We start from the raw sequence: 67047 nt of genomic DNA, 5'->3' as shown, positions 1-67047 counted from the left end.
CAGGACGACTAGGAAAGACCCCAGGCCAGAACCATGGAGGACCAGCGCGACCTCATCTCCAACCATGAGCAGCTGCCCATGCTGGGCCAGCGCCACGGGGCCCCCGAGAGGTATGTGTGGGCGGCAGGAGGGCCACCTGGCCCTGGGCCGGAGGTCGTGTGCAGGGGCTTCGGATGGAGCACTAGGCTGGGAGTTAGAGGTGGCGCAGGTTTGGGCTCTCGCTCCAGCAGCAGCTGGCTGATTCTGAGCAGGTCCCTGGCCCACCCTGGGCTTCGGTTCTCCCTCTTATAAAATAAGGGCCCCTCTAGGGCAGGGCTTTTAACTTTCTTTGCATCATGTGTTTCCCTCCTGAAAGGAGAGCACTGGAGATTCACACAGTCCCCCTGAAGCTGGGCCATGAACCCTAGACTAGAAATTTTGGACCAGATTTTGAAAATACTGTGACTCCAGGATGGAGAAGCAAGGAAAGAGAATGGTAGCAACAGCCATTGTCCAGGAGGCCCCTCCGAGTTACCGCGAAGGGCAGGCGTGTTTGTGTCAAGGGAGTTGTAGCTGCAGGTGTCCAGAGAGTAACGGAGACTTCTGCCTTCACAGACGGATCACGGGCGGGCAGGGGAGATGTTGGGGGGTCGGGAAAGGCCGAGGGGGGTCTGGCTAGATTTCTCCAAGGGGCTGTGGGTCAGGCCCAGCCCACACCCCTCCCTTGCAGCAGGGGCAGCACGGCCACCGAGGACCCTTTCCATGTCTCCCTGAAAAGAAAGGGGGTGGTGAGGATGCCGCTTCCCCAGGGCCCCTGCTCCCCAAATAATGTGCGAATCACAGGCACCTGGAAGTGTGATGCCAGCTGTTGCCAAGCAGTCAGGGGTCTGGGAGAGACGCTCGGGGATGTCGTGAGGAACCGCATGTGGGCAGGTAGCTGGTGTGTTCTGTGAAAATCCTGGGGCATCGCGTGGCCACGAGGGCTGGATTCCAGTCCAGGTTCTGCTGCCGTCGGGGGCGACTCGTACAGATCTGTGCTGGAGTAGAGTTGCCCGTTCTCTCCGGGTCTCGGGAGCCAGCGCAACAGGTCCCTCTCTGTGCACCTGTCTCTAGTCCTCCGTCGCTGTGAGTGCTTCCTGTCACTAGTTGTGTGGTGCACATATCACGAAATGCTCAACTCAGTCTTAATTCTTATCATAACCCTGTGAGTTGGGTACTTTTATTATTCTCATTTTTATATAAGGGAAAATTGAGACCCTTACTAATAAGTGACTTACCTAAGTTATCCCGGCTAGTGAATATGGGAGCCAGAATTTGAACCCAAGACGAATCTGATTCAGGAGTTTGAATTCATTCTGCCATCTTCGAGAGGCATGTTCTAGGGAGGGCAGGGGGCTCCCCTCTGAGCTCGGGTCACCCCATGAGTTGCAGACACAGTGTGGGCTCAGTGAACAGAAAGGGTGCCCACTTATCAAATCCTAGTCTAGTTTCCTTTCAGTTCAATCACTGCTTCAAAAAACTGACCTGGCCTGTTTCAGACCCCTTGCGTGAACACTTCTGCCTGGCAACACTTGTGTCATGATTCCCGCCGGCTCTGGTTGGCTCCTGACTTTGGCCACTGTTATTCTTACTCAAGGAGGAAGTGAAGAGTGGAGTGACAAGAGTGGGCGCTCATCCAGAAACAGGGGACAGGCGATCAAGACGCATAAAGAGGAAGGAAACCAGATGCTCAAGTTAGCTATTTAACCCCTTGAGATGAGCGCTCGGTGTGGACGGGTGCTTAGGGCACGGGGGCTGTGGACCCAAGAGCGCCACACTCCCTGACTGCGTCTCATGGAACAACCTTCTCGATTAAGGGTTGTTCGGTGACTTGCCCCTGGTCCCCGCGCTATCGGAGTGGCAGAGCCAGGATTTTAATCCAGGCTGCAGGATGTCCTCCAGGCCTTGGGAGAGACTGAGGTGCAGAGAAGGGATGGTGGGGACAGAGCTGGGGCTCGACTGAACCTGAGCTGCTGGAGGGGGACCACGAGCTGGAGCCCAGGCAAGACTCAAGCTTGGATGGACTCATCACCACTTTAGAAGCCGGGCCACCCCTGTTCTTTGAGAAGGTTGAGAAGTAGGACGTGTCTTCCTCGGCTGTGTGGGTTCTTCCTTTTCTCCACGCAGCGTTTTGATGCTCTCCTTTCAAACTAACCATCCCTTGGGCTGCGCCGAGGTCCAGAAATCAGAGGACCGGCAGAGGGCCAATGAGAATGAGTCATGTCTGTGATGTCATTAGTAACTAGGCAGAAGGGTCTTCAGGTGTTTCCCACACAGGGTGCGGTCTCACTGCAGTTTCCAGTCGGGTCCAAGTATTCTCTCCTTGGGGTGGGCGGGAGGAAAGCAGGACAGGAACTCAGGGTCCTGGGGCAGGACCCTACCATCCCCTGTGCACATGTGCCTTCAAAACCGCAATCCCAGGCCAAGAGCTCCATGGGCTTTTGAGATCCACCCACCCCTTGCAGCCAGCCAGACAGCCCCCAAAACTCTCCCAGGCTCAGACATACACGCCTGCGGAAGCCCCCCTCCCAGTGCTCACAGTCCAATCTCAGCTCAGAGACCGACCTCCGTGAGACCGGGGGAGCTGATGGGGGCCGGCGCAAGGGCCAGAGGGGCGCAGACGTGCTCAGAGGCACAGGCGGCGTCTGGGGGAGCATGTGTTCCCGGGGGTGGGGCTGAGGGGGGGGGGGCGCTGCTCCAGTCAGACATTGTCCAGTGCCCCCAACCCATTCCTAACATGGCAAAGCCTCGCTTCTCTTTTTCAGGTGGGCTGCCCGCTCTGCTGTCTGGGTCCCCCTTCCTTCAGTCTCTGATGTCACTGCAGGGTTGGGGGGGGTTGGGGCTGAAAATCTGCTTCCCCAGAGGCGGCCTGATCCTCAGGGGACCCTCTCCTCAACCCCTCATTGCACGGGTGGGACTGAGGCCCTGTACCGTCCCTGGCTCTTCTCCACTAAGCCGAGGCCCTGGGAATCCACCAGGGCGGCTGGAGGGAGGCTCCGGGAGTGTCTTCCAGCTGCAGGTTCACAGGCACTCACTGTGTTGTTAGGGTAGCCAAGGGCGGGGGGCTGGGCGTGGGGGGCTCACCCCCTCTCAGCTCACCCCCAGGGCAGCCACTTCTGCGGTTTCTCCTCTCATCTCTCCCCCCCTCGCCCCCAACAGCAAGTGCAGCCGTGGAGCCCTGTACACAGGCTTTTCTGTCCTCGTGGCTCTGCTCCTGGCTGGCCAGGCCACCACCGCCTACTTCCTGTACCAGCAGCAGGGCCGGCTGGACAAGCTGACGGTCACCTCCCAGAACTTGCAGCTGGAGAACCTGCGGATGAAGCTTCCCAAGCGTGCGTGCCCCACCCCCACTCCTCCTCCTCTGCTCTGGAACCCTGGCCCCTGCCCTGTGCGGGGGGGGCGGCTTGGTCCCTCTTCCCTGGGCACAGGCCACACTCACGCTGCCCCTCCCGCTCCCACAGCCTCCAAGCCTTTGAGCAAGATGCGGGTGTCCGCCCCCATGCTGATGCAGGCCCTGCCCATGGAAGGCCCGGAGGTACGGCCGGACAGGCGGGGCGGGGGGCGGGGGCACCGCGGCCCCGGCAGAGCACAGCTGGGGAGGGGCTCCTGACCGCGGGGGAGGAAGGGGCGCTCCGGGAGTCGGGAAGGCGAGAGCCTCCTGGGCCCCTGGGACGGGGGCTCAGAGTAGCACAGCTTCCCAGAGCGCCTCCGTCCCTTCTCGGCCCTGGTGTCTGTCAAACGTGGGCAACGTCTGTTCTCAAGACTGCCTCCTGTCCACGAAGCCTTGGGCGGGAAAGCGGGTGCAGATGTGACAGAAACACCAAGGCGGGCGAGTCGTGCCGCGCCAGAGCTCTCCCCCTTGGAGGCAGCAGGGCGGGCCCGGGGAACATCTGGGAAGCCCGCTGCTGGCTCTGCCCCGGGCCCGGCCTGCAGGGCCGTGTTGGTAACCACCTGCCCCCAATCCCTCCTCCTCTGCAGCCTATGCGCAATGCCACCAAGTACGGCAACATGACCCAGGACCACGTGATGCACCTGCTCCTGGTGAGTGAGCGGGGCCAGGCAGGCCTGGCCTCCCAGCCCACCCCCACGGGCCCCCAGGCTGCACGCCAGGACCGGTATCCGCCTGGCTGGCGCAGACACGCGGAAGGAGCTCGCTGGCTTTGGGAGGAGAGGCGAGTGTGGCCCTCAGCGTTCTGCGGAGTCCAGCCCCCACTGCCCGCGTCCCTGTGTCTGAGCCAAGAAACTACGGCCTGCAGCCTGGAAGCGACTCGCTCAGGATGCCCGCTTTTCCCTCCCGAGGGTTTAGTGCACGTCTGCCCAGTGCCAGGTGTCGTGCGAGGCTCCAGGCCCCCCCCCCCAGTGGGGCAGTCGGACCCCAGCTCCCCGTCCCAGGGGGACCCCAGGCCAGCCCGAGAGGGGGTAGGCGACCGGGTGAGGGGGCTGTGCAGAGGGCCCAGCCTCCCGGAGGGACTGGATGAGGTGGGGGAGGAGCTCCTGGAGGAAGCAGATGCAGAGGAGCCTGCCAGCAGGAGAGCCGGGGTCGTTGACAGCACCGGGTCCGCAGAGTCCCAGCCCTGCGGTCCCGTAGCTGAGCGGCTGGACCCCTCCACCCTCCTCCCAGCAGCTCCGGCACCCGAGGCCCTGGGCCCACCCCTCAGCAGGCGGGGGGCCTCGGGGCCCGGGCGGCGCGTGAACCCTGCCTGCCTGGCAGCCCTTTAACCCTCCTTCCCGCCTTGCGACCCTGCAGAAGTCTGATCCCCTGGGGGTGTACCCGAAGCTGAAGGGGAGCCTCCCAGAAAACCTGAAGCACCTCAAGAACACCATGGACGGTGTGAACTGGAAGGTCAGCAGCGGCCCTGCGCCGGGGGCCCTCCCTCCCGATGCCCAGAGCAGCCCCGGAGAGCTGGGCTGAGCGGGGAAGCCACCTGCAGGGAGCTGGAGGCGGCCTTGCCAGCATCTCCCAGGGCCGGAGCAGCAGGGTGCCTGGAGGCGAGGAGCCGTGCGGCCAAGCCCGTGGGCCTGAGTGGGCGGCAGGGCCCGCTGGTGCTCCGTGTCCATCCCCAGGGGCGAGGGCGGGCAGGGAGGGGCTGCTGGGCCTGACCCTCTGCCTTTATCCCCGTCAGCTCTTTGAGAACTGGCTGCGTCAGTGGCTCTTGTTTGAAATGAGCAAGAACTCGCTGGAGGAGACACCCTTTGAGGTTCCGCCAAAAGGTAGAGAGAATCGGCGCCGGGGGGGTGGGTGGGGGGGGAATGCGGCATTTCTGGGCGCCCGGTCCACGCACAGCGCTCTCGGCTCTCACTCTGGCTCCCCTGCCTGGTCTCCTGGGCCGACTGCCCCCCGCCCCGCGGGGGATGCTCCTGCAGAGGACCCAGGACCTCCCAGGGGTCACGGCAGGGACCGTCCCCGGCCAGCACTGCCTCCCGCAGGGTCCCATGAGGGGGCTGGGCTCATGACCCGGCCCCTCGGCGGGGGGACCTCACACAGCCAGCGGGCTCCAGCGCAGAGGGCCTGGAGTTTCCCGGCTCACGGGCAGCGTGTACCAGCCTCTCCAGCCCCGACGCCTTTGCAAGTTGGGTTTTTATCCCGGAGCTGATGGGCTGTGCACGTGGACCCGTCTCTTCCCTCTGGGCTGCGGTTTGAGAGGTGGGGGGCCCACGGCCCACCCTCCCTGGGCCTCTGATCCCCACATCAGATTCCGAGAGGGCACCCTGGGCGCTGTCTCCCCCGCTGCCAGCCAGCGTTTGCCTCCCTCCCAGGAGCCCTCACATGGCACCCGCCTCTCCCAGGATACCCTGGTGAGGGAAGCCCAGACTCGCCATGATGCCCACAGCTTTTGTCTCGAAATCGGAATTTCGGGCGACGCTAGACTCCAGCGGGCCCCGGGCGTCAGAAGGAATCCCGTTCTCGAACGAGCCGCACGGCCGTTGGCTTCCTCTTGGGTCCGGGACCTGGGCCCAGGCCTGTTTCCCCGTCTGCGCCGGGGGTAGTAGGACACGGCCACCTGAGCAGAGGGCGGAGGCCCCGGCAGTGGTGCGTGGGCTCTGGTTCTGAGACCCCGGCCCAGAGCCGCTCGCTCACTGCGGTCGCCGTGCCTGTCGCTCCAGCACTGACCAAGTGCCAGGAAGAGGTCAGCCGTGTCCCCGCCGTCCACCCGGGCGTGTTCAGGCCCAAGTGCGACGAGGACGGCAACTACGTGCCGCTCCAGTGCTACGGGAGCATTGGCTTCTGCTGGTGCGTCTTCCCCAACGGCACCGAGGTCCCGCACACCAGGAGCCGCGGGCGCCACAGCTGCAGCGGTAAGCGGTGGCCGCGGCGCCAGGAGCAGGAGGGCCCAGGAGGGCCCAGGAGGGCCAGGAGGGCCCAGGAGGGCCAGGACGGCGAGGCGGCCACTCCTGGGGGCAGCCCCCGGCCATACGCCCACCCATCTGCCCCTCACATCCGCGCTCCTGTCTGATCCGATCTGTACCCGTCATAGCGCCGCCCGGCCACGCAGCCAGGCCTCCAGACCCACGTCCTTGCTCACTCACTTCCCGGCCACACTGCACGGCCCCTGCCTGCCATCCGGCAAGCATCCCTGCTTGGCCAGGCGCCGGGCCTGCGGCGAGGTGGGCTAGAACGAGCCCACCCAGGCCCCTGCCAGCGGTGCCCCAGGCTGGCCTGCGCTGACAGGGGACCCTCTGCTCCTTTGCAGACCCACTGGAGACGGAGGACCTGTCGTCCGGGCTGGGCGTGACCAAGCAGGATCTCGGCCAAGGTAAGGGCCCTGCCTCCCAGCAGCCCAACCCCAGAGGGGCCGACGTCCCCCAGCACCCGTCTGGCGGAGGAGGCTGGGGGCCAGGGGTCTCAGGGGCTCCGACAGGCAGGCCTTGTCCTCACGCAGGAGGGTGAGGCCACAGGGCGCTGGGACGGGGGGAGCAGGGACAGTAGGGGACCCCAACCCTAAATCACTGCCCCTCTCTCCACAGTCATCCTGTAAGACCAGCAGACGCCAGCCCCCAGCCCTGCGTGGCCACAGCTTGCCTGCCCCCCGCCCTCCCTGCCGCCCCCACCTGCACCTCGTCCCATGGGCCTCTGGCACCTGGCTCGCCGTCCTCCCTGGACACCTCACGTCTCTTCAGAAGGCCAAGGATGAACGACACAGGGAGGCCCTGCTGCCCACAGCTCCATCCGCTAGCAGGGACACAGGGCCCCGGGGACAGCCCGTGAGCGGGGCTGCTGCCACTCGTGACACCTTGAGCTCCAACGTGGCGGCTGCCCATGGACGAGGCGGGCAGGTGCCTGGAGATGGGCCCGCTCAATCCCAAACCCCCACAAGGACAGCTCTGCTGTCTCCTCCCCTGGCGGCCTCAGCTTCGCTGCCCGTTAACCTGGGGAGACGGGCCAAGCCTTTAAGTGTCCCCAGCATCAGCCACCCACGGCCCCTGCTCACCCCCTGCCCGCTCCACATCCCTGTGCGCAGCCAGGCTCGGCTCAGCCCCCAGCCACGGCTTCTGTGAGAATAAAAGGTAGTGAGTAGGACACCTGAGGCTCCGTCTGGTGGCTCTGGGCGTCTGGCTTGTTCGCTGGGGGCTGCTTGGAGGCCTCTGGTCTCCCTGGGGCGGGGGGGCAGCCCGAAGCCCCAGCGCAGGTGCCTGCAGGGCCGGCCGGGCCGTGCGGCTGCGTCTGTGGCCACGGACACACGGCTTCCACGGCTCAGGCACAGCAACTCCCTTTACCCTGACGGACGGACTCGCTCCCAGCTCTTCCAGCTCGCGTTGCTCTGGGTCCAGCCTCCATTCCCTCACGTCCCCGGGGTCACTTTTAACGACATCGTGAGTGCCGGGACAGGCTGGCAGCTGCACGGTCCGACGTCGGGACGGCCAGGAAGTGGGGGCTGTGGCCTGTGTCCCACTTTAAAGGGCAGCGGCTTGTTGCCAGGTGGTCACCAGTTCAGTGACAGCCATGTCTGAGCTTAGAGCCCAAGGCGACGCGGCTCTGCGGCCTGTTCTAGACCAGCGCCCCCGGGGAAGGCTGCTCCCGGGGACCCCAAGCTAAGGCACAGTCAGACGCCGCCAGGCTCTCCCAGGTGTCCACGGTTCGGCGCTGTGGCCACACGGCCGCTCGCTGTCCCCTGTAGGCCTCTCAGGGCCCGGAGGGAGCTCCGTGACCCGGGGCCACGTGCTGCTCTGGGCCCAGGGCCACGGGCCGCCAAGTCCTGTGGAGCCGCCCTGACCCACTGTTCGTGTCCCTCCGCCTCTCGCCTGCATGGGCACAGAACCCCTGTCACCGAGACGCGAGGGCCAGTCAGCCCTACCTGGTCCTCCTGCCCCTGGTGAGCCTGCCAGCCACGCTCCACCGGGCGCCACCCACCTCCCTCCCGAAGCAGACTCGGAGGCCATCCCCACCCCCTTCCTAGTCTTGCTTCTGGGTAGCGGCCCGAGGTTTCCCAGCATCTGCAACAACTCGGGCCGTTGCTGAGCCCTCCTTAGGCTAGACGCCGCCTCCTCCAGGAAGGCTTCTCCCGTCCAGTTCAGTACCGGGCCTTCCCCGAGTACCCCTCTGGCCAACTGGGTCTCACCGAACACGGCACCTCACGATCCGGGCGCGCAGAGTCCCGAACGAGCCCTGAGCCACGGGCGGCTCACCTCACACCTGCTCGGTGGCCCCTCCCGGGGACAGCGGTGGCCCAGCGGCCCTGGGGACGTGGCACCTAAACTTCAACAAGTCCTTTATTTGCCGAGTTCTTACAAAAAGCCCGCAAACGGACGGGCAGAGACAAGGACAAGCACCAGCTCGCGGGAGACCAGGGGCCGAGCTGCGTGGGGTCCGCGGGGCGGAGGCAGACAGTCCGGGGGCCTCAGAAGGAGGGCAGGTCACTTAAAAAAATAGCTCTATACTGTACACGTCTGCGTGAAGCGTCCTGTGCCCGAAGAGAAGCCGGGGCAGTGACGGGAGCCGGGGCGCTTCCTCCTCCTCCCCGGGCCGGCTCTGCAGGGCCCGCGCCGGCCGCTGCCGCCTGCGGAGGGAAGTTAAAGGCTCGATTCACCGCGCGGGGGCCGCGGGGAGAGGCGCGGGGCCGGCCACACTCGGCCGAGACCCCGGCAGAAGGCAAGAGCCCAACGCGAGCTTTCTCGACATCTCCCTCCATCAAGGAGAACAGAAGAAGAGCCACACCGGGCACCTCAGCGTCGGGGGGACCTGGGCCCAGATCCAGTCCCGGGCCGGTCCCCAGTTTGGGCCGCATCACCCCATTTACAGGTGGGGCCAGCTCGGCTCGGCCGAGCACGTACCCCCTTCACCACCGCCCAGGAAGCAGCAGCCGGGCTGATTCGGAGAAAACCCATGAGAAAGGCCCTCAAGTTACAAAACCCTAGAGGGATGGCAGGAGACAGGCCGAGCGGCCTCGGAGCCCGAGCCTCATCCGCACGTACGGGGGCCCCACCTGGGCGCCGGCCTGCCCTGCCCTGCGCTGCTGTCCGGCAGGACCCCCTGGAGGCTGCGGCTCCCCGCTGACCTCCGGGAGCGGACCCTTCCTCGCTCACCCTTCCCCTGGGGCCACCCCACGGTCACCCTGGGGACTGGAGCCCGGGCTGCAGGGTCCCCCCCGCCAGAGGGATGGGCAGCAGGGCTCCGGGCTGGAGGCGTACCTGCCACCTGGCGTCCTCAGACGGTCTGCTCCGCCGTCTTCTTCTGCAAGGAGAGAGGGGTGAGTGGCTTCCCTACGAAGCACGGCCTGTCCAGGCCGCCCGCCCTGGAGGGGACGTGACAGCGCAGACGCTCGGCTCTTCCCGCCGCAGCGAGAACGGCAGCTGCGTGCGTGGAAGGGGCCGCAGCCCCGCTCGGCCCGCCAGCCCCCCCTGCCCGCCGGGGCCGACACAGCGGAGGGATGGTGTCCTCTCCCTGCAGACCTGCCACAGCCTCCCGGCCCCGCGCGCGCGACGGTCGGCATTTGTGACTGCGTGTGCATGTGTGACTGACTGCGTGTGTGCGCCCCTCTGTCTCTGCCTCCCGAGGACGTCCTTCTGCTTCACAGGACAGGCCACTGCCCCGGCTCCCACGCACAGACCTCCCTCAGCTGCACGGGCCGGGGCCGGGGCCGGGGCCGGGGCCCTTGTCTGGCCCGAGGCTTCTCTGGAATTCATCGTACCTTTTTCTTCTTTTTCTTCTGACAGGGCGAGTCGGGGGCTTTGGTTGGTGCCTTTTTTGCTTTCTTCTTCTTTTCCTTTTTTTCCTTGTCTTTTTTTTCTAAGGGAAGAAAATAAACTTGCTCAACAAGAGCCTTGTGGGTCAGCGTTGGGGACACATACAAGCCAGGGTTTCAGGGGCCCTAGAGCCACCGCCCGCCCCCCGCCAACCTTGGGAACCATCACGACTCAGGCCAGGCCTCTGCGACACCGGCCCTGGCCCTTGGACCCTCTCCTTGGGCCATCCAGACTATTAACCCGCTTGGCAAAACTTCAACACATTTTTTTTGGCTCTTCCACCTGCACTTGCGGCAGGTGGACGTTCCTGGGCAAGGAACCTCCCAGTCGCAAACTGCAGCTGTGACCTAGGCCTTAGCTGTGGCAATGCCTGGTCCTTAATCCGCTGTGCTACAGTGAGAACTCTGCTATACATTTATTTTAAAAAAATGCTTTTTTTTGGCCTTTTAGGGTGACGCCTATGGCATATGGAGGTTCCCAGGCCATAGCCACGCGGGATCTGAGCCACGTCTGCGACCTACACCACAGCTCACGGCAACGTGGGATCCTTGACCCACTAAGGGAGGCCAGGGATCAAACCCACGTCCTCACGAATACTAGGCGGATTCGTTTCCCGAGCCACGATGGGACTCCTGTGTGGACCTATTTTAACAGAACGCTTTCTATCTGCACACTGGGAATGAAACACCCGCCATTGCCCAGGCTGGCGTGAGGGTCGGAGGCGGCCCTGCACATGGGCCAGAGTGCAGAGCGCTGCTGTCCACGAGCTGAGACGCAGGTGCGTGGCTGCGGCACCCGTGAGGCTGCACACAGCTCCGTGAAAGGACATGCCCGGGGCTGCAGGCACCTCAGCCCCTGGGCAGTGGCGGCCCTGTGGTCCCGAACCTGGCTCTGGCTCTGCTGATCCTGCCCCGTGACCCTGGACAAGCCAGCCTCGGCCCCGTGCTGGCCGAGGGCTGCCCGCCCGCGTGGGGACAGCTCCCAGCAGGGCGGTGGGAACACTTACTCTTGTCAGGCTTCTTCTTCTCCTTCTTGCTCCTTGGGGCGCCCCGGTCTCCTCCCTCACCCTTCACCATCCCCGGCTCCCCTTCCTGTTTCTCCTTGGCCCCCTGGGAGCCGGGAGCCTCCTTCTCCTGCTTCTCCTTGCTGCCGCCGCCAGCCCTGTCCCTCTTGGGCTTCCCCTGGCAAGTCCTGGGGGCCTTGTCCGGGGAGACGGCACGCTCCCCGCCTTCCCCAGCCGCCAGCTGCTTCTTCTTCTTGCTCTTGGGGGCCTTTGCGGCCGTCTGGTCCTCCGACAGCTTCCGCTTGCGGCCCTTGCGGCGGCCTTCCCTGGCGGCATCGGCGGCCTTCCTCCTCTCCTGCTCCAGCAGCTCCGTCAGCACCTTGGCCACGGAGGCCTGCACGTGCGCCTCGCTCAGGGGCCAGGGTTCGCCCAGCAGCCGCCGGGCAATGTCATGCTGCAGAGCCAGCCTGGAGGCCTGGGGGCTCTCGGGCCCCTCCCGGGGCCTCTGCGGTGTGGCGCCAGCCTCTCCTCTGCCTGCGGAGAGAGGACCTGGGGTCACGGGTCCGGGAGAACTGGGGAGGACCTCGGGGGCTGCAAGCCGGGGCTCGGCGCAGAGCTGACCGTGGGGCCCTGGGCCTCCTCCTCACACTGGTCACCGAGTTCAGGCTGGGGATGCACAGAAACCCCACGATGTTCGCAAAGGCATGGATCTACCAACAAGGTCAAGGCTGAACAAGAGACACGGTGTCTTCTGTTCGGAGTCGGCATGGGGAGGCCGACCAGGCTCCGGGTCTGCCGGCCCAGGGGTGGCTTCCCTGTCTGTCAAACGACCGCCGAGCCCGCGCTCTAAGTCCGTCCGTCCGTCCCCAACACGGGGCCGCGCAGCTGGCGCACAGGTGCACACAGCGGGCCCACGGCCCTGCGTGGTGGGGCTCGGGTGCTGGTGGCAGACACGGCGGCCGGGCCAGCAGGTCTCCTGCCTCCAGCCCCCTGCTACAGCCACGTCTAGAGCCCTCATGCCTCTGCTGGCCTTCGACAGCTGCCGACTACCCGGGAGGAAGACCCTCTGCAGCCCCCACGTCTCCCTGCTGTAGCTGCCGCTCTGAGGAGCAAGTGAGCAGCACCGGCCGAGCTGCAGCGCATGTGCCCGGGATGCCGGCGTGGGGCTCAGCAGACGCCCCCACCCGCCTCAGGCCCCCAGGGGGCCTCAGGGCACATTCGGGAGGTGCTGGGGACTGCTCCCTGCGGAGCAGTTGGCACCGTAGCAGCTCGGGTGCCAGAGCCCTGGTGGCAGGGGAAGCGGGCAGACGGGGTCCCGGGGCAGATGCAGGCCCAGCTCTGTGCACCTGGCTCCTTAGCAAGGACAGGGGGCGGCGAGGAAAGGCTGAGGGGCAGGGCGGGGCTTGGCATCTTCCTCCCCTGCAACCCGGAGCGTCCCCTCCTGACACGTGTGCTTTCGTGCCCGCAGAGGCAGCGGCGGCTCCTGCCCTAAGCCAGGAGACCCGAGCACTCGGTTGCCTCCAAATGCCACGTGACTGCTTCCCACTGCGTCATTTTTTATGTGACGCCAGCTGGATGCATCAAGCCCTGCCCTGAATGGTTAAGGTACCGAGGCCCCGGGCAGCCACGAGCTTGTCTGAGGCGTGAGAGAGCATCGTCTATCACTGGGGGTCACTGCCACGTACTGGAGACCTCCCCACACGGGACCCCGCCTTCTGTCTGAGCCACCCTGCGTCCCTCCACCTGCACCCACCTGCCAAGGTGCACCTCCTCCAGGGCGCGGCCTCCCAGCGGGCGCCCACTTCCCACAGCGCGTGGGCCCCTCCCACTGCTGAGCACCCACCCTGATGTGGGGCGCCAGGCCCCACCTGGGGGCCCTGCTGGCAGACAGGACCACGCTGGGGGGTACTGCACGCGAGGGGGGAGGGGTCCACTGCCCTGTCCCTCCCGCCCTCGGCTCACCTGACTTTGGGGACGCGGTGCCTGCTGCTTTTGGGGCCTCGGCCCCCCGCTTGCCGCCTAGCGCATCTTTGGTGGCCGGAGGAGACGAAACTGAGGGGCTGGGGGCTGGTTTGGGAGTGGTCTTTGAAGACTGGGAGGTGCCTGGAGTCAGTCCAGGGGTCACATAACCTGAGAGGAGAGACTGAAGAAGCCCCGTGTGAAAGCTGCCAGGCTGCCCCCCTCAGCCTAGGGTGGCCCGTTAGGAGGACGGGGACCCCTGGGCAGGCGGCACATCGGCCGATCTTCACCGAGACACGTTTTAAACAGGAAGGTTTGCCATCCTATCACTGCTGCAAATGGAAAAGCACTAGCGCGCCACGTACAGACAATGACCGGAAAGGAAACCCCACCTGTCAACAATTTTATCTGGGGATCTCCTAAAATCAAGGTAAGCCTTGCTACAGACTCCGAGAGTCTGTTTCCCAAACCTCACGCTGAAAGGGGGCCTCGGGGAGGGCCAGCCTGGCTCCACGCAGACAGGACCCCCGCCAGGGCCCCCAGGAAGAGGAGGTTACCTGGGAAGGTGCCACCACGTCGTCGTCACTCGACTCTGCTGTGGTTTCTTCCACCAGGGTCTCGCTCCTGGCTGGGGCTGCACCTACCGGAGGAGCACAGGTGGCCTGCTGGAGTCCCGGGTACCCCTGCCAGCTGGGCACGGAGAGCCCTTTGGGGGGGTCCCGGGACAGCCTGGGCCCTGTGCGCAGCTTCATCTGCTCCCACTGCTCCTTCCCAGGTTAACTGCGACTCACAGCATTTCAGGTGAGGCAGCTGAATGCCAAAGCTTCGAATTCCCAGGGGAGGCGTGGCCCTGGGACCTGAGGGGTCAGTGACAGGAGCCTGAAGCCCAAAGGTGTCTGGCATCTCGTGGAGGCCCAGGCTGGCCACCGGATGAGTGGAGATGCAGAGCAGAGGCCTGAGCCTCAGGCTGCCCCAGGACCCTTACCCGGCCCGGGGGCCCCCGGGGCCACCCGGGGCCCCGCAGCGTCGTCCTCGCTCCCCGAAGAGCTGCTGCTGCTGCCATCCTCGCTGTCCTCTGATGTCCCAGAGGCCTTGGCCTTGGGGCGTTTTGAGGGAGGGGCTGCAGGAACCCCAGGCTTTCTGAGCTCGTTGGCCCCTCTGGTCTGTGCAGGGGCGCTCTGGGGACGTGTCGTGGGGAGTGTCCCCAGACCGTCGGTCTAGTTTGGAGAGAGAGCGGAAGGAACAATCAGGGGGCAGGATCAGGGCCTGCTGAGCAGCTCAGTCAAGGGCAGGCACCGTGTGACCTGCTCTGCACATGGGGCTCATTGAACCCCCGTGGCTGAGACGGGCGGCAGAAGCCGAGCAGGCGGGTGCGGGCACTAGGGCCCCCGGGCAGCTAGGTGCTGGTGCTGGGACCCAGGTCCCCCTGTGGTCTCGGACCACTGTGCCCTCCGCGCTGGGCCTGCCCACCCCCGCTGCCCAGCTCACCGCACACGAGGATGGGGTCCTGGCGGCAGCAGGGCGGCCCTCACTGGCTTTCTGGGCGAGGACCTTCAGGGCGGCCTGGGTCAGCGGGAGGTCAGCTGGGCTCCTCTTGGTCACCTGTCGGGGCCGAAGGCAGCCTAAGACTCCCAGGTCCTCCAGATGCCACCCAGGCCACCCGGGGCCAGTTCCTGCCCAGCAGGGGGAGGGACCCAGAGCTGCAGGAGGAAACGTGGGACCAAGGGGCACGGAGCACTGCCGCCACCTGGGCAGAAAGCGGGGCCGTGAGCTCCTCTCGTTCTCGGGCCCCAGGTCCCAAGGCCTGATGGGAGCCTTCACTGGGGAGGCCCTGGGCCTCTAGCCTGGCGGCTGCGACAGCCTCAGCGGTCTCCTGCTTCCCACAGCCGCCAGTAGCCAAGGAGAGAAGTGGCCGCGGGACCTTGCTGAGACCTGGGGGCTCAGCCCCGGCCGCTCCACCCTCCCCCGACTCCTGCACCCCAAGCACCTCCTCCGAGGTCCCCGCACCGGGTCCACCTGCCTGCCGTGCCCCCCGCGTGCCCAGGGAGGCCGGCCCGGGCTTTCTAAAGCGGGTCATCTCACTGTCCCCGCTGGTGAGGGCTTCCACTCCGGGTGTCCTCGTGTAGCGGCTGCCGCCTCGACCTGAGAGGTCCCCGAGCACAGGGACCCTCCTGCGGCCGCCGCACCCCGTGCCCGTGGGGACAGACGCTCAGCACCCCGGCCGGCTGAACGGCCAAGCGGAGGCAGGCCGTGGGGTGCGGGGAGCACAGCCTAGCCCCACTCAGCACCCGCGCCCCCAGGAAGCGCCTGTGGGCCGAGGCCTCCATGCAGAGGTGCCCTCTCTGAGGCGCCTTCTCGGAACGGGGCAGGGCGACGGGCCAGGACAACAGCGAGCCGCTGCCGCCCCGGAGCAGGGCTGGGAGCCAGGGCCCCGCTGCCGCCGCTGCCTGACCCTGGCCCTGGGTCCAGCCTCTCACTGAGGGAGAGGCCCAGGCTCCGCATTTGAGCGACGAGCTGTCAGCTCCTCGCTGCCAGGCTTCTGGGTGCCAGCAGGATCACAGCAGGAAGGACGACCCGAAGCAGGGAAGCCTGGGGCGCACGACCGGAGCAACCTTAGCGCGCCCGGGGAACAGCCCGGCTCAATGCCGGGGGGAGACCCAACCAAGAGCTTGCTGTTGGCAACGCTGCCAGGGCCCCTCGCCCGCCAGGTACCTGGGTGGCCGGCGCCTCCGGTTTCCTGCCTTCTGCCGCCCGCCCGGGCTCCTCGCCACTGCTGGTCCTGGGGGCCGTCCTCGGGGGCGCTGGGGGCGCGGTCGCCGAGCTGGTTCTGAGAGCTGAGAAGGAGTGGGACGGGGCACGTCAGGCGCAGAAGCCTGGCACGGCGCCCGCCCCCACGCCGGGGGGGGGAGACACGGCACCAGCCGCGGCCACGGGCAGAGGCCCCGTCCCAAGGGCCCGGCACAGCCCCGGCCTCCTGCCCCACGGCTCCGGCTTGACACAGCGCGGGAGCCGCACCCAAGCAGCCGCTCTGGCGCCCAGAGGGACCCGGCTGCCAGCGTGAGGCGGCACCTCGTGGGGTGAAGGTGGCTGCGCACCTGTGCGGTATGGTCTCGCCGCAAGGGCAGGGAGGGCTCACAGGGGTGACTCAGCAGCAGCGACTCTGGACACTGGGAGGACAGTCACGCTGTTTCTTTCAGGCTCATCCGCATTTTTTTTGTCTTTTTAGGACCACACCCTCAGCACATGGGGGTTCCTGGGCTAGGGGTCCAATTGGAGCGACAGCCGCCAGCCTACCCCCACAGCCACAGCTACGTCCGATCCAAGCCATGTCTGCGACCTACCCCACAGCTCACGGCAACACCGGATCCTTAACCCACAGAGCGAGGCCAGGGATCGAACCCGCATCCTCACGGATATTGGTTAAATTCGCTTCCCGCTGCGCCACAACAGGTGCACCTAGTATGTGTTTCCTAATGAGCCTACCCAGACCAGGTATTAACAGCCTCGTTAAAAGGTGTTCTACTACCAGTAACAGCAATTAACTGTTTTCCTGCTGTCACGGCGAGACCACGGGTTGTCAGAAGTCAGATATCCCAGATCTGGCCCCGTGTCCAGGCTCTTCCCTGCATGTCTCTCTTTAGGGGCCACCTCACCCCCGTACATGCCGCCAGGAGCAGGAGGCTCACTCCCTCACAGGCCTTCCCCCGCTCAGGCGTCGGAGGTCACAAGGCTCGTCCCTCCGACCATGGAGACGCCTGGTCCCTCGGCCTCCAGCCTCAGGCCCGGGTCCTGGCCTTTGGAGCCAGCCCCCCCATCAAGAGGAACCAAGCCTGGGCCCAGACCTGGCCCCCAGCGCCCCAGACCAGCAACTGGCTGGGACCCGGCCAGCGTCCCACGCGGCGTCTTCTGGCTCCTGGGCCCCAGGGGTGGGTGTGGGGGGCGTGCGTCTGGCAGTGGCAGCAGGGGGGTCGGCCCTGCGGGGCCCGAGCTCACCGGGGGCTGAGCGCTGCGTGGCGGGAACCACGTCCTCGTCCTCACTCTCAGAGGAGCTCCCAGCCGTGCTCTCTGAGGCCTGGGCCTTCCTCCCGGTGCTTGTAGCCTGGGCTTGGGCGAGGGTAGCAGCTGGGCCAGCTGGACTACGGTTAGGGTCGACAAAAATCAGAGGGGTTTTAATCACCTTGAAAGACAAAAACAGAACACAGCCCGCGGTGATTAACGGCTTGGCCGGGGGAAGGCGAGGGTGGGTGGGTGGCGGGGGGGGGGCAAAGAGCTCGGGGCAGCAGCAGGCGGCCGGGCCACTGCCAGCCGCCCCCTGGGCAGGAGCCAGCACAGCGCCTTGCGGCTCACAGGAGCCCATCTGATGCCACTGAACCCCGAGGTCAGCAGGCTTGGCACCCTTGTACAGACGGGAAGGCCACCAGCTCAGAGAGGGGAGGAGAGCCGCCCAAGGTCCCACAGCGTAGCCGAGGCTGAGCCAGAGCCAGACCTGCTGAGTGGGGCGCTCGGAGCCCCTGGCAGTCACTCATAATCGAGCGGCCCCTGCCCCCGAGATTCTGACGCCGCCACCCAAGGACGGCAGCCCATGTCTCCAACAGGTCAACTGCGTGGGCGACCAGCAATTAAGACCCAGGGGACCCCGCAGGCCTCATGCGGACTCTATGACCGCGCCAGAGGCAGAAAAGCTCATCCATGAGACAAGGGTGGAGACGGGGACGCTGACCGTGCGGGGCAACTTGTCAGGGATTTAAAAAAAGAGGAAGAGAAAAAGGGAAGCCCAGCGGGGCTGGGAGAGCAGGACTGCAGTTGGGAGCTGCTGCGGCTGCGGGCACCACGGGGGCCCTGGGCTCTCTCTCCGGGGCTGCTTTACACTGGCCAGCATGAGGCGCAGACAGCAGCGCTGCCCGCATGCTGCCTGCCTCCTGCCCGCGGCAGGAGGCCCCTGGCGAGCCTCTGCCCAAGGTCAGGCGCGCCCTCCACGGGGACCCAGGGCCAGCTGCCCGAGGGGGAAGCTCCACGGGGCTGGGCCCTTCCTCCCCTGCTGAGCTGCGGCTTCCAGAGCCTCCTCCCCGCGTGATGAGGAGAGCAGGACGGAGAGTGGGCGCGGGCCCCCAGCGGAGGAGATCTATATATACGTGAGAAGACAGAGGAACAGATTGTCGGGCGAGAGCGGCAGGAACCCACTGAGGCAAACGATGGCGTCTGGGCTGCTAAAAGCAGCAGAAGCCGCCCCCCGGCCGCCGCCCCCGCCTCTGGGGGGACAGGGCGGGGTGCAAGGGGACCGCGGCTGCGCCCAGAGCAGAGAGGTGACTTCAAGAGGTGGGCTGTGCTGCCCAGGGCGTGCAGGACACGCTTCTGGCCCCAGCTCGGTCCGGAGCTCCCTGTGCAGCCCAGCCCCCGTCTCCCACCTGCCCAAAGGGCCGTTAGCAGCCCCAGACTGGGCTCCATCCGCACAGGACCCCTGGTGGGCTCTGGAGACCACGAGACACAGCACACGCGAGGTGACAAGGTCAGAAGGGACTCCCTGGAAGTGAGGCCACCTGAGCATAACGGACGGTCCTCCCTGGAGGGCACAGGCAGGGAGGGCCCTCCTCCTACCGCAGGGTCTGACGCCTGCAGGACTAAGCCCCAGGGTCTGCCACCAGCCCCTGCCACCAGCCCACCGAACATCACCTCATGCCTGTGTGGGGCGCTGGGGGCAGGCTGGCCCAGCCGCGGACCCTGGGGTCATAGGACACAGCCCTGACTGCACCGAGCCCTGGAGGGTGGCGCTTCTGCAAAGCCTCTCCCAGAACGTCCCAGGGCCACCCTGCTCTTGGGGTTGTGGCCTGGAGCCTTAACGGCTCACCTGACCCCGGGGAGGGGGGAGAGGGGAGGGTGTCTTACCCCTGGGGCCGAGAAGGCGGAGGCTCTGAGAGGGCAAGGAGCCCCGCCCAGGGTGACCAGCAAGCCAGCCTCAGAGCCAAGGCCGGAAGCTCGTCCTCAGCAACCAGAAGCCCCTCCAGGACCAGCCAGGCCAGGCCTCTGATGCAGCCCTGGTTTACCTTCTTAGCTGCCGCCTCGTTCTGCCTCAGTGTGAACCTCTGAAGGCCGGGCCTGGTCTTTTAACTTGGTACCTGCCCGGCACGGACCTCCCCGTGGTATCCCAGAGCCCCCGGCCCCCGCGGGTGGGGCCTAAGGCACAGGGAGGGGGCCTGGGGCGCTCCCACCCTTCCCTCAGGATGCGCCAACAGTCAGCACTCGGGGCTCGGGGCTCGGGGCTCGGGGCTGAGCCTCCGGGGGCCCCACCGAGTGCTGACTGTCTCAAGAGGGACTCCAGAACCTTCGGGACTAACGTACCCATTAAATGGCTCAGCTTAAGCCGACGTTCGCCTGAGTTGGGTTAGTCCAGCCCCGCAGGGAAGGGCAGCTGCCGAGATCCTGCCCGGGGGGCGGTGGCCTCCAAGAAGCCCCACAGAGCGAGTGGCGGGGGGGGGGCACCCGTCTGTCCCCTGTGACAGCCACGTGACACTGGGGCAGCTCACCCATGTCTCTGGGCCTCACTCCCTTCTCCCCAAATGAGAATAAACGCAGCCCTGCTCTCTCGGGGCTGTTGGGGGAGTAAGCGCAGGACCCCAAGGACGGGGTGCCGCAGAGTCCCCGGCAGGCCCGCCCCTCCTTCTAATAAGCTGCGCTCATGCGGCGGGAGAGGCGGTGAACACCCCACACTGGGCTGGGCAACAGCGGCGGGCCTGCTCGGCCCCAGGGCATGGCACCTGCGGGAGGGGTGAGCAGAGCCGGCCCCGGGCTGGGCGCTCTGGACCACAGCGGCTCCGAAGGGCCCGGAGAAGCTTCTAGGAGCTTGGGGCTGGGGCTGGGGCTGGGGCTGGACCCGGGGGGGCTCCCCCCCGCCCACTGGGAGAGTCGGGGCGCGGGGGGCAGGTGTGGGGCAGGTGTGAGCCAGGCCCGAGGGATCCTGGCCCCGAACAGGACGCAGGGGCCAGCGCCTGCGCCTTTCCGGGCTGCGTGCGGGTTCTCAGAATGTGGGGAAACGGTTCCTGGCGCTTCGCCCCCGCCCCTCATCAGGCAGCACGCCGTGTCCCCGCGCCATCAAACAGGATGGTCACCCCGCCGGTTCCACTGGCCCTGCCGCCCACCTCCGCTCCACCGCACAGGGGACCGCATCCATGCGGAGCGGAGGGCTCGGCGACCCGAGAGGGGTGCGCGCAGGCCCCTGGGGTGGACCTGCCCGCCCCCGGCCGGCTCCCCCAGCTCAGAGCCCGAGCATCCTCAGGGCCAAGGCCCAGCCTACCTGGCTGGCCGGCAGCTCGTCGTCGCTGCTGGCGGAGGGCCCCTCGGCCTTCTCCTCCTTGGCCTTCTTCTGCTCGGCCTTCCCTGCTGAGGCCGTGGCGGCCGGTGGCCTGCCGCTGGCGGGGCTGCAGCCTCCTCCCTGCGGAGCACGAGCACAGGGAGGCTGCCGATCAGCCGAGGGGAGCAGGACCGCGGGCCGGGGGGCGACCGCGGCCAGCGAGCAAGGGCCCCTTGACGCACACACAGCAGCCGGCCCGCTGCCCACTGGCGCGAAGGCTCCGCTCGGCCCAGCCAGCAAAGTGGGAGCCAGGCTGCTAGTCGCCAAGTCCCAAGATCGGCGAGAAGCTGCTGATCTGCGGGTGTACTTCCCCACTTTTTAAACGGGTCAACTACGATAAACACTGCAAGAGCCGTGCCCGTGTCCCCCCTTGCTAGCAGAGCCCTGACTGTTCCGGGGGCCCCTCTCCCGGCCAAGCAAAGGAACCTGCGGCCTCATGGGAAAGTGGCTTTTGGGGATGGGGGCGGGGGTGGGGCAGACAGAGCCCAGGCCTCCGGCTGGTCGGGGGCACAAGGTGAGGGGACTTCCTAGCTCCTCAGGAAACGCTGCAGCCCTGCTGTGGCAGCGAGGCAGGTGAAGCAGAGAAGGCGGAGTCCCGAGGCCGCTGAGCTCAAGAAACCCGCTTCCCCGTAGCCCTACCCTCAACTCTGGGCACCGAGAGCCCACGGCCTCCCGCTAAGCCCTTGCCGAGCCGGTTTGCTCCTGCACGTGAGGACATCCTGACGGAGCCACTACCCTGCTGACAACCTGTTTACAACCTCACTAAGCACAGCGGGGCCCCTGGTCCTGGCTGGGCATTTAGGGCTCCGAAAATGTAACTGGTAACAAGCAAGTAGACTCCTGACGGCCGCCTATGGGGAGCTCCCGCTGTGGCCCAGTGGGTTAAGAACCTGACTAGTATCCATGAGGTTCGCTCTGTGGGTTAAAGGATCTGGTGTTGCTGTGGCTGTGGTGTAGCCGGGCAGCTTCAGGTGCATTTTGACCCCTAGACCAGGAACTTCCACATGCTGCAGGTGTGGCCCAAAAAAGACACACACACACAAGTGACAGCTGGCCTTCGCTGAGGCCACCTGACCTCCCCGCCCCTCCCCACGACACACACTCGGCTCCCCAAGCTGGAGTGCCCGGCGCCACTGCTGTGGGGTCTGAGGCTTCCTCTAGCTCAGCTCCGTTTTCCCCTCCGCCCTCTCAGACACAGCGGCTCCAGAACAGGCTCCAAGAATCCCGTGACCCTGTCCTGCCCAACACACTAGACGCTCCTCGGGGGGAACTGCCGCCTTTCGTCCTTCGCCTCGATCGAAGGACAGGTGCTCGGATGCACAGAGGGCAGCGAGGCGAGGCCGGGGTGTCCGTGCTTCTTGGCGCCTGCTCTGTTTTGCTCAGAAGAAAACAAAACTAGTCCGGCTGGAGCTCAGCCCGCAGAGGGCCCTCCAGCTTCTCCTAAGAAGTGGAAGATCTGGCCACGTGAAGGGGACGTGTCCACCTGGTCACAACCGGCTGGAGCCACAGGGACCACCTCTCCAGTCGCAACAAGGGCTCCGCAGTCTGCCCTGGTGCCCACCGCCCCCGCGTCTCCCGGGACACCCAGGTTCCGTGTCAGCTGCCACCCAACACCTCCGCCAGGCCTGAGCCTCGAGTCCTGGAGTTCGCCACCCTCAGCGCACAGGGTGGGGCCGCTCCTGCTGCCGTGAGCAAGCGGACAGGACAGCATCCGCCCCGGCTTCAGAGCTGGGAGAGCTCTCCCGGGAGACACACGTGCCTGCAGGAGGCCAGGCCCAGGCAAGGGATGTGGCTTCTTTCAGCTCCCCAGGGCCTCCCAGGGCACCTGCGACACAGTCCAAGCCCTGTCACGGCTCTCAGACTGTGACATCTCTTGGGCTTGGCGGGCCGTGCTGGTCCAGCCTTCCAGGGGGCAGGTGTGCCCCCTTGCACTGTGGAGGTCTCAGTGAGGGGTTTTGTCTAAGGAAACACAGGGGACAGACGCAGAGAAAAAGGACCCTGGGGTCGGCACCCTAACCTGCTCCCCCTTCCTCACCCGGCCCTGAACGCAAGGTGTGACACAGGCGCAGGTGGCGGTGGCCGGGAGGCCTGGCCCTGCGGCCGCCTCCCCCTGAAGCCTCACCTGGGCTGGGGGTGCCTCCCCGTCGCTGCCTGACGACTCCTCGCTGCTGCTCTCCGAGTCCTCCGTCCGCTTCCCCGCCTGGGTGGCTGGTGGGCCTGTCTTCCCAGCGGGAGCCGGGGCTGCCCCCTTCCTGGGGGAGGCCTTGCTGGGGGCTGAGGCGGCTCTGACCTGGGGCGTCTTCCTGGTGGGCTCCGCCTGGAGCGGGAGCATCGGGGTGGGGTGGGAACAGGTGGGGGTGGGGACAGGTGGAGGTGGGACACCACCCCCCCGACCCCCCACGGGGCCTCACCTGTGCGGGCGCCGCCTCCTCACTGTCCGAGTCCCCGTCACTGCTCTCAGAGTCGTCCTCAGCCTCCCCGACGGGCCCTGGCTGGGGGGCTGCCGTCGTCGCCGCCTTCCCCACGGCTGGCACGGCCCCCGGGCCCTTCCCTGCACCAGGCCTGCCCTGGGGGGTCCTCGCTGGCGGCCTGACCTGCCCCATGAGGAGGCACAGGATTGGGGGATGAAGAGAGATGCGTGCTCCCTGCAGCGAAGCCGCACGTGCGCTCGGGTGTGGGGAGGTCCCGCCTGCCTCGGCAGGACCCTCAGCCAGCGGGGCCCACGGCTTGGTCCCCTCTCCGTCCCACCCCGGCACCTCTTGGGGCGCTGGCCCTACTTGCCTTGGCCGGGGACCCCAGGGTGGCTTGAGCACCTGCAGGGGCCCCTTTTCCAGGAGCTGATGCTGCCACTTTGGCAGAAGCCACTCTGGGGACAGCAGGGGTGGCTTTGGTCTGAGGGGCTGTCACTGAGTTCTTCATCTGGAAGGAGAAAGGGGAGTCGCAGAAGCGGGGTCAGGAGAGCGAGCAGAGGGCCAGCAAGGCGGTTCTGGAGGCGGATGCCTGCACCCAGGGCCCGGCCCCCCATTAAGGGCTGTGGGAAGCGGGGCATGTCGTTTGACTGCCCTGGGCCTCGATTTCTTCCTCTGGAAAACAGGAGCCGTAAGCAAGGCCCGGCCACGCGGGTGCGGACAGCGCCGACCGGCACGCGGGGAGCCCCGACTCCGGCCTGCGGTCAGCGAAGCCGAGGCGGCTCGGGGCGCAGCTGGGCGCCAGGCTCCCTCTCGGCGAGGTGGCCGTGTCCCGAACCTGGGGCCGATGGAGTTAAGTCACCCACACACGCGCGTCTCTACACACACAGGAGACGTGCCCTCGTCCCCTCTGCCCGCTGCGAGGCTGACGCAAGAGCTGGCGCTCAAGCCTGGTCTCGGACTGAAAGCCCAGCACCGAGGGTGTTGGCGGAACCGAACGGAAACCACTGCTGCGGGGCTTGCTCGCTTCGGCTCTTTGTTCTCACGGCCCCGCTGAGGCCTAGGGCAGCTCCCAGCCTAGGGGTCCCATCCGAGCTGCAGCTGCCACAACCACAGCCACGCTGGGTCCTTCACCCACGGAGCAAGGCCAGGGATCAAACCTGCGTCCTCACGGAGACGACGTCGGGGCCTTAACCCGCTGAGCCACAGCGGGAGCTCCAGCTTAACCTCATCTAGACGGACCTCCAAGGAATCCCCAAGAAGCTTGTCAGGGTCTCCGGCAAATGCAGACCCACAGACACAAGGACAAAATCCCAGCCCAGAGCGCGAAAGGAAGCTGCGCTGATGCGAACCGCGACGGGGCGGCGGCGCTGTCCGAGTCAAGGCCCCGCCACCCCGCCAGAGGCCACGTGATCAGTGCCCCCCCCCCGCCCCCCGCCAACGCCAGCTTCGCACCCACAAGAGCAAGTGAAAACCTGAGTCAGAGTTCAAGAAAGAACGTCCTTGAAAGCGCAGGCTGCAGAACGAGGGCCACGGTGGTTGTCAGCGCAGGACGCCAAGGCGACCCAAGGGAGCGGGGCTTCCCCAGGGGCCTGCGAGACCAAGACAAGACACGGGCTCCGAGCTGCCCTGACAGGTCTCGGGAAGTTTAAAAGGACCAGAATCATACACACTGTATTTTTCAGCCACAACGAAATTAAGTTAGAAATTAAAAATTCCGAATAATTCCCTACCTTCGGACACGAACCCACTTCTCCCCAACAAAGGGTTCAAAGAGTAAAAACTGGACTTCAGGGTTCATGCGATGAAATGCATGCAGGCCTCAGAGGTAAACCGATAGCTTGACATACTTACATTTGAGCTAAAAGAGACAATTTAAGATTCTACTTTAAGACGCTAGAAAAAGAAGAGCAGATCCAACTCAAAGGAGATTTCAATCGTCAAGTCTCCGGTGGAAATTAATTCAACAGAAAACAGGAACATGAGAAAATTCAAAGAAACAACTTTCGGTTTCATTGATAAGAATGAAATTGCTAAGTCGTTAGCTACACCGACTGAGAGACGGGACAGAGATACCCAGGACCAAAAATGAGGAAAGAACGCAGGACGCCACTTCAGACACCCCGGACGTTCAAAGGGTCAGAACGGACTAGCTGCTGCCAAGTTTCTGCCAGTAAGTTAGGCAACTAAGAGGGAAACGGACAAGTCTTCCACACCGAGTATCAACTGTGCACAAAACATAAAAGGACTCAGGAAAAAATCTGAACATAATAACATCAACTTGGGGAGTTTCCTCGTGGCTCAGCAGAAACAAATCCGGCCAGAATCCATGAGGATCCGGGTGCGACCCCTGGCCTCACTCAGTGGGTTAAGGATCCCGCGTTGCCGTGGCTGTGGTGGAGGCCGGCAGCGGCAGCGCTGATTCGACCCCTAGACTGGGAGCCTCCATATGCCGGAGTGTGGCCCTAAAAAATTAAAAATAAAAAAGTAAAAGGGGCTTCTGTGAAAACCTACAGCTAAGACCATGCTTCACGGTGAAAGACCGAGGGCTTCACCCCCTAGGATTAGCAAGAAGGCAAGGTTGTCTGCTCTTGGCATCTATTCCACAGTGTACTGGGGGTTCCGGCCACTGCAGTAAAGCAAGAAAAAGAATTAAAAGCCACCTAAATCAAAGAAAGTCAAATGTCCTTAACGTGCAGCTATGACCTGCACGCTGAAATCCTACAGGCGAACCCCCACGAGCCGCTGGAACCCTGAGCAAGTGTCACGCCCACGTCACAGGACCAAGACCCACGTCCAGCAGGGCCGGGGGCAGAAGCTTCCCACCACCTGCCCGACAGTCACCGAACCACCGCTGAGAATCACTCCCGCCCCCTCCAACGGGGCTGTCCTCCTGTGGTATTTAAGTCCGGAACCCCCCCGTTCCTGAGTCCCTGGCACATCTGGTTTTCGAGAACTAATCCCGTCTTTGCTACTTCTTTTGTTTGGAGCCTCAACTCCCACTTGGATGGTTTACTCTGAGCTGCTGCTGGGTATCTCCGAGCAGATCGGAGCCGCTGACTCATTTCTGATCCGGGCAGTGCCGGGCAGTATGGAACCCAGGCAGCGTGCACAGCATTTGAAGGCCACACACGGTCTCGCTTAATCCCCAAACAGAGGCAGGTACCACCCCACCCTGCAGGTGAAGGTGGAGAAAGAGGAGGCTTATGAGACCCTCCTCCAGCCCCGTGGGGACGCCTCAGACGGCCCGCGGCGGGAGACTCCGCGTCTTCCCACGGGGCAGCCCCCAGACGCGGCCTGGCTACTCCGCTTTCACCCTGACAGAAGCCACGGCTCCCAAGCATGACCATTCCTGTGGCTGCACAGGCACTGGCCAGGACGCAGCAGACAGAAGCGGCCAGGCCTGGCAGACCCCAGCGGAGGGAGCGGGTCCCCAAACGACTCCTCGAAGCGCCTGTTTCCTCCCCCACCCCCGAGCCCCAGACCACGAAGAGGCAGCTCACAGCACAGGGTGGGGGTGGGGGGCGGCAGGAGGACAGGCGTCTACGGGGTTGGATCAGCGCACGGACACCTGCAGGGCTCCGCTCTGGCAGAGAAAGGCCCTGCTGAGCTGAGACCCCACGAAGATCCCTCCGGAGGAGACGGGGGAGGAGGGCCGCCAGCGAGCTCGGCCCAGGCCACAAGGACGGGCTGATTCGCGCCATTCGTGAGAGAGCGACAGACAATGCAGACCAAGAAACGGCAGCTGAGAGCAGGAGCGCGCCGCCTCCGCTGCTCCTGGCCTGCCAGGCTGGACGCCAGGCTGGACAACCGACGCTGCTCCCGCGGGGAGGGGCACTCGCCGCGTGTGTGCGGACCCCTGCTGGGCTCGCAGGGCACAGCTCAGAGGCCCTGACCCTGTGCCCTGTGCAGACTGAGTGCCAGCCGACAGACAAGGTAACAGAGGGCCCAACTGCTTGCTAGGTCACGGGGCTGGACTTGAACCCAGGGAGCCTGGCTCCAACCCCCCCCAAATCTGTCCTCACCACCCAGTCTCTCCCAGGACCCCACCCTCTGCTGGCCAGGCACTGTCCCCCACGCGCCCGCCGTGGGAGTAAGCTGGTACGTACCCTTGCTTGGAGCTGCACGTCACCTGGCTGCTAACTTACAGCCCACAGTTTACGTATCACCTCCTCCAAGAGGCCCTCTCTCCTGAAAAGGCCCCAGACACCACCACCTGCCGTGCTCCGCTAGCCTGGGCACACTGCCACCTCAGCCCCAGTGTCCCTGCTGCGCCAAGCCACCTGGGGCAAGAGCAGCAGGTGGTGGGCCCGGGCCCAGCCAGGCCCCCTGCTGCTCCGAGTCTTCCCACGGCGTGGCTTGGACACGGGCCTCGCGGGCCCTGGCTTTCCCGGAGGCCCCCTCGGGGGCCAGACGCAGCTCTCACCGGCAGGCTCCTCCCTCCAGACCCGGCCCAGAGTGGCATGGGGAGGGTGCGCCCTAGGGGCCGAGGGACCACGAGGCCACAACCATCTGAGCCAGACAAATGCCCTTGGCCTCACCCATCCAGCTGCTGCGGCAGGAGGCGCCTCCTCCTCCTCCTCCTCCTCGCTCTCCGAGGCCTCGCTGCTCGAAGAGTCCGCCTCCGGTCTCTGGGCGGCCTTGGCCGTGGCTGGGGATGCCGTGGTGGCTCCTGCTTTCCAGGGGGCCGGGGTGCCTACCCGCACTGGGGCAGCCTTGGCAGAGGCAGGTGTGACAGGGCCGCCCTTCCTGGGCGAGGCCTTGGTCGGAGGAGTTTTCACAGCTGGTTTTGCCTGAGGGGACACGGGAGCCAGAAGCTGGAGGGGGTGCCCGTGCCTCCGGCCCCCTCTGCTCTGCTCTGCTCGGGCTGGAGCCCCAGGGCGGCCCGCCCCACAGCTCCCCAGGGGCCGAGACCCCACCTGGGCTGCAGGGGCGGCTGCGGGCGCCTCCTCCTCGCTGTCTGTCGAGGACTCCTCGCTGCTCTCCGACCTTTCGGCCTTGACCTGGGTGGCTGCAGGCCGGGCCTTCTGAGGGGGCCCCGTGCTGGGGCCCGAGGCCGATCTGGCTGGGAGGACTTTCTCGGAGGGCTTCGCCTGCAGTGAGACACCAGGATGGTGAGCCCTGCAGATGCCAGAGCAGAGAGGGCGGGGGCTCTGGGCGGGGGCGGGGGCCCGGTGCGGGGTGGGGGAGGCGCGGAGAGGGAGAGGAGTCAGGGAGCCTCACCGTGGTGGCTGCCTCCTCCTCGCTGTCCCCCGAGTCCGAGTCCTCGCTGCTGCTCCCCGAGTCCTGCCGCCCCGCCTGCCCCCGCAGCGCAGGGATTGCACCCTTCCCTGCCGGGGCTCGGGGGGCCCTGCCGTGGGAGTTCTGGCCCATGGACTTTGCCTGGGAGCGACAAGGGACAGGGTCAGGACAGAGGGCTTACGGGGGTGGGAGGGGGGTGCGCGAGGGGAGGCAGGGGTCAGAGGGCAAAGGGAGGCACGGGCTCCGGGTCCAGAGCGGGCGAGGCCCCAGGGTCGGGGCGGGCATCCCCCCCCCAGCCTCACCGGAGCCGGGCTCGAGGTCTGGGGCGCAGCTGCGGCAGCCTGGCCCCCGGCGTCTGACTCCTCGCTGCTGCTCTCCGAGTCCTCCTCCCGCTGCCCCGCCTGGGCTGCCCTGCTCGCGGGGGCCGAGGGGGCCCCTTTCCTCGGGGACTCCTTGGTGGGGGCTGCCGAAGTGGCTCTGACCCCAGGGACCTTCCCCGGGGGCTTCGCCTGGAGCAACAGACACAGTTAGGGGACGGGGGCGGGTGGGGGGGGAATGGGGGAGGATGCGGGGCACGGGGTCGGATGCGGGGCACGGGGGCGGGTGGGGGGCAGGGCGCGCCCCCAGGCCTCACCTGAGGCGGGGTCTTGGCAGCGGGCGCCTCCTCCTCGCTGTCCGATGATGATGACGACGCCTCCTCGCTGCTGCTCTCCGACCCCTCCTCGGGCTTCACCACCTTGTCCCGGGCGGCCGCGGGCCCTGCCCTCCCCGGAGGTGCTGGGGTTGCCCCTTTCCCAGGGGCCCCCCTGGCAGGACCCGAGGCGGCTCGGACCTGCGTTTTCTCAGAGGCCTTCGCCTGTACAAAAGAGGAAGCAGCCCACTTTCTGCTGACGCTCTTGAGCCGGGGCCGCAGGGACGCACCCGCCAAGGCGGCTGAGCCGCCTCCGACCGCCTCCCCCTGGGGCCATCCCCACCCGGGGCCCAGACGCCACCAGGGCCTCTCGCAGTTGTCCTTGCTTCTCCTGCCCCAGGCCTGGCTGCACGGAGGGACCTCTCCTCCCGGGGCCTCCCCGCCTGTCCGCCCCCTCGTCCTCCGGGCTCTCTGACGGCAGCAGCCCCCCGGCCCCTCCGGCTTTCCCTGAGCGCAGGCTCGGGCTGGGCTCTGGGGACCCGCAGAGGCGGGGGCGGGGGGGACGCAGCGAGAGGGGAGAAGCCGACACCCCGTCTGCTAACAAGCCTCGGGCTGGCCTGAGACACCCGAGGAGCAAGTCGTGACACCCGCGGGTCCCTCCAGAGCAGGGCTCGCGGGGCGGGGTGAGGCCTGCGGGCCGCTCCCGAGACGGGGACTGAGGGAGGCGAACGGAGTGGCTGCCCGCCGGGTGGGGGGTTGGGGGGCAGGACCAGCCCCCTGGGGAGCAGGCCTTCCAGGCCACTGCTCGGGCAGGAGGGACGGGTTCCAGAGCTGCCCTCGCCCCACCTCCGTCTCCCCAAACCGCAGGGCCAGTCTCGTCGGGCGGGGCAGGCGCCCGGGCACGGCTGCTCCACCGTCTCGGGGGCCAGGCCAGGTCCAGCTGCCGGGGGATGCAGGGCGGGCCTCACCTGGCTGGGTGTGCTGGCAGGGGCCTGGTCGTCACTCTCAGACTCCTCCTCGCTGCTCTCCGAGACCTCCTCCGGCTTCTTGGCCCTGCTGGCTGGGGTCAGGGTGCCTCCTCTGCCCTGGGGTGTCCCAGCCCCTGCCTTCCCAGGAGTCGGAGGTGCCCTCTTGCTCGGAGGCTCCTGGGCTGTGGCCGCCGAGGCCTTGAGCTGCGCTGGTGCGACCAGAGGTTTCCCCTGGGAGGAAAGGAGACTCAGGGGGTGACCGTCCCGACCCGTCACAGCTTGCGAGGCCCCGTCCTGAGGCCCCCGAGACGAGCGTGTCTCTACAAGCCACTGCCAGAAAAGGACGGAGGCCCAGGGGGGTTAGGTCGCTCGACACCAACACCAAGGGACAGACGTGCCCGTCGTGGCTCCGCGGGTCAAGGACCCGACGCTGTCTCTGTGCGGACGCGGGTTCCACCCCGGGCCTCACTCAGTGGGTTAAGGATCCGGCGTTTTCTCGAGCTCCGGCATAGGCCTCAGCTGTGGCTCCACTTGGACCCCAGCCGGGGAACTTCATGTGCCGCAGGTGAGGCAGTAAAAAGGAAAACAGGCATGTGCCCCCAACGCCGTGAATGAGAAAGTGAAATGGGCGACGCTGTAGACATTAAAATGTAATAAAATAACCAAAAAAACACGAAGGGCAGAGCTGCACCTGGAACCCCTGTCTGGGTGGCTCTGAAGCAGGACTCTCAAGCCATGATGCCCCTCTGCCCCCTGGCACACAGGGCAGAGGGGCAGCCTCTGTCAACTGGGGCAGCTCAGACCTGGCTGCCCCTCCAGGAGGCGGGACCTCAACTCGGGTCCGGGCACCGACTGGCTGAGATTCCTGGGCTCAGGCCCAGTGAGGCTGCGTGGCTGCTACTGGCTGCCCAGGGCGTCCTTGCGGCCGTAACTAGGGCCTGACGGCGGGGACGGGGTGGGGGGAGCAGCCCGCACCTGGGCCTGGGGTAGACGGGAGCAGGGCCCCACAGGCGCGGGGTCCTGTCAAGGCGGGGAGGCAGGCGGGAACGCCACGGGTCCAGGACGGCCAGCCCTGAATCCGGGGGGGCTCTCCCTCCACACCTCTCCCGAGGCCCTGGGACCAGCCAGCAGCATCTCCTGCTTGCAGCCCCTCAAACATCTCGCTGCTTTTATTCGGCACCATCCCATCCAGGACACAACCAGCAATCTTTTTGAAATAGAAATCAGGCCATCTTTTTTTTTTTTTTTTTCCTGCTACACTCGTGACATGTGCAAGTTCCTGGGCCAGGGCTCAAACCTGCATCACAGCAGGGACGATGCCAGATCCTTAACCACTGGACCAGCGGGGAACTCCCATAAATCAAGTCATCTGACCCGTGTGCCTGCAGCCCCGCAATGGCTTCTCACGGTCCCCGGGAGAGAACCCAAACTCCTCTCGGAGGTCGTCGGGGTCGGGCTCGGCCCCGGCCCCTGCCTGCCTCGACCTCACCTTGTACCACGGTCCCTCATTCCGGAAGCTGCACATCCCTGCTCCTCAGATGCACCAAACCTGCTCCGTCTCCACCCCTGCCCACCCCGTGCCTCTGCTGCGTCACGCCTGTCACTGTCCTCACGGCTCTCCTCACAGGAGCCACCGCACCGGCGGGGCGTTTCTGGGGAGCCCCGCCCACCCTGCTCACCACTGCGTCCCAAGGCCCTTGGCAGGTGCACAAGAGGAGTGACACGTGGGGATGCTTCCCAGGCCACAGAGAGACCACCAGGCCCGCCTATCTCTGGCCAAGGGCCAAGGACCGGCACTCAGCAGGCCCAGAAGCTCCTCAGCAGCTCACCCAGTCACCCCGACGCGGCCCCCCAACAGCCCCGCCCCGGGCCTTTGCTCGTGCAGCTCCTCCTGCTCAAAGGCCCGCCCCCACAAACACCCGACCCGGCCGAAGGCCCGTGTGTCCAGGCCCCAGTGCAGCGCCAGCTCTCCGAGGAAGCCTTCCCTCACCACCAAGGCAGGATGGGGCCTCTCCCCCCGGATTCCTGAACCTTCTTCTGCCCAGAGTAGCCCCTGGCACCCTCCCTCCACAGGCCTCGGCCTTTCCAGGTCCTGGTCACCCTGAGACACTTGCTGAATGGATGCCACTGGTGTGTGAGGCCCCGGCCAGGCCCCCCCAGAGGGCAGCGGTTGGCAGAGGGCAGCTCCTGAGGGTGGGGGCCAGTTACCTCCACGTCCGTCTCATCACTTGAGCTGGAGGTGTCCTCGCTGGAGCTGTGGGCCTGGCTGGCGGCCGTCATTCCTGAGGGACGAGCAGGGAGGGGACTGAGGGCCTGCCCCACACAGAGCCGTGGCCACCCGCCCTCTGGAAGGCCCGCGGCGGGGGCGAGTAGCACGTTCTCTCTGCTCCAGCACACCTGAGCCCAGGTAAGCCTGCTAATGACGTCCTGACGCACCTGAGCCAGCACGTGACGGCTCAGAGGACCCCCATGCAGCATCTCATGGAAGCAGGCAGGGCAAAGGCCAATTTACGTGGGAAATGGAGGCAACCTCAGACCTCCGGTGTAGCCTCAGGCCCTGGGGGGCCCTGTACCCACCTGAGAGCAAGAAACCAGAAGCGCTGAGCCCCCGGCAGCCTGTGGTGTTCCCGCAGCTCGCCCTCCCTCGCCAAGAGGAGGGAAGCAGCCTGAGACGGGGCCTGGCTGTCGTGGAGACCACCCCCGAATGCCAGAACCCCCAGGCCTGCCTCCCAGCCCGCCCTCGGGGGTCGGGGCTCCTCACCAGGCTTGGCCGCGGTCCTCAGGGCGGAGACACCGCCCTCCTCCTCGGTTTCCGAGGCCAGGACGGCATTGGCCGAGGGCCCCGCAGCCTTCCTGGGTGACTTCTGGCCGAGGAGCTGGGCCACGGGCTTCCCGGAGGCAGCACGAGCCGTGGGGTTCCCCGTCTGGCTGGCTTTCTTGGTCTTTGCCTACGGGGAACGGGGGAACAGACCCAGGGGTATGGCCCAGCGACCAAAAGCAAGGACCACACCTGCTCCCGGCTCCACCACGTCCCAGCCCCGGGAGGTCGGGCGCACTGCCTCCTGGCCTGTACTCCTGGCCTGCACGGTGGAGCTGCACTGGGCAGCTGCCCTCGCAGCGGGGTGGCTGTGTGTGTGTGTGGTGGGGGGTCAGCGCAGCCTGAGATGCGGGTCTCAGGACCCGGCAGGTTTGCTGAGCAGCGGGCAGCTGTCTGCTGTGACGCTACCATGGCTTCGTATTTCTGCCTATTTTTGCTAGCCGGCCAGGCAATCTCGGGACGTGATCCTTACACGTCCGTGATGCTGCTTTGGGACGGACCAGAAGCGACACCGAGTCTGAGGCGCTTTCCAGTCTAGAGGAGGCCGGAGAGCTTTCAGAGCCAGGAGCGTCTTGCGTCCCCCGTGTCTCCACCGGCAGCCCCTGCGCCTGGGGTGGAACTGCGTTGGTCACGACTGGAGAGGCCTGTCGTCCGGTCTGGGCGCGGAACCACCTCCCAGGAGATACACTGCGGCCCACGGAGGTGAGCAGACTCAGCAGGGCCCCGGGGCTGGCATCCGGCTGGACCGGGCCACTCACCGCGCCTTCATCCTTTATGCTTGAGGGCAGAACCGGGCCCGGGACTGAGGAGTTGGTAGACGCGGGTCCGGGGGCTGCAAGACACAAACGCCGCCGGGCTGAGCCCCACGAGCCCTTTCTCACGGAAGCCCGGTGAACAGGCAGCCTCCCGCTCCCCCGAGGATGCCACTGGCCCCCCGGTGCAGCCGCAGGGTGGGAGGCGGAGCAGGAGCTCAGTGCCGCATTGGCCGCATCCCCAAGAGGAGAGCAAGCAGCAACGCGGAGGTCACGCGTCTGCATCCCCAGTGGAGCCCCTCCCTGTGGCAGAGATGCCGAGGCCTCCAGAGGAAAGGCTCCATCCTGCCGCACACTAGCCGGGGCCCCACGCGACCCCCAGGCCACCTGCACCTGCACGCCCTCAGCAAGACGGGAGGTCAGGCAGGCAGCCCCAGGTCCGCAGAGAAAGCGCCTCGGAACTTAAAGGGCTTCTCAGTGGAGACGAGGCTGCCCCCGAGACTGGGACCCAGTCAGATTTTGAGATTTCCGGATTCTTGGGCTTCTGTTCCAGAGCGCGGTCTCCTGGGAGCTCAGATTAGGGAGAGACCGCGAGGGACGCGACGCGGAGACACTAAGAGACGCTGTCGAGGTGAGCGATGCCATCGGATTCTTCTCCTGACTTTTGCTTTCACCTCTTTTTAGGGCCCCACCCAGGGGTACGGAAGTTTCCAGGCCAGGGGGCGAATCGGAGCTGCAGCTGCCGGCCTACACCACAGCCACCGCCACGCGGGACCCGAGCCGCGCGTGCGACCTACACCCCAGCGCACGGCAACGCCGGATCCTTCACCCACTGAGCCAGGCCAGGGATGGAAGCTGCGTCCTTGTGGGGGCCCGTCGGGTTCATTAACTGCTGAGCCAGGACAGGAACGCCTCCTTTGCTTCTGATTCCAGAAAATTTTAAGCCCATTCAAAAGTAGGAAGTGTATTAAACCAGCGGCCCCAACCACTGATTGGCACCTCGTGGCCCAGCTCCTCTCAGCGGCGCCCCCGCCGCCCCGCTGCGCATTTCACTCTGGAGACAACTCATCACGAGACAGCGCGGCATGTCGCCCACAGACAGCGCGGGAAGTTTCCCTCAATGAAGGCTCTACGAGCATCTCTGTTGATTTCATCGCGTAGCTTTAAAAACTCATCACCATTGAACAGACTGTCAGTAGAGAGATTCACAATTTCTGCTTCAAATGGTCTGCAGGTGTGGGCATGTGTGGGTGTCTCCCTGCACCAGGGCGGCTACAAAGGAGCGTGTCCTCGGGCTCCCCCCACCCCCACCGCCGGAGACAGGCTCGGGGCGTGGAGGGGGGTACAGGGAGGTTCGGGGCGTGGAGGGGGTATAGACAGGCTCAGGGCGTGGAGGGGGTATAGGCAGGTTCGGGGCGTGGAGGGGGGTACAGGGAGGTTCGGGGCGTGGAGGGGGTATAGACAGGCTCGGGGCGTGGAGGGGGTACAGGGAGGTTCGGGGCGTGGAGGGGGTACAGGGAGGTTCGGGGCGTGGAGGGGGTATAGGCAGGTTCGGGGAGTAGGGGTGCGGGCAAGTTCAGGGAGTGGAAGGGGGCAGGCAGGTTAGGAGAATGGGGGTGGTGCAGACAGGTTCGGGAATGGGGGTGCAGGCGGGTTCGGGGAGTGGGAGAGGAGCAGACAAGGGGGAGGAAGAAAGCTCTCACTTTTCTTCTCTTTGCTTTTGTACAGTTCTTATTTTGCATTATCATTTAAACGATTAAGCAAGGTATAAAATGCATGTTCGGTATGATTCACATATTTGAAGAAATATGCTCAGAAAAATAAATGGAAGAATAATTTGCCAAATTACGTGTGGTAAGAATATGGGTAATTTCCCCCACCTTTTTAAAAAAGGATTTTCACATATTCTATAATGAATACTCCATGATGAAGCCTGTACTTCCTTTACAATCGGAAATGTATTTAAAAATTAAGAAATTACCTTCTGTGTAAGTAAAAACCAGTAACGCAGAGAAGAACGCTAACTCCCCGGCAGAGCTACGACTGCTGTTGGTTAAGCACAAACTGCTCTGAGAACACGGGGAGGGGGGCGGCCGGGCCTCAGGCGGTCACCCCAGCCGATGCTCTGGAACCAGAGTGCCGGCACGGCCACGCTGCACACCTCCAGACACACCAAGATCAACACGGCCCAGACACACACAGGAGGGGCCTGCCCGCCGCCCTCTGTGAAATCTCCTTGCAGCAGCTCTCCTCAAAATATGGGCTTCTTTCCTGCGCTATCAGAATCACCTGGGGGGCTTGTGAAAACGGAGCTCCTGGAGTTCCCGTTGTGGCTCAGCGGTAAAGAACCTAACTAGTAACCATGAGGACGAGGGTTCGGTCCCTGGCCTCGCTCAGTGGGAAGGATCTGGCGTTGCTGTGGCTGTGGCTGTGGTGCAGGCCGGCAGCTGCAGCTCCGATTGGACCCCTAGCCTGGGAACCTCCGTGAGCTGTGGGAGGAAGAAGCCCAACAAAAAAAGGAGGGAAAAATAAAAGACAGTGCAGTTCCTGGGCCGCACTGACCAGAGCAGATGCAAGGGCCCAGCTATGCTTTTGTTCGCCACTGGACACCCAGCACCGGGGACACGACAGCCCAGAGGAAGCGCTCGAGTCAAGACTAAGACAGGTGAGCTCCCGTCGTGGCTCACTGGTTAACGAAACCGACTAGGAACCAGGAGGTTGCAGGTTCAGTCCCCAGCCTCACTCAGTGGGTTAGGGATCCAGTGTGGCTGTGAGCTGTGGTGTGGGTCACAGACGTGGCTTGAATCTGGTGTTGCTACGGCCCTGGAGGCTAAAGCTCCGATTAGATCCCTAGCCTGGGAACCTCCATATGCCGCAGGTGCGGCCCTAAAAAGACAAAAAAAAAAAAAAAACCAAAAAAAAAACTAAAACAGGTATGAGGGGCCCGTCTGACGGAACCTCTCCAGAGGCCTGGTCCTCCAGGGCACACGCACTGAAGGAGAAGCGGGCGGCGGGCCCGCCCCCTGGAACAATCTGGCATCAGTGGCTTGTTCCCCAAGGAGCAGGCACCAGACTGGGCTCACCCCGCACAGTGGACTTACTGGCTTTGGCATTTCTGGCTTCGGCCGCTTCCTCCTCCTCCTCCTCTTCCTCCGAGCTCTCCGAGCTGCTGACGGGGTCTGACACGCGGGTCTTCTTGGCCTGCAGGGCTGCGTCTTCCTCTGCCTTCCGCTTCCGGCCAATCTCCGAGGTTCTGCAGGACAAGGGTGACTGACCTGCTCCACCGAGGGACAAGGGCGACCCCAGGAGAGTCAAAAAGGAAGACCCTCCCAGACCCTCCCGCCCCCGAGGAAACGTGTGTGAAGCTACACAGGCATGAAACACTGTGGATGCAAGTTTGGGGTCTGCAATCTCACGCCATCGCGTCCTTACAGCCACCTCTGCGTCTTCAAAGCAGCAGCAGCAGCGCACTGTCCCTGAGCGCCCTGGGCCGGCACTGCGGACACAGCACGGCAGTCGGGCTGGGCTCTGGGGGCTCCAAAGCGGGGGCGCCTGCACTGCCCTCTTCCTGGCCTGGCCTCGGCTCCAGCACAGCCTCCTCAGAGGCCTCCCTCCCACGAGACCGGCTCTGCCCTGCCGTCCTGTGTCACATGCTTCTCTCCTGTTATTTCACCCACTTCCTGCTCGACGCCCCCCCACCCCCGCCCCCGTACAGGCAGGCCTGGGAGGGGGCTGCTGGCAGGAACCCTCGCGCCTCACTACAGCCCCTCGAGTGCCCAGCGCAGGCTAAGTGACGCGCCCAGGGTCAGGAAGAAGGCTGGGGCTCCAGGGAGGGGGTGAGCACCCAGACGGCCGAGTCGCGGGAACTTGGAACTCGGAAGCCGTGTCGCCTCTGACCCCAGCCCCCTGCCCGGAGGGAGTCCCTGTCTGTGCCCCATGGTCTCCGGCTGGGATAGACGCGGCTCTGCCACAGTCTGGGGTGTGCTGCTCGGGCCCCATGTTCCCGGCAAGGCCACCTGCTGGGATCTTCTGCAAAACCAGGTTCGTTTACTCTGAGGCCCAGTTCGCTGCCTCTCTCCTCCCAGCAGAATGCAAGCGGCACAGAAGCAGGCGTTTTGTCTGGTTCGCTCCCAGCTACGGTAAGAACAGCGCTGGCGCAAGGCAGGTGCTCAGTGAGCCCTGGGGGTGGGGGTGGGGTGGCCATGCCTCCGGCGGCAGGTGTGGCGCGTCATCTGCTCTGCTCTATTTCACGGGTGGAGATGGACTTGGGGAGGCCAAGTTTGTCCACGGTGATCCAGCTTGTCCCTGGGTTCCCACCACTAGCTAGGAGGGCTCTGGTCCTCAGCGCCCCCCACCCAAGGAGGGGCCTGTGCAGGGAAGGGTGGCGGCGGGCCCGCTGAAGCAGTTCTCTGGGAAAGGAAGTGCCAAGCCCACGCCCAGACACCGGGCAGGAGGAAGGGGGGCCCCCGCGCACCTAGCAGCACAGCAGAGATAAGACAGCTCTCCCCGAGCCGAGCTCTCCACCCGAGGGGGGCCCCCGACACCAGCCTGCCCTGTTGGCACACCCGAGGCCGGGGAGCCCACCCTCCACAGCAGCCGCCCTCATCGTGGCGACTCTGAGACCCACTGCTTCCACTCGGAAGCGGAGCCAGTCTTCCTCAAGCAGGTACGTGCGTTCCCACTTCAGTCTCTGGGGCCCCCGAGGACCCCCCACGCTCTCCGTCCTCAGAGATGGCAGACCTGGTCCCGCACCTGCCTCTCTGCCGCCTTTTCCACCTCGGACCTCCTGTACCCCTGTCATTCCTCAGGGGACACGATCAGGTCCTTCACAGCCGAGCTGCTGCGGTTGGGCCGCTTCACGGGCAGAACGACTGTCCCCGCGTCATTCTCAAACCACTCCTCTGCTGTCCCCCATCACCCCTCCTCCTTGTACATGTGGCACAGGCTCGTCACATTCCACGTGCCCTTGAACGCTCTCCCCCCCATCAGGCTCCTTCCACGCAGGTGTACGAGCCAGACACCCGGGGGCACCCGGCGCCCCCGCCGCCCCCACCCAGTGGCTCTTGTCGGGACGCCGACCTCCCCCCTGGCGGCTTCCCCGCCCCGTGGCTCCCACGGCTCTGGGGACAAAGACACGCCTTCGCGCCGTGGGTTGGGCCCCGCTGACCTCGCCTGCTCTGTGCCTGCTGCTACCGGCCTCAGCGCCAGCAGGTGTCCCGCCAGGGCCTGGCCTCTCCAAACCTACCGCCTAGTTCACTGCCCACGCCCCGACGCGGTCACATCAAAGCCCAGAGGCCACGCTAAGCTGTTAGGTGGCCGGGCCCTAGACACTGCTTCTCCCCATCCTCACCGCCCCGCAACTTCCCCGCCCTCGTCTCAGCGTCTGAGGCCTGTCTCACTCCGGACAGCATCTCTGTACTTAGGACAGACCCGACTGACTGAAGGAGGACCAGCTGCTGAGAAGCTTCGTCCTTAAGAGGTGCTGATCCCAGGTCTCAGCATCCTCTCCACGACCAGACGCCCACACCTGGGATCTGGCTTCTTGGAGGTGACAACAGAATCTGCAGGGGGCATGGGGACAGCTCTAGACCAGCTGAGAGCTGGGGGGCTTGTCTCCCTACTCGGTCCCCGGCGCCCGCGGACTTACTGTTGCCAGTGCGTATAAATGTCCAGAAGGGTCACAGGCTGAGTCAGGAAGCTCTTCTGCAGAGAAACAAAGGGGAAGCAGCAATTAACCGTGGAGCACAGCAAGGGTCCTGCCCGGGGGCCCTGCTCTCACAACGTTGTGATCCCCAGCAGGGGGTGGTTGAGAAGGGATCCTTTTTGTTTGCTTTGGATGCCGCACCCTCGGTGTATGGAGGCTCCCGTCTAGGGGTCCAATTGGAGCGACAGCTGCCGGCCTACAGCACAGCCACAGAAATGCAGGATTCCAGCCGCGTCTGCGCCCTCCACCACAGCTCACGGCAGCGCCGGATCCTTAACCCACGGAGCGAGGCCAGGGATCGAGCCCGCATCCCCATGGATCCTAGTTGAGTTCTTAAGGTGCTGAGCCACGACGGGAACTCTGAGAAGGGGATCCGTCTGCTCTGGGAAATACGCCTGCTTGGTCCTGCCGGCAGCAGCCAAGCCTTCCCGAGACAAGCAGGGCAGGCCCTCCCGCTAAAACCTTCAAAGACAACATGGTGGTGAGAGGGACCCTTGAGAGAGTAGAGGTGGAATGTTCTAGGCCAGCATTTATCCCCCGCCCCCTCAGCACGTTCCAGGCTTGGGGCCACCAGCCAGGACTTCCCCATCTCCGACCTTTGAAAAGGCCGGGCTGGTCCATCTCCCCAGGACGGTTCAAACCACAGCCCAGACACTCGCACAGTCCACGCACCTGGCGGCAGGAGACCGGAACCAAAGGGCACCAGTCCTCTGGGAGCAGCAGAGGCCCTGGATCAGAGGCCTGCTCTCCCTGCAAATGTCAAGAGCCCGTGGCGTCAGGTGCCCCAAGGAGGCTGAGTGAGCAGTGCCAGGGGTCTGGGCAGGGAGGCCAGGAGGGGCACCTGGAGTCAGGGAAGCACCTGCTACCTGGAGCGGCTACTCTTCACCTCTGCCAACGCCAGGGTCTTTCTAACACAGGGTGACCGCGGTGCCCACAGCACTCGCTGCTGTCAGGCCCGAATGAGACAACCTAGGCAGTGCCCCACACGTCAGCAGCAACAGGGAGACCGCGAGTGTCACTTTCACGCTCCTGGGCCCCAGGCACACGGCCTCCTCGCTGCTCCTCACAGGGTCCGGAACCCCTCCCTCAGGGCTTGCTCATCTAGAAGGCTCCCTCCTGCCAACTGCAGGGCTCACTTCCTCGCGTCCTTCAAGTAGCCTTCTCAGTGAGTGGCCCTGGGCCCCTGCCGGCCTTACTTGGACCGCAGCTACGAACACCCCACACACTGTTCCATTAACTTAAAAAAAACAGTCACCCGCCTGCTCCTGCTGGAAGTGTGCTCCGGGAGTGCAGGGTACCTTTGCCCAGGCAAACACCCGGAGAAGATGGGGACGCTCCTGCCCGCTTGTCCATATCAAGTGGTGTTAAAGAAAAGGCTACTGAGGTCGAGAGAGGATTAGGAGAGGCACAGACGTTGTCCTGGGGCCGTCCCCCCGTCAGTCTCAAGCATCAGGACCAGAGAGCCTGCGCCACAGCTGAAGGGACACTGACTCGTGGGGTCAGAAGCCACCATACCAGCTGCAAACCTTCCCGTGGCTTTGTCACCCCTTCCAATGAGACCCAAGGGAAGCTGCCATCAGCTCCCCAACCTCTGCCTCCCCAGGGAACCCTCTCCCCCTGCACGCCACACTTCAGCCCCCAGAAAACTTTCCAGAGGCCTCTGCTCGGCGGACCCACCTCCCTTCTCTCAGATCTCACAGCAGCCAGCATCCACCTCCGCAGGAGAGCTGCCCTGGGTGTCCCCACAAGGGCCGTCTGCGGTCCTGCCTTAGCACCTGTGCCTCATTCCCGGCACCTAAGGCAGTGTTAAGGCTGCAGAACTTTGGGGGTTCTTTGACTCATCCCCTACTGGATTTAGACTCCAGGATGGCGGCTGGGGACCGCGCCCACCCTGAACGCCAGATTAACAGCTGTTCGAAGAACGGATGAAGTAAGAAAGGACCGCACCACGAGTTCGAGTCCCACAGCTATCCCACTCGGGACGGCAGGGCTAAGGGCCTGGGCTCCAGCTCAACCAGGGCGCCTCCGGCCCCTTCTCTCCGTGCTCTGCCCCCTCCAGGGCGGGTCCTAATCCACTCCTCGGACTCGCAGCAGCCTTCTTGCTCTAGGGGGCCGCGCCGAGCCACGTGGCCCGAGACTCGGGAAACTTTAAACGGCCGCTCCCAGGAAGGGGGTGGAGGTAACGGGCGCGGGAATTCTAAAGCCCTACGCGTCCGATCTCGCGTCCGGGCCCGCCCACTGCGCAGAGGGGAAACTGAGGCCCAGGGGAACCAGAGCCGCGGGGGTGGGAGGCAGAGGCTGCGGCTCCTTCGGCGGCCCTGGCCAGAGCAGGGGGCGCGGGGGTGGGAGGCAGAGGCTGCGGCTCCTTCGGCGGCCCCGGGCCAGAGCAGGGGGCGCGGGCCCCTCGCCCTCAATCTTGCACGCGGCCCGCGCACGCTTACCTGGCCGCTCTGCTCCTTCACTTCCCGCGCCGCGCGCACATAGCCCGCCTGCAGCAGATGCTGGTAGATCAGGGGAAGCAGCTCCCGCCGCTTCCTGGCCTCTGCCATGCCGGCGACCCCAGGCCGGTCCGCTTACCTGCACGCCCCCTCGGTCCCCGCCCGCCACTTCCCTCGTGCCCTTAGACCTCGCGCTCTCTACTTCCGGCTCCTCTTCGGGGCGGGGGGGGGGGGGGGGGGCGCCGCGCGGCCTGCCGGGACTTGTAGTCTCCTCTTCGGAAGGGGCCGGTCCCGCCCCGATGGGTGAAAGGGGCGGGGCAAGGAGGGCAGGGAGACCTCCCATTGGTAGGGGCGTGGTCAGACCCGGACCCGCCCCTGGGCCGCTGGGATTTGAATGACTCCGGGTGAAATCCTTCAGACTCGCTCCGCCAAGGGATCGGCCGTCAGTTTAGCTGTCTCTGAACTTCCCAGTCCGTATCTCTCTCTAGACCCGAACTTTCAGCTCCCCACTCATTTATTCACTTCGCATTTTTTAGAACCCCTGAACCAAGTAGTAATTGAAATTGTTCTTTCATTCAGTGAACCACTAGTCACTGAGCATCATTCCTTGAGCTAGTGCTTGGCCAGGATCCGGGGGATAGAAAGATGGATAGGATACGGAAGCTGCCCTCAAAGCTCACGGAGAAAGAGGGACAGTCAGTAACCCAGCAGCTATGGTTCAATGTCTCCTGTGCCTTGTCCTGGACAGGCACGCCTGTGGGAGAAAGAAGGACGGGTCCCTAACCCCAAGGAGAGGTCTAAGCTGAGGCTTAACAATGCAGTGGGGATTTCTCGGTGCAGAAGAGAAGGCTGGCATCGCAGGCACAGGGCATGCGGGAGTGTAGAAGGAGAAACCACCCCGGTCCAGGCTGGGAAACCCACACATGAGCCCCCGGGAGTGCTGACGTGCTGTAAGGTGGGGAGGGTGGGGGAACAAGGGGGACGCGAAAGGATGGAGAAGTTAACAGGGCCCAGAGCACCCCTTCCCCCAGCCAGAGCTTGCACTTTGCTCCAAGGGCAGTAAATACCCTCGGGTGGTTGTGTTCAGAAGGGTGATCTGGGTTTTTAAAAGATTGCTATGACCAAAGCACGGGGGATGGATCTGTGGAGCACAAAACTAGACGTAGTTGTGGGGGGAGGTTTTCAGGGAGAGGGTGAGCTAGACTGGGGATATCTGAATCGGCTGTTCCTCGTGTCATGGATCTTGCGGAGTTCCCTGGTAGCGCGGCGGGTGAAGAATCTGGTGTCACCGCCGTGGTGGGGGTTTAATCCCTGGCCCGGCAACTTCCACATGAGAACTAACTTCCGCAAAGGCGTTTTTGCATGGTGCAAAAGCACAGCCAAGGGGAAAAAAAAGCTCCTAACTTGACACTTAGTGGATCCATTGAGAAACTGAGGATAGCATAAGCCACCTAATTTTTTTTTCTTTTTGGTCTTTTGTCTTTTTAGGGGGTACAACCACGGCACATGGAAGGAGGGTGCCCATGCTAGGGGTCAAATCAGAGCGAAAGCCACAGCCATAGCAATGTGAGATCCGAGCCGCATCTGCAACCTACACCACAGCTCTCACAGGAACGCTGGATCCTTAACCCAGTCAGCGAGGCCTGGGATCCAACCAGCATCCTCACGGATGCTAGTCAGGTTGGTTAACCACTGAGCCACAGCGGGAAGGCCAAACCACCTAATCTTTGCGGCGGAAGAAACGGGGACAAGACCAGGTGGCCGATGGAAGGTGGTGAGTGAGGAGGGGGAGGAGACTCGCGCACATTCGGCTGTTTAGCAAATACGTGTTGAGCGCCTACAGCTGGGGGTAGAACTGTCTGTATCCCAGCAGGGTTTAGAGTCTAATGGGGAGACACAAGCTAAACAAGCAGTCGTACAAACACAGCGTCAGGTGAGTAAGGGCGGGAAGGAAAAGGAGAGTCTTTTCTTGAAGAAGAGTAGATTGTTGAAAAGCCACACTGAGGCGTTCCCGAAGTGGTGCCACAGAAACGAATCCATGAGGCTGCGAGTTCCATCCCTGGCCTCGCTCAGTGGGTTAAGGATCTGGCGTTGCTGTGAGCTGTGGTGTAGGTTGCAGACGCGGCTCGGATCCCGCGTTGCTGTGGCTGTGGTGTAGGCCCGCAGTGGTAGCTCCGATTCCACCCTGGCCTGGGAACCTCCATATGCTGCGGGTGCAGCCCGGAGAAGCAATAAGTAAATAAATAAGAGCTCTGTGTGCGGGGGAGGACAGGTAGGAGGAGAATCCCAGGCGGAAGAGAGAGCCTGTGCAAAGGGCCGGAGACGGAAGGCGCGGCCGTGGGGGCTCACCCAGGGCAGAGCAGGGGAGGGGCCGAGGCCGGTGCCAGGCCAGGATCTCTCTCTTCATCCTCAGAGTGATGGGAAGCCCCTGACAGTGGAGGTTCAAGAAGGACAGGATGACAGGTGCATTTTAAAGTGAGCCAAGTGGAGGGGGAGCTGTGTGCAGCCGCAGAAGGACACTTAGGGCCAGGAGCACAGGCGGGCCTCCAGGCGAACGTCACGGGGCAATGCTGCTGGCATCGAGCTGGAAAGGTTCCAATTATCAGGAAGTAAAATCGTCCTCGAGGTGCGTGGGAATACAGAGTCCCGGGAGCAGACGGGCTCTGAGGTTTCTGTGCCAACAGGCAGGCTGTGCTTCACACTAAGATGCGGAAAACTTGGGGGGCTGAGCAAGGAGGGGAGGGCGTGGGGGGGTGAGGGGGCAAGTCCCACTTTGGATGTGTTGAGCTGGAGGGGCCTTTGGGATGTGCATAACAGCTGTGGAGGCCCCTGGGGGCCTGGGTCTGCACTCACGTGAGGACGGGCAGCTGCCCGCAGAGAGGTGGTGCTGAGGCTGAGGACCAGGGCTGGGTTGCCCAGGGGCAAGAGCAGGAGCGGGATGGAGCTGTGAGGGACCCCCTTCCCGAAGGAGGAAGCACCTGCAGAGGCTGAGGAGGGGGCCCCAGAGGCGGGAGAAGACCTGGGAGAGTGGACGCGGCCAAGGAAACCCAAGGAACGGAGCGAGTGTCAGGAGAGCGGGAGGCGTCCCGGGGAATGGGCCAGGCAGTCGAAGGACCGAGGGACCGAAGGACGAGGACGGGTCAGGCGGACATGGGCCCACGTGCGTCTTTGGGAAGCGCTGTTTCTGCAGCGACGGGGAGGGTCCGGGGGCCGTGGGCCTGAGCAGCGAGGCGGGCGAGGGAGGCAGGGGTGCGCCGAGAAGGTTGTGGGGACCGGGGAGAAAGGGAGGCCGTGGCGGGCCGGAGTGTGTTTCGGTGGCGGCGGAGGCCTGTTGGAGGGGGAAGGAGACCCGAGCTCGCTCCCGGGCCGACCAAGGGCAGGATTCGTTCAGGGCGGGGGCCGGGGTTGGGGGGGGGGGCGGCGAGCGTCGTGCACGAGCACGTGCGAGGGGACGGGAGGAGGCGTGTGGGCGGCGGGGCTGCTCTCAGAGCGGAGGGGGGCTGGCGTCTCTGGAACCAGAAGAAGGATCGAGGAGGAGCGCGGTGCAGATGCAGAGGTGGGCCCGCAGTGGGATCTGCCGAGGGAGACTGCATCTTGCGCTTCTATTTTTTTCCGCCAAGTGGGAGGCGAGGTCTTGTGCTGAGAGGAGGGAGAGGTGGCGGGGAGCCTGGAGGGAGGAGCAGAGGGTGCCTTCCAAGAGCAGGGAGCAGCCTTGTCCGCCACACCCCCAAGGGCCTGACGGTGCTGACGACCCAGCTGGTTGGAGTCATTGCCTCATGTGTGTCCTGCCCCACGGGCTCAGTGAACTCTTGCCCACGTGCAAGCGGGGGCAATACTTAGTGGGGCTTATCCAGGCCCAGGGCTTTGCCAGATTGGGGGGGGGGGCACAGGGGTTTGAAGTGTGGGCAAAAGAGATGCCCAGCCTCTGAGCCCGGGGCTCTGGCTGGGAGGGAGGGAAATGAAGACAGACCCGGTCCATTTGCAGGGAGAGGCAGGAAGGCTTGACGGACAGGGCGGCCCAGAGGTCAGGGACCAGGAGCCTGAGCTCAAGGAGGGTCAGCCACTCGAGGGGATGGCAGCGGGGCCCTGGTTACGGACTGGATGTGGCTGGTGGGCCACTCGCTGAACAGGGGCAGGGGGAGGCTCCCGCAGATCACAGGGAAGGTCAGTTTTTCCTCCTCCAGGAACCGGTTTCATCCCCTGGGGCGTTAGGCCCGGGCTGAGAGCCTGCCTGGATAGCAGGGAAATTTCCCAAGGCAGGATGCTGCTCGCCAGTCTCCGGACCAGAGGAGGGTGGAGGGGCCAGGCCTGAGGGCGGAAATGCGGAGGCTTCTAGGGGGCAGTGGGAAGACACTGGGTCTTCGTCCTTGGCTGACCTTGGGAAAAATGGACAACTGGTATTAAATTAAAAAACAGCAAATCAGGATGGTCGTATACGCCCTTGGTCTGGCGGCAGACTGTTTGCTTCTGTTTTCTTCCTGACGAAGTTCATCTGGGGCATTCGGGCTTTGTCCTCGGCTCCTGGGAGGCTGCCTCCTCTCTGGACAATTTCTCAACCTCCTTGATTTTCCAAATCGTGCCCTTCATTGAGCTGCCTTGGGGCCCAAGCAGAGAATCAAGCACTAAACTGATGAAATATAAGACAGCAACAATTAAGACAGCAGCAAACAAAACAGAGCATGAAGAAAACCTTGGCCTCAGAGCATTTTCCCCCAACAGTCAGAAAAGGGTGTCTTTGTCAGCGGCAGGAGCCAGAGGCTTCCAGACCCCTCAACGGTGAGCGCCTCCCAGGTAAGCGGCCCAAGTCGCCTTGGATTCTCAGCGGACACCCGAGCCCTGAGCAGAGAGAGGGCTGCTGGGTCCCACAGCTCCCCTCCCTCTCATGAAATGACACTTGCTCTCCTTTTTTTTCCATCTCACTGGAGATTTTAAAGGTTGTAAAAGATTGAAAGTCAGTCCCGAAGTAGCAGGTCTCACAGTTGATAGATACACAACGACGGAGTTCATCTTCCCGCCCCTTCCCCACCCTCAGCCCCTCCGCCCCAGGACCAGTGCGAGGGGCCTGCCTGGGGTCAGGTCCTTCCCGCCTCCCTCTGCGCAGACGGACACCCCTCGCTGGGTTGCAACCCCGTGTCCTCTGTCTGCTTTTACTGAAGGCGGTCCTTGTAGGCTCGCGGCTCTGCGTCGTTGTTCCGTTTACTAGCGCGTCCCAGCCGTTTCTCCAGACGTCCGGATCGGCCCTGGCCTCTTGAGGGGTGGGAACGGCTCCCGTTGGCAAAGTGGGCACCACGGGCTGGTGCCGTGCACCCGAGCGAGCCCGTGCCTGGTTATCAGCTGTGTTTATAGATGAGGAAACCGAGGCTCGGAGAGGTCAGGGCCCAGGCCACGCAGCCCGCGTGGTGGGACTCGGACGCGCTCCAGCCGTGGGTGTCCTTTGCCATCCCTGGTGGGACCGGGGAGCAGGCGGGGGCGGGAGACAGCACGACGCGGCTCAGTCCCTTCTAGCTGCTGCCTCATGAGTAGCACTGCTCTAAGCAGCTGAATAGATACAGTCGTGCAGACCGGAGCCTTCGTTTTGGTGGGATGCTCTCAAAAGTAGGCCAGAGGAGATGCCGGGTTTACTTCAATAGCTGAAGTGTGATCAAGCACCAAAAGGCTCGTGGCAAATGCACCGTCCGAGGGACACGATTCTTCGCTCTGCGGTGTTAGTTCTCCGAGCGTCGAGGGGCCCAGGAGAGCAGGAGCCCAGCTCTCTCCTCGCCCCCAGGGCAAGGGGCCAGAGGTGGGAATGGACTTGGCGAGGGCCCGCCCCTCCGGGTAGGGCGGCCTTGGCCTGGAGCGTCGCCACCCTGCTCTCCCCTTGGCGCGGCCTCGGCCCTCGCCTCCCCTCCCCGGCTGTTCTCCGCACCGCCCTGGCCTCACGTCCGTCACTCCTCGGCTTCGCACACCTCCGCTCGGTGAGCCCCTGACTGTGGGACAAGGCCCGGCTTCCCGACGGGCGTTCAGATCCATTCCAGTCTGTTCACCTTTCAACAAGCACAAAGGTCACCTCCTCAAGGACGCCTTCCGGGATCACCCTGGCTTCTCATCTCGCTCTGTCCTCTGAAGGAGGCCCCTCTTCTGGCTGTTCCTGCCGGGAGGAGCCACGTGGCTGGAGGCCTGGCCAGGAGGGGGCAGCGCGCAACCGAAGAAAAGTCTCCCTAAGGGTCACGGTCATCGGTGGGCTTGGAGCCCCGGGGGGGCCTGTGGTGGGTACCCCCTAATGTGGACGCCTGTGGGAAGACGCGTTCCACCCCGTGGGGTGACCTTGGGGAGCCTGCCCCTCCCTGCGCCCAGTCTGTGTCTGTAAAAGAGGACGGGCCAGTTCAGCGTGTCTGCAACGTGTGGGGACGCACCAGGGACTTCAGGAGAGAAATAGATGGACAGTAAAAATGGAAATCATTCGGTATTTATTTTAAAGTGTAATAGACAAGAAATAACTAGTACCTCAAACCTGTTATTTCACAGATATTGTTGCTTAGAGTGGGACTAAAGGAAGCATTCAAGTAAAAAAAAACCAGTGAGTCAGTGTAAGCATGTCAATTAGATAATAGTGCAGTGGTTAAGATGCTGGTGAATGGAGGCAATCGGGAAGCAGCAGTCGGCCTCCGGCGGTCCGGGATTCTGTGATTCCCGGTGGCTCCTGCCCTCGCCGGGGGTGGAGCGGGGAGGAAGGAGCGGGGCTGCTGGGTCTTGGGGCGCCTGGGCCGTGTCCTCGCCGCCGGCCCCGCCTTTCCCCACGGAGGGTGCGTGTGCCGCCCCCTCCCCGCCTTCCTTCTCAGCTTCCCTGCGGTTACTAGGGAGTGGGAGGCTGAGAGGCCGTGTTCGGGAAGCTCATCTGCTCCCTCATTCTCACCAGCACCCCACTCGGCATCAACTATTCAGGGGGATGACTAACGGGGATGCAGGAAGGCCCTGGGGGCGGGAGGGAACATTAGCAGAAAGCCCTGTGGCCAGAGTTTCCTCAGACGTGAACGTCCAACCCCGAATGACCGACTTCGGATCCCAGGCTTGCGTGGACACTCCATTCCAGGGCCGCACCTCAGGCAATTCCCATCCTGGGGCCCCTGTGCCCGTGCGTTTCAAAGCTCCCCAGTTAGTGCTGACGTTTCCAGTTTTGGAACAACCACGTTAGACCACACTTGGCCCTCCGTGTACCTGGGTAGACACTGAGGCTCAGAGAGGTTGTGTCGCTTCCCCAGAGGCACCCAGCAAACCCACAGCAGATGTCTGGACTCTCAGCTTGGCTCTTCGCCCCGGGCATCCTTGTGGAGCCCGGGCCACGGTGAGCCGGTGAGCCGAGAGAGCTCCGCTGGCGAGGGTGGTGTGATTTCTTTGAGCCTCCTTTGCCTCTGGGCTTCTCAGGGACATTCACAAAAGAACATGCCGTGTGAGTGGCCGACTGCTGGGAGGGCTTGGGGGGCAGAGGAGGAGGGCTGGAGATGCACTCGGGCCTCTCCCTGCAGCGGCCATCTGCACGACGAGCCTGCCGGGGGCAGCAGCCGCTGGGGACATATGCCACCAGTCTCTGGGTCTTCGCTCGGGGTCCTGAAAGAAGGGAAGTCGGAGCAATGCCAGTTTCAGATGGAATTTTCGGACAGTGACCATGACCTGGGAGCCACCTGACCTTGGAGATCCGTCCAGCTCCCGCTTTCCTTGACCGTAAAACCCTGAACATGAAAAAACACAGGGACAAATACATACAGCTCCCGTGCTCTCTGGACCTGGATTGTGAAGCAAGACACGGCACGTCCATGGGGGTTTCTCACTCCGTCCCCTCCCAGAGTCCCCGCCGGCCCCGAGGCTGCTGGGAACCAGCCTGCACACGTCTGCACGTTTTTGCGCGCGTGTGTGTATTCATAACATGCAAAGCATGGTCTGCAGATCTTTCGGTGTTTGTGGATGACGTATATTGTGCAGCTCCTTCTGCACCGAGTCATCGCACATCTTGGCTGAAGTTCGTCCACACCCGCGTGGAGAGCTCTGCGGAGTACGCTGTCACGCTTCTAACCCATTTCAGGGTCCCCACCGACACGTGTTAATCCGCGCTCTTGCGGAGGGCAGCGGGGTTATTCCCAGTTTCCCACCGTGCAAACCACACTGCGGTGGGCACCGGTGTGTCTGAAGGCCTGGACGCTTTCTGCGGCTCCACATCCCGCCTCGGGCTGGCAATTGCCAGGCTTTGGAGTTTCTGCCACTCTGAGAGGCGCCAAATGCGTGTCCTTCGCCTGTTTACTGTGCGCGTCTCCGGGCAGTGACGCTGAAGCGTCTCATCCCTGGACCGACGCTTGGCTTTCCTTCGCAGAGAGTCGCCTTCGCAGCCCAGCCCGCGCTCCCTGGCGCGCCCGTGGCACCGTTCTTGTTGCGCGACTGCTCCACTCCTGGGTCTGTTGCCGCAACCCTCTGCAGTCAGTGGCTTGTCTTTTCGGTTTGTTGATGGAGTCTTGGTGCAGAAGGGTTTACGTTTTAGGCGAACCCCCAGCGGTGGCCTCTCCCCTCGGTCTGGGCTTCCCGGGGCTGCAGAAGCCGAGGCCAGCGTGCAGGCCTACCGAGGCCTTGCAGTGGAGGGAGCGGTTGGTGGCTTCTCCAGCTGGGCCCGCGTGGGGGGAAGGCAGCCAGGGAGGTGTGCAGGTTGGGGACCTGGGGAGGAGGTGACTTTTCCTCTGGCCCCAGCCTCCTCACCTGCACGTCGGGCCGAGGGCTGACTCCAGTTCTCTGGGAGGAGGGGCCGGTGGCAGGAGTGCCGAGGCCCAAGGGAAGACTCAGCAAGAAAAGTCTCCGGAGGAGCTGTCACCTGAGACCCATCCAGGGTGGCTGCCCCAACCCTGTGTGGCCCAAAAGGACCCGGACAGTTCCTCCAACATCTCAGAGTGGGGTGGGGGTCTCTGGAGGAGATGGGCGTGGGGAGCCCGCATCTGCCACCCCTGGGTCCTGAGCCGTGTTCAGTGATTCCGGAGTGGCCGTCCTGGTCTCAGAGGAGGGAGGAGGCACATGACAGCCATGACACCTCGGCTGGGGAGCACACCCCGTGGCTCCAGGGGATCGTGAGTCTGGGGAAGAAAGGGGCACACGTGCTTGGCCACAGGAAAGCCCACGCAAACAGGTCTCTGGAGGCCGCAGTTGGGGGGTGACCCCATTACTTCATTCATCCCAGGCCCGGTACCCTGCTGGGTTCGGGGATCTAGCTGAGGGGAGCTGAGCGCTCCCCACTCAGAGCCACGGTCAGCAGGGCTCTTCATTCAGCCCGCTTCCTGAGCCCAAGTCACCACCACGGGCAGGTCACCACATGGAGGGCTCAGCCTGCGCAAGGGACCGCAGCAAGGGGCAGGGGGCAGCCAGGAGCGTTGCTCACGTGCAAACCGATTTGTGGAGCAGGCAACACACACACAGGGCGCACGTTTGCAAAGGTACGAAGGGATGAGAAAAGGGGCGTCGCCCAGCTGCCCAGCCTCCCCGAGTCCCAGGAGGAGGCACGGCGGCTGCTGAGCAGGGACGCGTGTGTCCGGACATGCCGTGGCTGGTGGCATGTGGCACACACGGTGCCAGACCTTAACTGTTTCCCCACCCTATCTCGTCTCCCCCATCGAGCACCTGAGACACGTCACAGGCAGGCGTGATGGATTCGTGAGGGGTGGTGGGTGAGTGGAGAATCCCGGCCCAGGTTCGGGCCCTTCGTTCACCCTCGGGATTTCGAGACGGTCCTGGCGCGTGGGATGCCCTCTCTCACTTTGGCATCTCGCTGCAGGGGGCTAAACGCGGGCCGTCTGGACGCTGGCACGGAGCTGAAACGGGGGAGCTCAGTGAACCGGGCAGCTGAGCAGCTTAATTGTCGTTTCCACCAGCACGTGGTTGCCAGGGCGACTCCAAGAATGCTGGAGCCGGGAGGGGATTTTAGGCGCCGCGCAGGCAGCCTGAGAGAATCTCAGACGGGGGGGGGAGGCACCGCAAGATCTTTTTTTGCTTTTTAGGGCCACATCTGCGGCACATGGAGGTTCCCAGGCTAGGGGTCCAATCGGAGCTACAGCGGCCGGCCTGCGCCACAGCCACAGCAACGCAGGATCCACACCACAGATCATGGCAAGGCCGGATCCTTCACCCACGGAGCAAGGCCAGGGACCGAACCCGCAACCTCCTGGCTCCCAGTCGGGTTTGTCTCCGTTGCGCCAGGATGGGAACTCCACGAGTTCTTTAGCCCTTTCATGTTTTATGCTCATGTGAACGATAATCTCAAGTGATTAAAACTGTATCTTTGCATCGTCTGGTCTGTCCGAGAACACTGCCCACGGCGCGGGACCACCTGTGCGGGTGTTTGCACGGACGGTCCCGCGGCCCTGGGAGAGTCAGGGCTTCCACGGCCCCCGAGTACACCAAGGGTGTCCTGTAATGCAGCTGAGCAGGCTCTTGCATTGTGTCCTGCAGGCAAGGTCCCGGGACATTTTCTCAGGATCCGTGAGCATTTTTCGGAGGCGTCTGTACGTCCCTCGGGTCCCAGAAACCTTGGAGAAACAAGAGGATGCCGGAAAGGGCTGGGAGCCTGGATGCAGGTCTTGCCTCTGCCTCCGAGTGGCTGGGTCACCTGGACTTTTCCGTCTCGTCTGCTTTCATTTCCCCATCAATAAAACAGGGATCAAAGTGCCTTCCTCGCAGCCTGTTTTGAAGGCACAATGAGACAGTGACTGTGAAAATTCAGCTTTCACAAGTGTGCTCAGCCTTCTCATTTTACAAAGGAGGGAGAGAGGCCTGAGGAGTGCAACCTTTCCAGCATCAGCTCTCGGCAGAGCGGGGCCAGGAACCTGGGCTCCTGACCCCACCTGGCGCTCCCCCCACGGCCCTGGCACCCAGGCCACAAGCGGTAACGGTGGGATTCTAATTCAGGAAAGTGTAATAATAACGGCTCAGGTGGGGCCTGCCACTCTTTGGGCAAACATGCTATCTTTATTTTTATTTGTTAAAGAGATTAAATTAAGGAAGTTAAATAAATGAGCACATTAACCCCCCTCCCCCCACAGCTGTACCCCTCTTTCCGGAGCAAAACCAAACTCTTCCTTGGGCCAAAGGTTGGACCAGAGGCGGATGGGCACAGAGCACCCAGGCAAGCCCTGCGGCATCGGACACTTCGAAGGCTCGCTGAGCCGCGCACGTGGGCTTCCTTTCAGCAGCTGCTGCTCTGGAGGACGCGGCTCCAGGCTCGGCTCCCCCGGGGCAGCCTGTGGGCCCCAGAAAGCAGGCACTGTGCACCTGCAGCGCGTGGATGCACCTGGAGATCATTACACTGAGTGAAGTCAGTCAGAAAAGACGAATCCCATGTGGTGTCACTCATACCGGAACCTAGACCATGACACAAATGACCCAGACCCCTGTCTGTGAAACAGGCGGACTCAGACGTGGAGAGCAGACGTGCGGTGGCCACGGGGCACGGGGGAAGGCCTGAGTGGGGCTTGGGGTTGCAGATGCCAACGGCTACGTGCAGGCTGGGTAAACAGCAAGATCCCAGCGCACAGCACAGGGACCTCTATCCGCTCTCATGGGATCAGCCTCAACGGGAAAGAGTACCGGACAGGACGGAGGTGTAAGCGACCCACGCTGCTGTGCGGCAGAAATTAACACAACACTGCAACTGGTCCATTCTCCAGTTCAAAACACTCAGAAGTAAAATAAGCAAGGACCACGTCTGGCCAGCACAGTGCCCCCAAGCTCAGCTCAGGGCCTGGCATACAGGAGGCGCTCAACCCGTGTTTAGAGCCCGAGGAAGAGTGAGTGGCATCACCTTCTTCATGGCTAAAAACTCCGAGGGGCTCTCCGAGACGTCGTGCTTCACAAACGCACGTTTGAAATCAGGGAGTTCCCATCGTGGCTCAGCAGAAGCGAATCTGACGAGGAACCATGAGGTTGAGGGTTCAATTCCAGGTCTCTCTCAGTGGGTTAAGAATCTGGTGTTGCTGTGAGCTGTGGTGTAGGTCGCAGACGCAGCTCAGATCTGGCGTTGCTGTGGCTGTGGTGTAGGCCAGCGGCTACCGCTCAATTCCTAGATCCCTAGCCTGGGAACCTCCGTATGCTGCGGTTGTGGCCCTAAAAAGCAAAAATAAAATAAAATGAAATCAGGTCAGAGAGCAGGGCAGAGCAGGGCAGAGACTGCCGGTGGCCCGGATCTCAGGGAGCAGGGGGTGGGGAGCAGGGAGTGGGGCCGGAGCAGAGGCCGGGGGTCAAACGCAGCGGGTGACCGTCTGTGGTACTGCGTCTCCGTCTCCGCGCTGAGCGTCTTCCACGCATCGGGCTCTGGGCTGGATGCTGGGGATCCCGCCGGGAGAAGGTCCTGCATCCCAGAAACCTCCAGGCTGCGGAGAGGAGCCCGCGGTGGGAAGAAGGCTTCGGGCTTCGGAATCGGGCGGACGAGGGTGGACGAGCATGCCCTCCCTCCCCCGCTCCACACACAGCACGTGACCTTGCACGAGCCCCTCACCTGCCCTTCTCCTCCTTCAAATGAGATGAAGTCCAGTAACCGCGCGCAGCTCCGGCCTGGAGCAGCCGGCCATCGGACCGGGGCGGGGGCGGGGGCGGGCGGGGGCCTCGGGATGGGCCCGTCTCCTCCATTTGCCCTGAGCCCAAGCTGCTTCCCTGAGCCAGCAGGAGCCGGCGGCTCGGACCCTTCCCTGCGCAGGCACATCGAGTTATTTAGAGCTGATTTGCTATTGTGGTGGTTGTTTCTACCGAGAACATCGATGCTATGAATACACTGCGTTGCTCTTGGTAAATGTGGAAAAATGTGCATTTCCCTAGGGTGACGAGCAGGGGGCTGGAGCCCGGTCCCGGAGGCATCCTGAGAGGCCAGGGGTTAACCTTACAGGTGCTGGATCACGGAGCAGCTAGGGGGTCCCCGGGGGAGAGCTGGGGCACCAGGGCCACGGCGAAGGCTTGAGAAGAGACTCGGAGCAGAAGCTCATGACCAGCTGGTATGAGCTGGCTGCTCATACCAACGCGGAGTCGGTTCAAGACGTTAAGAACCAGAATGGTGACAACAGTGGGTGCTGGCGTGTCTACACCGGGGGTGTGTGCGTGTCTAGGAGGCGAATTGCTAGATGACAGGGAAGGGAATGACCAAGGCTTTAACATAGAGTAACAGGTCATCTGCCAAATCAGTATCCCACGGACGTCTCCTCCGGCCGGGAGCAGCGGGTTGTGTCACATGCGTGTCCAGAATGTTCTCTTTGACACCAGAGAACATTCTGCCACCAGCCTTGACCTGCAGCCAGACCCAGTCGTCAGGGCCCTGGGTGAGGGGCGGGCGACGCGGGTTCCAGCCTCGGCCTGGTCACACCCGCACTCTGTGCCCTTAGACAAGCCCCAATTTCTGAGTCTTAATTTCACCGTCAGCCAAGTTGGGGAGAGCCCTCTGCTGCTCACAGGTTGGGCAGCTAAGAGATCAAGGGAGATCATGGAGCCGGATGTGCTTTGGGGCTGAAAATCCCGCGGCAGACACAGGCCGAAGCAGCCCCCTCTGAGGACCGCTTGAGAGGGTTTGGGACGTGTGGTCGTGGCGCAGCGGAAATGAATCGACTAGGAACCGTGAGGTTGTGCGTTCAATCCCTGGCCTTGCCGGGGGTTAAGGATCCAGCATTGCTGTGAACTGTGGTGTAGGTCACAGACTCGGCTCGGATCCGGCGTGGCTGTGGCTGTGGTGCAGGCTGGCAGCTGTGGCTCCAATTTGACCCCTAGCCTGGGAACTTCCATACGCCGTGGGAGGGGCCCTAAAAAGCAAAAAAAAAAAAAAAAAAAAAAACACAAAAATCACAAAGCAAAAAAGGTTTGACGCCCAGGGGAGCAGGAATAGGCAGCCGACCTCCTGCGGGCTCTGTCCAGGGCGTGAGTGCCGTGTCCTCCGCTCTTTCTGCCTCCGCCCCGCGACCTCTCTACTGGCAGGGAAGGGACAAGTTCCTCTCACTTGGTGCACAAATATGTTTTAGGCACCTGTAGGGGCTTTGGAAGACCCCAAACTCATGCCCAGGCTGCTCTAATGTGAAGATGACGGGGTCCCCGGGGCCAGTCCTTCCGGGAAGACTGGCCAGGCAGGCTCCTGGGCCCACAGGTGGTCACCAACTCTGCCGCCCAGGCCAAGCCGGAGATGTGCAGCCACCCTTCAGGGCCGGACTCCGGTTCAGGGCTCTTTCCTCGGCGCCTCCCTGCCTCTCGGCCCTCACCGTCCGCAAGCAGGAGGGTTACAGCCTAGATGGGCGTTTCTCAGAGCGTGAGCTCTGGCACCCCCGGCAGCATGGAGGGTGGGTCACGAGGGGAGGAGAGATTCTGCCGTCGGCGAAACATTGAGGTGAGTTATTTTTTTGCGGCTAACAGTCGCTGAATGCGCCAGGCGCTGGGCTAAGCATTTTACAAGTGTTTTCTGCTTGACCTCTGGCGCAGCCTTCGGAGCAGGTCCTGGGGGCTGGCTCCCACCTCCCAGGTGAGGGAAGTGAAGCCCTGAAGGATTAAGTGACTTACTCAAGGGCTCTCACCTGCTGAGAGGCAGCACTGGGATGCAGACCCAGGCGGCCTGTCTCCAGAGCGCCTCTGCTCAGCCAGGGTGAGTCACTGGGACTTGCTGATTGACGGGAGGGGGTCCAGGGCTGAGGACGGGGGCGTGCACCTGTCCTCTTTTGACCACCCTGCGGCGCATGCCGAAGTCCCCAGGCCGAGGGCTAACAGGGAACTCCCCGTCCTCTCTGTGACTCAGGTCAGCGTTACACGGAGTCTTGGTGGCTGGTGGAGAAATACAACGAGGAACCCCCACCTCACTGCCCCTTCAGCACCGCAGGTAAGGACGTTTCAGCAGCGCTCGAAAGCCGGCTGAGGCCAATACGGCGCTTCCTGAAGACAAGCCTTTGGGACCTTTAGGCGACCGAAGAGGGTGGGGAAGGGGAGCCCTGGGCAGGGGAGGGCGCAGGGTGAAGGCCGGACCTGCAGAGAGAGGCCCATTCACTGTGGGCGGAAGGGCGAGGGCGCGGGAGATGGGAGCCTGGACGGCAGCAGGGGGACAGTCGCCCGAGGCCTTGACCCCGAGGCTTCTAGAGTGGGACTGGGACAGGTGGGGAGGGAGCGTGAGGAAGAGCCGGGGAGCTGAGGGCTGCGGTCGAGGCTGGCCTCTCCGGGGTTGAGGGCCTCCGGGGTGAGGTCTCTTGCGCGCTGACCTTCTCAACTTCCTGGAAGGAAGGGACATCTCCCCACGGCCCCTCCACCCCCAAACACTCTGGGCAGGAAGGAGCGGGCTCTGTTTTGTCGACGCCGCTTGCAATAAAGAGTCTCATTCAGGGCGGCAAACAGCTATTTGACTATTAATAGGCAGGGCCCGCGCCGCACCCGCCGCCCGCCGGGAGGCTCGGCATGCAGCTCTGGAAAGGTGAATCGGTTCCTTCTGCCTGTCTGGGCACCCCGTGCTGGGGCAGCTGGCAAGACGCCTTGTGCTCAGGCCAGTCACCCAAGGCCTGGCTGGGGCAGCGTGCAGCGTGTGAGGCAGGGCTCTGTGGGGTCGCTGGTCATGCTGGACGCAGCCAGGGGGAGAGGAGCCCAGGGGACTCAGAGCCGGCCCGAGGAGCAGCCGCCTGTGCAGACGGGGTCTCCACAGCCGCTTGTAGGGCGGGTCAGGCAGCCACCCTGAAGGGGGCCACCGAGAGACGGGAGTTGGGTGGCTGGAAGGGAGGGAGGTATCAGTCTAGAAACGGGAGAACTGATGAGGCGTTCCTCTTTTGGCTCAGAGAGTCAAGAACCCGACGTATCCATGAGGACACAAGTTCAATCCCTGGCCTTGCTCAGTGGGTTAAAGATCCGGTGTTGTCCTGATTGGTGGTGTAGGTTGCAGGCGAGGCTCGGATCTGGCCTGGCTGTGGCTGTGGTGTAGGCTGGCTCCGACTCGGGCCCTAGCCTGGGAATGTCCACAGGCAGCAGGTGTGGCCTTTAAAAGAAAAAAAAACGGGGGCAGAGAACTGATGAAAGGAACTGGAGGGGAGGGGGAGGCAGAGCCTGGGGTCAGGCAGACCCCACCCATGGGGGCCCAGGGTCGCGAGCCAGACCAGGGCTCAGAGGAGTTCGCCAGACCAGACCTGAGAGAGGGCGGCCCGGGGCAGGCCCCTTGGGCTGCCATCCCGATGCATGCCCTCATCTGGGGCCAGCCAGCTCGCCCTTGCACGAGCCTGTGGAGAGGGCGGCTGGGAGCCAGCTTCTGGAAACCAAGGTGCCAGGAGCCTCGAGGCCCCGTCCTGCCGTCGGAGCTGTCCCCGGGGCGCCTGCCCGAGTGTGCGCGGGGCTCACAGGCTGGCTTTGTTCCCCCCTCTCAGGTGGCTGCCTCAGGTGGGGGCCCCTTCAAAGAAGCCCCGTTTAACGCAGGGCCTCGCCTCAAGTTTCCTAAGGGCCTGTCCGGGCTAATGAGATCGTTAGGAGACGCTTGTTAAATGGGTTTAAATAAGCTTTGCCTGGGGACGGGCCCTGGCTGAGCCCTGTGCCCTGCGTGCAGGCCCTTTTTTAAAAAAAATCCCTTAAGCACGTGTGGATTTATATCTCATATGCACTTAAGAGCCTGCTTGAGGGGAGGCTCTGGCCTTCGTCTGCTGGGGCTGAATCCTGGCCCCGACTTTCTGGTTGCGCGACCCCGGGCCAGCTGTGGGAGGACGGCTGTGCGGCTGCGTCGTGTTGTGGAACCTTCTGTGGCCCGTTGCCCTGAGGCGAGTGGGTGTGTTCCTTAGAAGGTCGCCCTTCGTGGCTCGTGGCTGGGTCTCCTCGCTGGGGGCGCGGAGCAACCTCTGCCCCAGCCTCCTGGCGGAGGCCCTGGGCCTCCAGCTCTCCGGCCTCCGCTTCCTTCTCCCTGAGGTCCCCCTAACGCACTGCTTCCTGGGCAGCCTCCGCTGGTCTCTCATGGGTCCATGTGTCCCCACGGCGTCTCCTGGCGTGTCCTGATGCCTCGCTGGCTTTCTTCCACAGCCTGGAAGCCCCGTGAGGGCTTGACTCGGCCCCACTCTTCGTGGTGCATGGATTTGTGTCTTAACAAGCGAGTGTCAGTTATCTGCCGCCTGTTTCAAGCGGAAGGCGACCTCTGAGCCCACCGGCACGGCTCTTCCTGCAAGCTGGCCCCGTTCCTTCTCCCTGCCCTTCATTCCGGCCTCGTGTTTGATTCCGTAGCAGAGCCTGTGCCAGCAGGGAGGCCCCAGGGGGGCAGGCCCAGGCACCGCAGCCAGGCCCACCGGGAGGCAGGCTGTCGCCCCTCCCGCGAGGCCACCAACTCCGGCCTCTTGATGAGGCCTCTCGGGCGCCGCAGGGCCCCTCCCCTGAGGACAGGACGCAGATTCCAGAGCATTCTGAGTCTTCGTCCCTTTTTTGCCCAGAACCCACACCACTGGTGTGTAGATTGAAAGGAAGGCCCGGGGGTGGCACCCAGCTCAGAGTTGGAGGGGGGGTCCTCAGGCTGTCTGGCGGGGGGGGGGGGGGTGTTCAGAGGGAGCTCAGGATCCATCCTGAGTGGGGAGGCAGCATTGTTCGGGTCAAAGGGGTGAGGCAGGAGCAGATTAAATGCAGAAGAAGAAGAAGAAACTAAAGTGGGGGTGTGGGGGCCATCGAGAAAGAACAGGAAGCAGCTTGGCAGAGGGGCGGAGGCTGGAGGGGGAGGGCCGAGTGTGCGAACAGAGTGAAGCCACCACTAACTCGTGTGGTCGGGGGAGCCGGGCGGCTCGCAGGGGCTCTCAGGGTAAACGGCCCTCTTTCCGATACCCCAGGGGGTCCTCGGGGCAGGGGACCGTGCCGCGTCACCTCGGCATCCCCTGGGTCGCAGAAGGAGGCCCGAGCCCTCTCACGCCCTCAGCATTTAACTCGGGTGCGCTCTCTCTGGCCACGTGAATGGTTGATCGCCCCCTTCCTCATAAAAATAGACTCACTGGCTGAGCTCTGAGCCTGCACCAGGCCAGGTGCTGCTGCTGCACATCCGTCATGCCTGACACAGTCGGGCCCACGAGAGCAGGACTGGGCCTGAGTGGACTCCCACTGCGTCCCTAGGGCCCAGCACAAACATGACACAGAGCAGATGCTAAGCACATATTTGTTCAATGAACAGATACTCCTGCCTCTAATCCGTCCTTTGCAGATAAGGGGCCGAAGCCGCTGCGTAGCTGAGGCCACTCAGCCAGCAGGATGGGGAAGGAGGCTTTGCACCCAGGTCTGTCTTTCCCCAAAGTTCACGGGCTTAGCCGAGCTCTGCTGTCTTGGCTGTTGTCTCAGACCTCGCTGGCAACGTGTGGCCTGAGAACCAGCATGCCTGGCGTCCCCTGGGAGCTTGTTGAAACAGGAATTCAGCTGCTCTCCAGAGCTATTGAGTCGGAATCTGCAGTGTCATGAGGTGCCCAGGTGTGTCACGTGTACATTCCGGTGGGACGAGCCCATTTTCAGTGGCGCGCGCCTCCTCCCCGTCCCTAGCCTGTCTCCATCCTCAAAGCCACCCAGGGGGTCGACCCCCTTGGCCGCCAAACAGCCTCCATCAAACTGCACTTGGCCTTTGAGTCTTTTGTCCTTTGCTGTGAGACTGCTGGGAGTAATTGCCGTGCTGGAAGCTTTGGCCTTGACTTTTAAAACGAGGAACCACCCAAAGATCAAAAGCATGTTTTCGCTTTTTAAATCCTTGTATGCCACCAAGTTTCCAGCACCCCGAGGTACACGTCCGTGGAAATGGGGAAGGTTTTCGAGCTGGTGGTCTTGCCTCCAAGCAGGACCGTTGGCTGGGGTCTCCTCCAGACGGGGGCCCTTCTTGATTCTCTGCTCTGCCACATGCAGTCACAGAGCTTGGGGCCTCTCAGCCTGCTCTGTCTTTATTGTGAACAGACAATTTAATCCGATAATTATATTTGCCGACGGTTCCCCAATGATTTAAGAGGCTCTCCTCGTCTGTGTTCTGGAGCTTATGAGTTTGGTCTCGTGGAAGGATTGCTTGGTCTACAAAAGGAGCAGAGAAGATGGCTCACGGTTTATTCCACCCGTTTCCCCCTCGCCTCCTTTCTCTGACTGGGGGCCCCCAGATTCCTAACCCACTGACCCCGGTGCATCTCTAGCCTCTCCTAGTAACTCGTGTGCTGCTCTTGTTAGGAATTCAAGACGGACGGAGCTTCTGTCATGGTGCAGTGGAAACGAATCTGATTAGGAACCTTGAGATTGTGGGTTTGATCACTGGCCTTGCTCCGTGGGTTAAGGATCCAGCAAAGCCATGAGCTATGGTGTAGTTGGCAGATGTGACTCAGATCTGGCACGGCTGGGGCTGTGATGTAGGCCGGCCACTGCAGCTCTGATTCAACCCCTAGCTTGGGAACCTCCATGTGCTGCGGGTGTGGCCCTAAGGAGGAAAAAAAAAAAAAAGGGAAAACGAATTCAGGGATTTGTGTGCCCAGATGCCCAGATGGGGCTGATGCAGCAGTTTGTGCCTGGAGGAGAAAGTAGAAGTGCTAAGGGGCCTCTCTCTTTGGACCTCAAGGTTAAGGAGCCTAACTTGGTGTCCTTTGAGTCCAACTTCAGTTGCTAATAATGACACGTAGGATATACCACGTTTCAAGCATACACGCATTCATCCGATGATTGACGGAGCCCCTTTTCTGTGCTGAGGATCGGAGGGTTGGTGCAGCACCCGCACGGCCCCCCCCTCGGGTCGCCTGCAGAGGCGATGGCTCTTCACCTCCCTTAGAGGCCATCCAGCCGATGGTCCTTGTTCTCCTGACCGCGAGTCCAGCAGATCCGCGTGGGGCCAGGGGAGTCCACCTAGCCGGGATCACTTCCTCCTCGGGCGCAGGTGCTACGGCACCTGCCACACCCCGTGCCAGGCACGGAAGGAACTCGGAGGCCGTTCAGTTTGACGCTGTATTTCATGCAGGGAAGCAGGCCCCTGGCAGCCGCGGGTCTCCAAGAAATCAGACCATCAGGGCTCCAGCCAGAACCACCTCCTGAGTCTCCGAGCTGCTCCGAGGGTAGATGAAGCCCGGGGCTGCGGGGGGGGGGGGGGGGCACAAGAGCAAGAGGGGGTGACACACAGGCCGAAGGGGGCAGGGAGGAAGGCAGCCCTGGCTTTTCATGTACTTTTGCTCCAGAGTCAGAGAGGTGGCCGTGGATGTGAGGCCGAGGTCACTGTCACGGAGAGGTGGTCGTGCGTCCAGCTGCAGAAACTGAGCCGGGTCAGAGGCAGGTGCTGCCCTCAGGGACCAGGGGGCCGGGCGGGAGGGAGACAGAGCTGTTATCAAATGGATGCAGTGCTTCCACCTACCAAACACTTAGACGCCTTGACGCCATCTGGGGGAAAGCCGCTGCCCATCCCACCCTTCCCCAAAGAACCACGAGCACCAGAGCATAATTATTGTTACAACCACAAAGCCAGAGCCATTTATTGGGGATGCAAACATGTGAGTTGTGCGCCAGCAAGAAGTCAGACGTGGTGGTTGGAGCCAGTGCGTCTGTGCTGATTTTACCGCAAGGAAGTGGCTCCACAGCGGAGGGGTTTGTCCAAGACCCACGGTGCTTCCGCACTGGGGGGACCAGGACCTGGGTCCTCTGGCCCAGAGGTCAGGTTCTGGCCTGGGGCCTCTAGCTCCGTGGCCGTCCCCAAAGAGAGAGCACGGCCTCCAGCAGGCCAGGCGTGCCCGTGGCCCTCTGCCCTCTGATGTGGGGGTGCCGCCTGCCCACGCCGCCCCGCAGGCAAAGGCACCAGCCGGGGGCCCAGATGGCATCGGACTTGCGTCCTGCCGGCGGCTCCAGGCCATGGAGGAGTCTCTGGGGGGCTGGCTTCGAGGGTCTCCAGTCCCCCTCCTCAGCCAGAGGCTGACGAGCAGAAGGAGGCCCAGGCTTCAAGTTGAGGGCCTGGTTTTGCAATAACGCGGAGGACCTGGCCCAAAGCTCCCAAGAGAAGAGACCAGTTGTCTCTGGACGGCATGTGTGTGGCCTGGGAGCTCGGCGTGCAGGGCAGCCCGGCCATGCGCGCCGTAAGGAACGGGACCCACTCCTGTGGCGAGCATGGGTGGCGACGAGAGGCGGCACTGCCCGCCGAGCCCCTGACGTGTATTTTCAGGCCTCGTCGTGATACTGATTTCATTGGATGCTGACATGTCCTCAGACCTCTCTGAGCCTTGCTAGCGTGTGTGTGTATGTGTGTGTACACACTGTTTAAAATTTTTTTTAAATCAGGCCTTGGGCTGGGAGCCTTTGGCAGGCAACAGTATCTAGTTAGAATTTAATAACATTGTTTTTATGGTATTTATTTTTACTTTTAGGTCCTATTTATGGGAGGTGAGACTGGTTTTCCATTCGCAGTAGTGATATAAAGTTTCCATTTTAAAGACATTTGTTTAAGTTAAAAGGAGTCTATTTAAAGCGCAATACTAAATGAATAATAATACAGGTGGTTTGCAGACAGGACCTGCGTGGTAAGGGAGCTAAGGGCCCTGGTGAAACTTGGGAAATACTGACACATGCCATCGTGGAACAAAACCGTCATATAGTCTCAGAATCCGAGACCACTGAGTTTTAGAAGCCCGGGATTCTAGAATCCCAGAACACAGAGCCTTAGCACCATCCACCCTGAAAGGAACGATGTGAAATGTATGAGAGCCTGTGAGGCACAGGCTCTCACAAAACCTTAGCGCACAGAGCAGAAGGCCTTACAGCCATCTGTTGGTTTGGTGCCTCATTTCGATGTGGAGAAACCGAGTCCCCAAGAGATCAAGGACAGAATGAAAGAGGCTGTGTGAAAGAGCCTCGTAAAACACAACGCCTTCTTCAAACGCTGTGGATATTTGGGGGGGGGGTCCCCCAGAGTCACAGGGCTTTCTAGCAGAGACCTGGGACTCCTGCCTACACCTGGTGCTTTGCTGTCCCCTGAGCTGGGACAGATTTCTGGAGGCGCCTCTGGCCCAGGCCCAGCCTCTGCTGGGAACTGGGGGGCGGCCTGCCGGCTCCCTTCAGAGGTGGAGCCAAGGAACGGGAGGCCGTGTTCAGGCGTCCTGGGCATAGGGAACCGTCCAGGGCAGTGGGCTGTAGGCAGGGAGGGCGGGGGGCTCAGCCTGTCGGAGCTGGCGGGCTCCCACCTGCCAGGCCAGTGTGCTGGCGATGGCCTCCGAGGGAAAATCCGCTTTATGACTCTAACTCCGCTTTTTGCCTGGGGCCTCAATTTCTTCTTCTGTCCAATAGTCAGGAATCTAACAAGGCTTTTCCTGACGCCCCAGAGCTATCAGCAGTATTCCTAGGGTCTTGTGTGTGAAGACAGCGGGCCTCCATCCCAAGGGGCGTCCTGGGTCTCAGTGGGGACCAGGACCTTAGGCGAGGCCTGGGGAGCCGTTGGTGGAAGAAGGGAAAGAAACCCATCGCTGTGCTGAGAAAATCCCCGATCCCCGGCTCCTGCGAGAGGGGCCCTCCTTTCTGCAGGCACCGGAAATGCATGGGCTGTCCTGGAAATTGCTGCCCTGAAAACTGGGGCTCTGACATGTTGGTGACAGGCGGGGCCGTGGACGGAGGGTAGACAGGCTGATCACTTAGCGCCTCTGGAGACCCCGCTTTTAGAATTGCACACCGAGCCGCGGGCACAGACTGCGGCCCCATGGGGGTCCCAGCCCTTCTGTACAGAGTGGGGGGGCCTTGGTGGGGGTCACGGGGGTGGCAGGTTCCTTCAGCCCCACAGCCCACGCGCCCTTTCTTCTGAGGACCAGACCTCAGGGAACCCGTTCCCACTAAGGCTCCGGGAGACCCGAGGCCACAGGGCTGGCGCTTCCCATGGGGGCAGCTCATTGGCCGGGCCCAGATTTTCACACCCACTTCTGAGGTCTGTTCTTTCTTCCTCTGCCCCGAGAACCATTTCATGTGGCGGGAGGTGGGAACCCCACAGGCAGTGGCTGCTCCGTCGGTGCCTGGCTGGACCTCAGCATCCCCGCTTCCCGAGAGGCCCCAGCCCTCCTCCGGTGCCCAGGCCCCGAGAGTCCAGTGATGGGGATTCTCCTGGAGGTTCCAGCCGCCCAGCAGCAGCTCCACCCTCACCACTGTCCCTTCCCAGCCCGCCGTCCTCCGGACGGTGCCCGAGGAGGAGGCCAAAGGACCCACGGGGGGCTGGAGCCTTCCTCCCCGTTCATCACGGAGGGACAGCACGTCCCAGCCTGGGCAGGGGGGGGGGGGCTTTTCTGCTTCTGTCTGGCTACGCGGGTCTCACAAAAGTCCAGCTCTGGCGAAGCTCGTGGTCCTGACCGCTGTCCTGCCGCCTCTGACCCGGCCCCGCCTCCTCCCGCCTCCCGCGCGCGAGGTAACAGGATCAAGTCCATGTCACTCTGCTGGGAGATCGCCCCACGGCCTGTCTTGGCCGCTGGGCCCCAGAGGCCTGCTCAGCCGCCCTGGCCCCCAAGGGCGGGACCCCGGCTGCCTGGCCCTTACCCTGGGCTGGGGCTCCTGAGCATTTCCTCCCTAGGGCCCTGGCAGCTGCTCAGCTCTGCAAGCCAACAGCAATAGTCCCAACCGCCCAGAACGTTTGGACAGGTTTCTGCAGTTAGGAGTTGATGCAGTTGAAAGGGTCTATAGACGGGCCCCGCTGGTGTTGAGGGGACGGTTTCTCGGGAGCAGGGGGCGCCGAGCCTGCGGCCTTCAGATCCTAGCGGCAGGAGGAGGAGGCGAGCGGGCCAGGAGGGACCGGAGAGCGTTCAAAGAGCAAGAACAAGGGGCCCAAACTGCGGGGGGCCGGGGGCACCAGGGCGCTTCGGCCTCCAGACGGGGAAATAGAAACCCCACCGAAGAAGGGCGCCCATTCCCGACCCCTTCTCGACCCAAGGACTGGCCGTTTGCTCTTCCTCCTCCTCTTCCCGCACCTGCAAACCTCAGCAAGATCAGAGAGTCTGCGGAGGGCATCAAAGGGGCCCAGGACCCCCCCACCCCAACCGGATGAAAATGCCATGCCTGAGCTTTCTTGGGGCGGCGATGCCTGAGCCTTAGTGCCTTTGAAAAAGTGTCTGTGACCAGAGCTCCTGATAAGCCCCCTTCTCACGGGGCGACAGGCACCCTGAGGCCTTTCTGTCCTCCTTCTGCCCGGTCATCAAATATTTATTGAGTGTCTGAGCCTGAGGCTGCAGGGGCGTGGCGCTGATGGTCACGGGAGGGGAGCGGCACACGGACAGGGGACGGGCGAATGAAGACACAGGACGTGTCCGGATGATGACGAGGCCGTGAAGACGCTGCCACGGGCCCGCGGGGTGGCGCCGGGGCTGGGGGAACCTCTGTGAGGCCACATTTCAGCTGCGGCTCGGGATTCCAGGGGGAGGCGGCCTGTGCGTGTTCGGCGGGGAGCTCGAGGCAGAGGACGGGGCGGTGCCAAGGCCCGGCGGGCGTGGGAGCTTGGAGGGCAGGCAGGGCCAGGCCGCGGCCCTGAGCAGGAGGCCGCAAGCTGGATGGCGTGGGGCCGTGGCAGGAAGGGGAGCGACCTCCTCAGGGGCCACGGAGTGTGGGGTGGAATACTCCAGATACTGCCCTCCCAGAGACCCTCCAACTTAGAGCTGCAGGGGGCAAGGCCGGCGCTCCTCCCGCTCCGCCGCGCTGCGTCTCCCCCGCTGCCCCGCGTCCCTCCCTCTCTGCTCCTTGTGGAAAAGGAGGGAGTTCGAGAAGTGATCTGGGGTTGTTGCCTCCTTGACCGTTTGAGGAATTCAGCTAGAGGCCGCTCTGTGAAAGGTTCCTCCTGTCATATCAGGCCCAGAGAGGGAAAGGGGCTGGCCCAAGGCCACACAGCACATTCACGGCAGAGCAAGAGGTAGATCTGGTTCCTCACCCGGCCTGTGGTCCCCACCCCGGTCTGTGAGCTCTGGTTTCTCACCGTACACTCTGGTCCTGACAGCCGTCGGCCGGGGAGCCAGGGGCCCTGGCAGGGCTGGGAGGGTCTGCGGCCAGAGGGCATGTGACAGCCGAAGAGCAAGCAAGCGGGCCTGGGAGGGAAGCTCAGGACGGCAGGGAGCTCCATAAACCTTCTTGTCCTTTGGGCAAGGCCACTACAACCATGAAGCAAAGCACCCACCTCTTTTCTCAAAGAGATCACACTCTCTGAAAAACGAGTTCTACAGAAAGCAGAAAAAATTCACCCGTGGTCTCATCTCCCTAAAGAGCCTCGGATGACCAGTTTGGTACAATGCAGGTTTGGGTTCAGCCTTCTCTGTTGAACTTGGCTCCACCGACGGATGGAAAGCGGCAGCACAGAGAGAGCTGGGCTCTTGCGCCCCCTTGCACGTGACTTTAACCCTTTCCCGGGGGCGCAGATGGGAGTAACCAGAGTCGGCTTTTGCAGGGTTGGTGTGAGCGGTGCCCGAGACCAGCTCCTGGGCGGAGTGGCAGGCAGGGGTCCCCTCGGGTTCCCCTCGGCGTCTTCCTCTTCGGCTTCCCTCTCTCCCTCTCCTCTCCCTGGAGCAGCCCCTTGGCCTTGGGTGTGCGAGGGTCCCTGCCCTTGCTGGCCTAGGCCGGCGCCCCCTCCTCTGAGAAGCCCTCCTGGCACCTGCATCTGGAGCCCTTGGCGTTTCGACCCGTGTCTTACG

At 63.5% G+C, this 67047-nt stretch overlaps 2 protein-coding genes across 5 annotated transcripts in view; one reads left to right on the top strand and one right to left on the bottom strand.

Annotated features, from left to right (window-relative positions):
* Positions 1-7539, top strand: part of CD74 (CD74 molecule) — a 7789-nt gene extending 250 nt beyond the window's left edge. Inside the window, exons 1-9 of one of the 2 annotated variants that reach the window (XM_047779056.1) lie at positions 1-110; positions 3178-3350; positions 3480-3553; positions 3997-4059; positions 4766-4861; positions 5142-5229; positions 6124-6315; positions 6711-6773; positions 6985-7539. The exon at positions 1-110 is cut by the window's left edge and continues 160 nt beyond it. In XM_047779056.1, coding sequence (XP_047635012.1) covers positions 34-110; positions 3178-3350; positions 3480-3553; positions 3997-4059; positions 4766-4861; positions 5142-5229; positions 6124-6315; positions 6711-6773; positions 6985-6995 — 837 coding nt within the window. In that variant the 5' untranslated portion in view covers positions 1-33 and the 3' untranslated portion in view covers positions 6996-7539. The remainder of the gene's footprint in view (positions 111-3177; positions 3351-3479; positions 3554-3996; positions 4060-4765; positions 4862-5141; positions 5230-6123; positions 6316-6710; positions 6774-6984) is intronic. The other variant, XM_047779057.1, reaches the window with a different exon arrangement.
* Positions 7540-8709: 1170 nt separating this feature from the next.
* Positions 8710-41670, bottom strand: TCOF1 (treacle ribosome biogenesis factor 1). 3 transcript variants are annotated; one of them, XM_047779054.1, is made up of 26 exons: positions 41471-41670; positions 38973-39028; positions 36427-36578; positions 33332-33405; positions 32517-32703; positions 31964-32037; positions 29756-29986; positions 28791-29012; positions 28459-28665; positions 28139-28297; positions 27835-28008; positions 27457-27708; positions 23289-23426; positions 22919-23101; positions 22630-22824; positions 20451-20588; positions 17156-17339; positions 15875-15996; positions 14651-14764; positions 14148-14379; positions 13720-13802; positions 13166-13346; positions 11207-11737; positions 10146-10243; positions 9646-9688; positions 8710-9014 (listed from the first exon to the last, which is right to left on the bottom strand). In XM_047779054.1, exons 1-25 carry the CDS (start codon positions 41576-41578, stop codon positions 9662-9664), a joined length of 4122 nt encoding a protein of 1373 aa, XP_047635010.1. In that variant the 5' UTR covers positions 41579-41670; the 3' UTR covers positions 8710-9014; positions 9646-9661. The 3 variants fall into 3 exon arrangements, with proteins under 3 accessions (XP_047635010.1, XP_047635009.1, XP_047635011.1); XM_047779053.1 differs by lacking the exons at positions 8710-9014; positions 9646-9688; positions 10146-10243 and having other exon boundaries at positions 10763-11737; XM_047779055.1 differs by lacking the exons at positions 8710-9014; positions 9646-9688; positions 10146-10243; positions 41471-41670 and adding an exon at positions 36758-36821 and having other exon boundaries at positions 10763-11737; positions 38973-39013.
* Positions 41671-67047: the final 25377 nt, after the last annotated feature.

This window comes from Phacochoerus africanus, chromosome 4 (genome assembly GCF_016906955.1).
Source record: "Phacochoerus africanus isolate WHEZ1 chromosome 4, ROS_Pafr_v1, whole genome shotgun sequence".
In the NCBI taxonomy this organism is placed as follows: Eukaryota; Metazoa; Chordata; class Mammalia; order Artiodactyla; family Suidae; genus Phacochoerus; species Phacochoerus africanus.
This window is presented reverse-complemented; position numbering and strand designations above follow the sequence as displayed.

What these genes read in the sequence shown, in the direction of transcription:
- TCOF1 (XM_047779053.1), bottom strand. Translation starts at nt 41,578, where the DNA reads ATGGCAGAGGCCAGGAAGCGGCGGGAGCTGCTTCCCCTGATCTACCAG. An exon ending in CAGCCGCCCCTGCAGCCCAG is followed by an intron (nt 27,709 to 27,834) that starts GTGGGGTCTCGG and finishes GTGTCCCCTCAG; the next exon opens with GCAAAACCAGCTGTGAAAAC. An exon ending in GGACCCCATCCTCGTGTGCG is followed by an intron (nt 14,380 to 14,650) that starts GTGAGCTGGGCA and finishes TCTCCAAACTAG; the next exon opens with ACCGACGGTCTGGGGACACT.